This window comes from Prionailurus viverrinus, chromosome B4 (assembly GCF_022837055.1).
Source record: "Prionailurus viverrinus isolate Anna chromosome B4, UM_Priviv_1.0, whole genome shotgun sequence".
NCBI classification, from domain to species: domain Eukaryota; kingdom Metazoa; phylum Chordata; class Mammalia; order Carnivora; family Felidae; genus Prionailurus; species Prionailurus viverrinus.
The window spans coordinates 39,020,152-39,092,240 of NC_062567.1; the positions used below are offsets into that span (position 1 = coordinate 39,020,152).

Sequence of the window (72,089 nt, forward strand, 5' to 3'; positions counted from 1 at the left end):
AATGGATTGCATTAAATGCACTCCGTCTTGGGCGAAGGCATGTCTGGATTCCAGCAAGTGTATTCTGTGTTCTAGGTTTCTGGTAGATGTTTTCTGGTGATGATGTAGAATCTCAAACTGGGGAAGGAATTTTAAATCTGGGCCCCAGAGGGAGGACAGCATCAACTCTAAGGGAGTGACCAGATCCTCATCCTGCCTGTGGCACCTGAGTTCAAATCCCATGTCTGAGATTTATAATCAGTTATTATTATTAATATGTAAGATTGCCGACACAGAAGGAGACAGGGGTCACGTATAGCCATGGGACTTGGTGGAAGGAACAGGTGACAGGTAAGTGATTCTTGGGAAATTAATAGGTCAATATTAAGATATTTAGGGGGAGAAGTGCCTGTGTTCAATTGTTTTTTCTCTTTTTTAATTTACCTACATCCCGAGGAGAAAAAGTGGGCATGGCAGGGACAGAGAACCTGTGTCTGCTGACCTGGATGAGGTGGGTCCTTCTCGTGGAGAACATGGCAAGGCTGTGGACTGGCTCATAGCTGTCCTCAGTGTTTGCCCCAGGGAGAACTTCCTGTGTAGGTTGAGGCAGAGCATGAAGCTGTCTCTGAGCTTCCGGGGTGCGGGTGGGGGAATTCTGCGAATGGGGATGTCATCGGATGCTTCCTTCCATATCTGTGTGCTTACATGCTGAGGGCCAGGGTGAGAGGGTCACATGGTGGGTTTGTGTGCACCACAGGGGTGCATTATGGGAGCACTGAGCTTGAGGGGGCATGAAGAATGGGGTGGTAGCAGGTGTTGCCAAGGTTCAATTTTGAAGCGGGGGCCCTATTTTGCTTTTCCTTCTAACTTTCCTTCTTTGCCCTTCTCACTCCATACCTACCCCAGCGCTACTTTCTGGGGGAACATTTGGGAACATCTCTGATCAATGGAAACCAGAGTAAGGCAGTAATGGCTAAATTGGTCATAAGCCCCTTCCACTTTTGGCTTTCCCTGCAACCCATCTGGGCTTTCATCATTGCATTGCCCCCACCTTTCCTCGTGGCCTTAGATCTAAGGACGTGGCGGGGGGGAGGGGTGTCACTGGTGGTTTCAGGCAGCATCTGTCCCCTTATATTTTTTGTTTCACATGCCTCTCCTTTGACCTTTACGCTTTGCAGCCACCCCCTAGCAAAAGACTTTCTCTTTCCCCTTTCTGTCTGGGGCAGTTCCCTTAAATTATATTTTGTGTCTTCTTTAGCTGTGGTTTATAATATAAGTGTGTTCTGTGTCCTACCAAACCAAACTCTTAATATACAAAGGGGGAAAATTTGAATTTTAGAAAACCATAATCTTTGGAAACGATTTATTTTCTCCTTAGGACCTAAAAATCCTATTTTGGAGGGCTGGAGTTGAATATCGACTCCTTCTTTCTCTATTTTCTGTAATAACAACCTCTTTCTCCCCTAAAGATCGTTTGGTCACTAACAGAAAGGGATAGTTCACATAAAGTGAAACACAAGAAAAGAAAAGGGTAGCATCATTAAAAAGCCCCTTATGTCTAGATGTTGTATCCCTCTATTATTTATTTATTTATCTATTATTATTATTATTATTATCTGTCCATCATCATCTATCACCATCACCACCATCATCAATCACACCATCTATCTAATCCATTTCTTTAGTGTCTATATTTCTCTTCTAAAAGTTAAAAAAATGTATTTTTTTTAGGAGAACAGAACATACGTTATTTAACGGATTGTGAGCTTGACTTATAACATTTAAACATTCAGACAACAGCAGGCGGAGTTCCATTTGCACTCCTGGTCCAGGTAGGTCCTGCTGATATAGGTCCCTGGGGATGCTGGGCATACCAAATATTGTAGATAAAACTGTGTAAGTTTCATCCCCTAAAAACATGACTCTTTCATCCTCAGCACCTAGCACAATGCCTGATGTATAGTTAAGTATTCAATAAATATTTGTGGAACAAAGGACTAAATTTGAGTCGTTCTTGTAAGCCAAGTCATGAAAATTCACATCTCCGGAGCAGACACTCCTAGTGTGGGAGGTAAGAGCCCATGTTTTCTACAACAACAGAGAGTATATTACTTGTGTAAGTCACTTAGCGGTATTGCTGTCACTTAGTAGATCCACAGTAAATGTTACCTACCATTATTAATTATACAGTCTATTAATTACGAATTCCAGAGATTTCATCAGTTGAGATTCAGTAAGTACAGTTTGTGTCAATGCTTTAAAATATGTGATAAATTTTTTCACATCATAGAAGTTTCCATGAAACGATCTCTTGCCATCTGAATAATTTAGCATCTATCCTAATTGGTAGGTTCCAACACTTGTCAAAGTATTTACTTGATTAACTCTATAGCTATGGCATCCTCAGAGTAGATATAAATTTTATTTCAAACTATCTTCTAAGTGGGAGAATTTTGTTGTCCTCAAATACTAATATATTTCTGTCTTCATTAATTTCTTTCATAGTTCAAACAACAGAACGCTGATATCTTAGTCAATAGATTTTCTAGGACATTTAAATTAAAAAAATTTTTTTTAATGTTTATTTTTGAGAGAGGGGAAGAGAGAGAGAGAGAGAGAGAGAGAGATCGTGAGCGGGGAGGGGCAGAGAGAAAGAGAGGGAGACACAGAAGCTGAAGCAGACTCCAGGCTCCCAGCTGTCAGCACAGAGCCTGACATGGGGCTCAAACTTGTGAACCGAGATCATGACCTGAACCAAAGTTAGAAGCTCGACTGACTGAGGCACCCAAGTGCTTCCCATTCTAGGACATTTAACTATGAAATAGATATTGTGATCTTAAAAAAAAATTTTTTTTAAATGTTTCTTTATTTTTGAGAGAGAGAGAGAGAGAGAGAGAGACAGTGCGAGCCAGGGAGGGGCAGAGAGAGAGGAGACACAGAATCCCAAACAGGCTCCAGGCTCTGAGCTGACAGCACAGAGCCCAAGGCTGGGCGCCAGCCCATGAACCGTGAGATCATGACCTGAGCCGAAGTTGGACGCCTAACGGACTGAGACACCCAGGCGCCCCAATATTGTGATCTTTTAAAAAAAAAAGCAACCGATTACATTTCTCTTGGCTCCTTCTGCTTCCAGGAACTTGTCATTCCCAGCCCTGCCACCTTGTGGCGATCCTATAAATGGCACACCTGCAGCCAGGAACCTCAGCATCCACGTAGAAGCTGATGTTTTCACACATGGGACAAGTACACTGATACACCGAGGGGATTAGAGTTTGATTTTGAAATTTCTTTAAAAAAAATTACCATTTAAGTATTTGGAACTCAGAAGCCTGGAACCCATCAAAGACTATGTAAAGACTCCATATCTACTTGAAGGGAGAGTGGGCAGTGGGCCTTGGGGGAGTCCTCAACACATCTGTGCTTGAAATACTCCCCACTCCAGCCAATCTTAGAAGAGACAGTGACTTAGACATGGAGTGGGATGCAGGAGATAAATTAATGTTTTTCTTTCTCCTGCTTCAAGAAGTTTGGGTGATTCAGAGGAGAATGGAAGGATTTATGGTAAGAAACAACATTTTTGCCACTTAAATAAAAATAAATTTTTCTTCTGCAAATGTCATAATAATCATTCCTTTTCTGGGCATCTATTGCAGATAAATAATCTGAGATGGGGACAAATTTATGTGAAAAGATTTTTATGTTGACATTAGCTAGATGAAAATGAATAATATGGAATTTTCTTTTCCACCTTCCTCCTATGCTTCATTCTTTTCTTCCTTTTCCTCACTGATAATTATTGATAAATTATTACCATTAAGAAAGCTGTTAATATGTTTTTATGTTCAAAAAGATATGTCTAGTAACTGCAACTTTTCAGAAAGCAATTTAAATTTTAAATCAGAATACCATTAAAAAAAATCAGAATACCATTGTTATTAATTTACACTGGGAAATGCAACTGTCAGACTGGCCGGATATTACCTGAATATGACCGAGGCATCTTTTGACCATAACCCACAGGGTGGGGGAGGGGCTGGTATGTGATGATTGAAAGGCTAGTTGGGCTGTCTGGGTGGCTCAGTGGGTTAAGAGTTCAAGTCTTGGTTTCAGCGCAGGTCATGATCTCATGGTTCATGAATTCAATCCCTCCATCAGGCACTGCACTGACCGTCCTGAGCCCACTTGTAATTCTGTCTCTCCCCCTCCCTGTCTGCCCTTCCCTGCTCCCTCTCTCTGTCTCTCTCACAATAAATAAATAATAAAAAAAAAAAAAAGAAAAGAAAAAAGAAAACCTGGTTAATGAACAGGGGAAGCTGGATATTTAGTTGGAAGGTTTAATGGCCTCAAGCTCTGAAAACTGACAAACCCATCCTTCCAACAAAGATGGATGTAACTTCCATTCCAAAGAGACAGTATCAGATGTCTTTCAGGAGACCAGACCGTCATATTGACCAGTAAGGACAGTCTCTGGCTTAGAAAGCCCGTTTGTTTTTGATAGCTGTCTTATGCTTCTGGAGTAGAATGTTAAAACCGAAATTGTCACCAAGTCATCAAAATGTAAATGATAAGAAATTCTGAAGGCAGACAACTAAATACAGAATTGGCAAAGGTAATATATTGGATTTGGTTCATGGCACTTGGCCCCATTAAACAGATCATGGATATTAAAGGGATCATAGTGTCAAGAAAGGAGGATTTTTTTTTTAAGTTTATTTATTTATTGTGAGAGGGGTGGGGGAATCCCAAGCAGGCTCTGTGCTGTCAGTACAGTCTCATGTGGGGCTCCATTTCGAGAACCAAGGGATCATGACCCAATCGGAAGTCAAGAGTCTGATGTTTAACTGGCTGAGCCACCCAGGTGCCTTGAAGCTTTCTCAAACCTTGATGTGCAGAAGAATAGCCTGGAAAGTTTGTGGCAACCAGATTCTGATTTAGCAGGTCTGGGTATGGCCTGATAATTTTCATTTCCTTTTTTTATTTTTTTAAGTTTATTGATTTTTGAGAAAGAGACAGCCTGAATGAGGGAGAGGCAGACAGAGAGAGAGCGAGAGAGGGAGGGAAAGAATCCCAAGCAGGCTCCGTGCTGAGGCTCAAACTCATGAAAGCACCCAAGGATGGGAGCGGGTTTCCAGTGGAATCCACCATATGCTTGGAATTTTGATTCTATCCCGCCAACAACTGGGAGAAAGAAGGGGGAGGAGCTTGAATCAACGGCCAGTGATTTAATCAACCATGATTATGTAATGCATTCTCCATGAAACCTGTTAACCTTAAAAAAAAAAAAAAAAAAAAAAAAAAAGCTGCTGGGGGGCCTGGCTGGCTCAGTAGGTGGAGCCTGTGACTCTTGATCTCCAGGATTGTAAATTCGAGCCCTACATTGGGTGTAGATTTCATTTAAAAATAAAATCTTTAAAAAAAATTTAATGTTTATTTATTTTGAAAGAGAGAGAGAGAGACAGATTGTAAGTGGGGGAGGGCCAGAGAGAGAGAGGGGGAGACACAGAATCCAAAGCAGGCTCCAGGCTCCAAGCTGTCAGCACAGAACCTGACGCGGGGCTTGAACTCACAAACCGCGAGGTCATGGCCTGAGCGGAAGGGGAATGCTTAACTGACTGAGCCACCCAGGCGCCCCTAAAAATAAATCTTAAACAGTAAGACCCTGGCAGTTAATTTACTAGCAAGAAATGGTTTATTCAGGAATAACAGAGAATTAGAATCTGGGACCAGGGAACTACGGCAAAACCGTAAGCAAGCCCGAACAAGGGAGAGTAACACTCTTCTGCAGAGGAAAGTGGGAGGTTTGTTATAAACAAACTGTCCATTGGATTAAATGGGGAGTTCTAAGCATAGTGGCTTTTCATTGGCTGAACTGTAACTGTCTCTCATTGGCTGGGCTGTTGCTGGGTGAGGAGGAAGCCTTCCTTCTCCCTGGGATAGTAAAGTGGTATCCACTGGGAAGGCCTGTTCTTCCTGTTGCGCCTGTAATTGACAACCAGTCGTAGGGCATGAGAGCTGCCCTTTCAGAACCTCCCAACTCCATTTTAGTGAGGTTTCCCTTTATTGTTTTTTACAAACCCCAAAGGACTGAGTTCGGAGAGATTCTGGGCTGGTGAACCCATGGAGGTGCAGGGAGAGTGGCCCACCTGGAGAGTGTATGGAATCTCAGCATCCCTTCCCACGTACCTTGCTCTGCACGCCTCTTCCATCTGGCTGTTCCTGAGCCGTGCCCTTTTGTAATCAACTGGTGATCTAGTAGGTAAAATGTTTCTCTGAGTTCTGTGAGCTGCTTTAGCAAATTAATGGAACCCAGGGAGGAGGTCGTGTAAACCTCCTCTGTTGTTGGTCTGTCCACGAAGCACAGGTAACAACCTGGGCTTGGGACTGGCATCTGAAGTGTGTGTGTGTGTGTGTGTGTGTGTGTTGGGGGGTAGTCTTGTGGGACTACACCCTTAATCTGTGGAATCTGGTGCTCTCTTTGGGTAGACAGTGTCAGAATTGAGTTGAATTCTTAGACACCTGCTGGTTGGCCTGAGAGAATTGCCTGGGGGTATGTCGGAAGCCCACAACCCCCTAAACCCCCGTAAGAAGTGAGTCCAAGAACCAAAAGAGTAACTTTGGCATTGTGTTGTGCACAGAATGCCCCCAACCATTCACTTATCTTTTCGTACTCTTCTCAACTTTTGGTAATGCATTCCAAACCCTGCACACCTGAGGCAGGTAGAGCCAGGGAGAGTAGCTCTCCATAGCTCCTGCTTCAGGGATGGACATAAGCCTTAAGCCAGGCCATCCGGTGTCCTCTTCTGGGTTGGTCAAACTGCAGCCAGAAGGGGAGACCCCTTTGCCTCTTGGGGTACGAATGCGATAGAATTGGTCTGCAGTAGAAAAGAATGGAACTGGGCAAGAACAGCTGAGGGGTCAACGCAGAGACTCCTGGAAGTGGGTAGTCCTAGCTTCCATACCCAATGGCTCAATACGTTGCTCTAGGTCTTTCCAACCCACTTTGTATTTGTTCGTCAGCAGGTGGGTTTCTGGGTTCCTAACTCTGGAAGCTCTGTGTTCTGACAGGTAACTGAAATAACGCAACTTGAGTTTCTCTTTCATTCCCATCAGGGGCAATTGCAGACTTGGTTCTCTCTCTAAACCTTTTGCTAACCACTTCCTTCCTTCCCGTAGTTTTGTCTTCTGTTTCACCGAGAGAAGTAAAGTTACCAGACAAGGATTTAATAAATTCTCTTCTCCCTTCACTACAATTGTCAGCAGCAGCAGCAGCAGGATTTTTTCATCCCTCTTGTCCCCAAGAGTCATTTTCTCTCAGCTCAAGGCCCGTCTCTGCTTCTGTTTTAGATCTCAATCCCTTGAGGAACCACACGAGGAAATGGGCCTAACCTGGTGCCGCCTACTCCACAGAAGTTTGTAAGAAGCAGAATGTTCTGAGGGCCTCGTGGACCCCGCGTATCCCATCGCATATGCGAAGTGACCCTGCACGGGAATCTTTACAAAATCCTGAGAATGCTCACATTTACCAGTGTGGTGTGGTAACCTTCCTATACTCTTCTCTTGACTGAGTGTAGAAAAAATGGTCGCCGAGGAAAAATGGTGGAAACAAGGAGGTGCATAATTGGAACTTTCTATGCTGGATGGACGTGAAGGTGTTGGGGCCCACCCTGAAACTCTGTGGGCTAGGGGGAGAGGAAAGCCTGGCACTGCTGTCTGACTGCCTGTGGGTCTTTCTGCCTTTGACCCAGTCTTGACAGTGAGCCTCTCACAGGCCTGGCTCAGTGACTTTCAGAGGGTCCTGGATTAATAGTGGTGAACACCAGTTAGTAAAGATTGAGAGGCATCGCTTCTCAGCCTTTTGGCTAAGATCAAGTGTAGTAAAGATTGAGAGGCAGCGGTGGGGAGCAGGGGAGTGTTGAGGAGGGATCCAGCAAGAATAAAATTGCAGGAATGGTGGTGCAGGAAGTCACTGTTCAATCCTGGAGGATGTAGGCTGACCCCTGCATTGATACTGGAGCGTGAGAGAACCAGCAATGGGCCCAAGGTTCGAAAGTACTCCTGTAAGGGGTACGGAGCTGATGAGAAATCTTCCTTTTTTTGGGAGGGGGACAGACTGTACAGATTTTACAGCTGTCTTTGTCTTCTCTAGCAGTTTCTGCCTCAACCCCGAGAGTTTCATGGCTTTCCCCCCTTCCTTTAGGCTCCTATAGGCTGGAGCTTCCTGAATCTCCACTCCCATTACTGCATCCAGACATTGGTCTGTTGGAAGTCATGTTTCACAATAAAACATGAAAATAGTAGGGCCAGTTAAGTGACACTGCTGCTCGTGGTATTTTACACATTTGAAGGCTATGGTAGCGTCCCTGTCCCTCTTGCTCTGGTTCAGCGTTCCCCACAAATTCAACAATATCAGTTTCGTTTTTTCAAACTCCGAGCCCCATGGGGCTTTATGTCCCAGTCAACTCAAATATGCCTCTTGGTGATCTAATCTTTCTCCAACCCTTAGTGCATTCTATCTCAAGTAGAGCAAGAGATCCAAGGGAGGAGGGGTGCTGCTGAGTTCAAGGACAGGTGTGGTTGCAATAAGGACAAGAACTCAAAGAACAAAATTTCGCTATGTAAAAATCCTGAAAGGGTTACCAGGAATGCCAGAGTCCAGGGAGGGGCTGTGAGGGCCGAGTTGAGGGACCTGAGTTTCCTTGTAAACTCCAACTCCTTCATTTGTATCAGCTGAACTATCTCTTCCGGAAAGAAGCTTCCCCTGGCTGGAGTTGGCTTCCCCACAGCCTCCATGTTGTAACCTCTCATTACTCATGGTATTTTTCTCTTTAGGGATTTTGCACATCTGTTGTTAAACAATTTGCTATAAACTTTATCTGTATAACCTCTTTGGCCACCGGCCAGACTGTAAACCCCACAAGTGCGTGGATAGTGTCTGTCCTGTTGGTTGTGTCACTCCCAGCCCGTGGCACAGTGTGTGTATGTGATGGTATAGAGTTGATGCTAGCAAATACTAGTTGACGGTATGTTATGCATGGTGCACAGTAACTCACAAATATTACCTCCGTGAGCACTCAGACGTTATGAGTGATTATTGGTTCTGTCTCCCCTTGTTTCTTTCTCCGGTGTGACTAACAGTAAAACCATTAAAAATGGAAAGCCAGCAGACACAGGTATTAGAGATAGCAAGGATAAGGTGGATTCGGGGTTAAACTTTGCACTACACCAAACTATGACTTTAGAGAGATTCCAAAAGGGTGTATGTGGGGGCGCGGGTGGTGGATGCAGGAAGAAAAATGGTACAAGTGGATCAGTCATTTGGCTGGAGCAAATGGGAAAGTGAGGGGTGCCCAAGGACTGGTTTGGGATAAAGAAGGGGTTGTAGGGGACAGAGAGGCTATGGCCTTTGTGAGACCTGAGCACTGGCCTGGCTCTCTGGGCAGGACTGCTGGCCCTAGGCAGCTGCACAGAGGAGAAGATGAGGTCTGTAAATATCGATTGTAGCCCCTCCTCATCCTGGTGAGGGAGAATTTAACCCCAGGTGACATGTGTGGTCTGGGCAGGATGGTTTCAAAGGCTACGAAAGATCCCCAAGGGGGTAAAGTTAGGTTCTGTCGAAGCTCCTTGTTATTAGGAGCCCCTCTGTGCTCCAGGGCCCCAGTCTCCAGACCGTTCTGAGAAGGGAAGAAAGACCCATAATCACACCTCCCCCACTTACTGATTCCCACCTTAGCCCTTCACATTCACCTTTGAGTTCCTATGCTGCTTGTCCTCATTTTCTGCTGGCCTGATGATTGTTCTTACACTTCAAACCTCCTTGTTGCTGGTTCTCTGCTTCGGCCATGAGCTAAGTCACTGGGAAGAACAATGCCTGACTGAACCAAAAACTTCCTCTCACGGGCCAAGTGGTAACTGATCGCAGCACTCTGACCCTGAAAGATCTCACTCTGCAGCGATCGGCCAAAACCCTCAGGGGAGAGAAAGCCATTTGTGCTTTTTGATGCAACTTTTCCATCCCAGCCCCCGTCGTGGGGGCCTGGTTCTCAGAGACCTAAGGAAACATGGTGTCCAAAGGCCATGTTGTTCATATAAGGAGATTTTGGAGATTCAGAATCTAATTGGTGTTTGAGCTTCAGAAAGTGGCAGATGAAGTCTCCGATCGTATCTTAGATGGTAAAATGTGTCTCTATTGGTTCGCAGTAGGGAGGATGTCAGAGGATGTGTTTATATTCTCCCCTCCCTTTACTGTAGACCTTTGTTGGTATCCTGATACCTCCTTGCAGGGTTATTTTGCAGCTGGGACTGTGACCTTGAAGACGTGGGAGTCAGGATGGCTTCGAATCTCCCTCTTCAGGGACTCTGTTTTCTCCTCAGCACCATGGCGGCTGCTCCAGGTGAGAGTTTCCTGGGATCAACAGTAAGCGAGTGGACACCTTGGTGAAGGGAAAGGTTTCTGAAGTCAGGGAGCCAGAACCTCAATGTAAGCCATGTGTTTTTGGCCAAAAAGGGACCACATTGACTGAATGTTGGTTCTTAATTTTTTTTTTAATGTTTATTTTTGAGAGAGACAGAGAGTGAACGGGGAAGGGGCAGAGAGAGAAGGAGACACAGAATCTGAAGCAGGCTCCAGGCCCTGAGCTGTCAGCGCAGACCCCGATGCGGGGCTCGAACTCACGAACCGTGAGACCACGACCTGAGCTGACGTCGAACACTTAACCAACCGAGCCACCCAGGCACCCCTGGATGCTGGCTCTTCTCTGTGGGGTCAACTGGTCATGGTGGCAGATTTTTCAGAGAAACGATGTGGGGCCAGACTGAGATGAGTCCGTGACAGTCCTCTCCAATGTCTCCTTTGTTTTCAGGGAGCATCTGGTTAGTCCCGGTGGCTCCCCGTGTGTGGGAAGGACCAGCGGTTGACCTCCGCTGCATCTGTGGGCTGCTCCTTGCACATTCCATTTGCCTGCTTTGCAGAGACCACCCCATCAGGACTTCTATGTTTTATAGGTTTATGTTCCTGTAGGCCATGCGCTTGTGTGTGTGTGTGTGTGTGTGTGTGTGTGTGTGTGTAGAGTGGGTGTGAGGGGGGTATGAACAATATGAGAAGACTGTCAGCGGGAGAGGAACAGGGCGGCTGAGAAATGACTGAGTCTGTTGCTCTGTGAAGCACACAGTACCCACACTACTTGGAGAGTCACATCAGCTGTAGGTAACCAGATCATAGATAATCTCACACCTGCTCCTCTCCTTCAGTCCTCTGGCCTTCTTTCTGCTTGACTGCAGTGTTTGCTGAGCATGGGGTTCTATGAGAGGCTTGGCCTCCTGGCCTCACCTATACCTACCAAGTGTCTCTTGTAGAGCAGAGGAGCCTACAGCCATAACAGGAGGCCTCTTGTTAGTAGAGAGTAGCCATGGAGCGCCTGGGTGGCTCAGCTGGTTGAGCGTCCGACTTTGGCTTAGGTCATGATCTCGAGGCTCGTGAGTTCGAGTCCCACATCGGGCTCTGTGCTGACAGCTCGGAGCCTGGAGCCTGCTTCGGTTTCTGTGTCTCCCTCTCTCTCTGCCCCTCTCCCACTTACACTCTCTCCCTCAAAAATAAATTAACATTAAAAAAATAAAAGGCATTAGCCGGTGCACAGTATCAGTTACATTAAGTCTCCTGGGTCCCCACCGCAGTCCTTGCGCGTCATTTCCTGACTTGCCGGGATCCTGGACTGGTCCTTTCTCACTCCCTACAGAATTCATCTGCTGTGAATCCTGCAGGGCACATTTTCTCTCTCTGCTTTCTTCTATCCCTCTCTGCAGGTTGCTTTCCACTGTGCCTTTGACTCGGAGGACTGCAGGCATTAGGGGTAGGGCTGCAAAAAAATCCAGCCTTCAGGCTGGAGGAGGTCACTCTTTCAGATTTGGGTGCTGGTCCAGGATGAGCCTTCTTCCAGTTCTGACTCCTCTCGGTGCTCATCGTCTGCTTCCTAGAACTCAGTCTCTCAGTCCCTCCCCAACTCTCCTTGGAAGACCCCAACCTTCTAAGTTTCTGCTCCATGAGTGTTGGCTGGATGCTAGTGACGATCCTTCTCTTGACGACTTTGAAGGGCAGATAGGGGTTTTGGTCCCACGAGGGGGAGAGGCAATGAGTGTTCTGATATGAGGCCCCCTCTTCTTACTAGAAAGACTATAGGACATTTCCTCAGTAGTAACTTAAGTTGCAAGAACATTTCGCCAAAACAAGTGTTCTTTTTATTTTCCCAGAAAAAAAAAAAAAACACCATTCAGTGTTGTCCTACTAAAATTTATTCTACTTCATACAACATTGACCTTGCTCTGTGTAAAACAATAGTCCTCGTCCTTCTGAGCATTTGATCATTTGTGAATTGGGCACACATTACAGCAGTCTCCACTGTGAAATCCATGATGGGCATTGGCAAAAGATTGTTCTTTGAAACACAGTTTATGCCATTATACACATAAATATGGACTCTCAAAGATGGGATAATTCAGTATTTATTGTTTTGTAAACTTTTTTTTTAAGTTAACAATATATTTTGGATATCTTCCTATTCTTGTACACAGTGAAAATGTTTTATGGTAGTATTACAAAAGTGTAGACTGTTACAAGGGTAATATGGAAAATTTTAATTGCTTCCAATTATTTCATTATATGACCAAAATGCAATATACTTACCTAATCACCTGTTTGGGGCATTTAGTTGTTTTCACTGTGGTTTGTTGTTTTTTTTTTTTTTGAGACAAAATATTTTAATTAATTATTTTTTAAATTTGCATTCAAGTTAGTTAGCATATAGTGTAACAATGATTTCAGGAGTAGATTCCTTAATGCCCCTTACCCATTTAGCCCATCCCCCCTCCCACAACCCCTCCAGTCACCCTCTGTTTGTTCTCCATATTTAGGAGTCTCTTATATTTTGTCCCCTTCCCTGCTTTTGTATTATTTTTGCTTCCTTTATGTTCATCTGTTTTGTATCTTAAATTCTTCATATGAGTGAAGTCATATGATATTTGTCTTTCTCTGACTAATTTCGCTTAGCATAATGCCCTCTAGTTCCATCCACATAGCTGCAAATGGTAAGATTTCATTCTTTTTGATTGCCAAGTAATACTCCATTGTATGTATATATACCACATTGTAGATAGACAGGTCCTAAAGGTGCAGTGACGAGAGAATTGGAAAGCAAGGGGCTAAGGCTCTCCTGGAGCTGAAGCATCGGTCCCCTGGCTCAAGCCTCTTTTATTTTTGCAAATTGTCTGATAACAGCAGGGACATGCAACATAGTATTTGGCATCTTGACAGGTCATGAACCTGCAGTATATTCCATATTGGGTCCTGAGTACATCTGGTGCCAGACAAAACATTCTTATTCTAAGCCTGACGCCCATATGATGTCCTTCTGAAGAGAATGAACAGTCCTGGTGGCTTTCCATTCTGGGAATGAAACTGCTTTCAGTTCCTTGCTGCTCTGTCCCTTTCCTTTAGGACATTCTTACAGTGCCTCTGGCTTCTTGTTCTCTAACACCACATCTTCTTTTTCCACTCATCCATCAGTGGACATTTGGGCTCGTTCCATACTTTGGCTATTGTTGATAGTGCGGCTATAAACATTGGGGTGCATGTGTCCCTTCAAAACAGCACACCTGTATCCCTTGGATAAATACCTAGTAGTGCAATTGCTGGGTCGTAGGGAAGTTCTATTTTTAATTTTTCGAGGAAGCTCCATACTGTTTTCCAGAGTGGCTGCACTAGTTTGCATTCCCACCGCAAAAGAGATCCTCTTTCTCCGCATCCTCGCCAACATCCATTGTTTCCTGAGTTGTTAATGTTAGCCATTCTGACAGGTGTGAGGTGGTATCTCATTGTGGTTTTGATTTGTATTTCCCTGATGATGAGTGATGTTGAACATTTTTTCATGTGTCAGTTGGCCCTCTGGATGTCTTCTTTGGAGAAATGTCTGTTCATGTCTTCTGCCCATTTCTTCATTGGATTATTTGTTTTTTGGGTGTTGAGTTTGATAAGTTCTTTATGGATTTTGGATACTAACCCTTTATCTTATATATAACTTGCAAATATCTTCTCCTATTCTGTTGGTTGCCTTTTAGTTTTTCTGATTGTGCCCTTTGCTGTGCAGAATATTTTTATTTTGATTAGGTCCCAATAGTTCACTTTAGTTTCTGTTTCCCTTGCCTTCAGAGATGTGCTACTAAGAAGTTGCTGCGGCCAAGGTCAAAGAGGTTTTTGCCTGCTTTCTCCTCAAGGATTCTGATGGCTTCCTATCTTACATTGGGTCTTTCTTCCATTTTGAGTTTATTTTTGTGTATGGTGTAAGGAAGTGGTCTAGGTTCATTTTTATGCACATCGCTGTCCAGTTTTCCCAGCACCACTTGCTGAAGAGACTGTCTTTATTCCATTGGATATTCTTTCCTGCTTTGTCAAAGATTAGTTGGCCATAGGTTTGTGGGTCTATTTCTGGGTTCTCTATTCTATTCCACTGATTTGAGTGTCTGTTTTTGTGCCAGTACCATACTGTCCTGATGATTACAGCTTTGTAATACAGCTTGAAGTCTGGATTGTGACGCCTCCAGCTTTGGTTTCCTTTTTCAAGATTGCTTTGGCTATTCACAGTCTTTTCTGGTTCCATACAAATTTTAGGATGGTTTGTTCTAGCTCTGTGAAGAATGCTGGTGTTATTTTGATAGGGATTGCATTGAATATGTAGATTGCTTTGGATAGTATTGACATTTTAACAATATTTGCCCAGGAGCATGGAATATTTTTCCATTTTTTTTTGTGTCTTCTCAATTTCTTTCATATGCTTTCTATAGTTTTCAGTGTATAGATTTTTCAGCCCTTTAGCTAGATTTATTCCTAGGTATTTTATGTTTTTTGGTGCAATTGTAAATGGGATCGATTTCTTCATTTCTATTTCTGTTGCTTCATTGTTGGTGTATTGGAATGCAACCGATTTCTGTGCATTGATTTTATATCCTACAACTTTGCTGAATTCATGGATCAGTTCTAGCAGTTTTTTTGGTGGAATCTTTTGGGTTTTCCATATAGAGTATCATGTCATCTGTGAAGAGTGAAAGTTTGACCTTTTGGCTGATTTGGATGCCTTTTATTTCTTTGTGTTGTCTGATTGCTGAAGCTAAGACTTCCAATACTATGTTGAATTACAGTGGTGAGAGTGGACATCCCTGTCTTGTTCTGGACCTTAGGGGGAAAGCTCTCAGTTTTTCCCCATTGAGGATGATATTAGCGTTGAGTCTTTTATATATGGCTTTTATGATCTTGAGGTATGATCTTTCTATCCCTACTGTCTTAAGAGTTTTTATCAAGCATTTTGTCAAATGCTTTCTCTGCATATATTGAGAGGATCATTGGTTCTTGTCCTTTTTTTAAATTGATATGATGAATCACACTGAGTGTTTTGCAGATATTGAACCACCCCTGCATCCCAGGTATAAATCCCACTTGGTTGTGGTGAATAATTTTTTTAATGCATTGTTGGATCCGGTTGGCTAATATCTTGTTGAGGATTTTTGCATCCATGTTCATCAGGGAAATTGTTGTATAGCTCTCTTCTTAGTGGGATCTTTGGTTTTAGAATCAAGGTAATGCTGGCTTCAGTTCCTTCCATTTCTATTTTTTGGAACAGCTTCAAAAGAATATGTGTTAACTCTTCATTAAATGTTTTGTGGAATTACCCTGGAAAGCCATCTGGCTCTGGACTCTTGGGAGGTTTTTGATTACTGATTCAATTTCTTTATTGGTTATGGGTCCATTCAAATGTTCTATTTCTTTGTGTTTTAATTTCAATGGTTTATATGTTTCTAGGAAATTGTCCATTTTTTCCAGATTGCCCAATTTGTTGGCATATTATTGCTCATAATATTATCTTACTATTGTTTGTATTTCTGTGGTATTGGTTGTGATCTCTCCTCTTTTATTCGTGACTTTATTTATTTGGGCCATTTACTTTTTATTTCTGATCACACTGGCTAGGGGTTTATCAATTTTCTCAATTCTTTCAAAGAACCAGCTTTTTGGTTTCATTGATCTGTTCTACTGTTTGTTTTTTGTTTTGTTTTGTTTTTTGATAGCATTGATTTCTGCTCTAATCTTTATTATTTCCTGTCTTCTGCTGGTGTTGGGTTTTATTTGCTATTCTTTTTCTAGCTCTTTTAGGTGTTAGGTTAGGTTGTGTAATTGAGACCTTTCTTCCTTTGTTAGGAAGGCCTGGATTGCTATATACTGTTGTCTTATGACCACCTTTATGGCATCCCAAAGGTTTTGGATGGTTTTGTTTTCATTTTCATTGGCTTCCATGTACTTTTAAATTTCCTCTTTAATTCCTTGGTTAACCCATTTACTCTTTAGTAGAATTTTCTTTAATCTCCAAGTATTTCTGTTCTTTCTAATTTTTTTCTTGTGGTTGATTTTGAGTTTCATAGCGTTGTGGTCTGAAAATATGCAAGGTATGATCTTGATTTTTTTGTACTAGTTGAAGGCTGATTTGTGACCCAGTTTGTGATCTATTCTGAAGAATGTTTCGTGTACACTCGAGAAAAATGTGTATTCTGCTTCTTTAGGATGAAGTGTTCTGAATATATGTTCTGTTAAGTTCATGCAAGCCAGTGTATCATTCAAAGCCATTGTTTCCCTGTTGATTTTCTATTTACATGATCTGTCCATTGCTATAAGTGGGGTGTTGAAGTCCTCTACTATTACAGTATTATTATCAATGGGTTTCTTTATGTTTGTGGTTAATTGATTTATATATTTGGGTGCATGTTGGGGCATAAATATTTACATTTGTTAGATCTTCTCAGTTGATAGGCCTCTTAATTATGATATAATGCCCTTCTTTATCTCTTGTTACAGTCTTTATTTTAGTATAAATATGGCTACTCCAGTTTTCTTTTGATGACCATTACCATGACAGATGGTTCTGTTTCCTTAATTTCAATCTGCAGGTGTCTTTAGGTCTAAAATGAGTCTCTTGTAAGCAGTATATAGATGGATCTTGTTTTCTTATCCATTCTTATACCCAATGTCTTTTGATTGGAGTATTTAGTCCATTTACATTTAGGGTGAGTACTGAAAGATATGAATTTGTGCCATTGTATTGGTGTTTCTGGTGATGTTCTCTGGTCCTTTCTAGTCTTTGTTGCTTTTGCTCTTTTTTGGTTTGTTTTATCTTTTTTCCACTCAAAGAGTCCCCCTTAAAATTTCTTGCAGGCCTGGTTTAGTGGTCATGAACTCCTTTAGTTTTTGTTTGTCTGGGAAACTCTTTATCTCTCCTTCTATTTTGAATGACAGCCTTGTTGGGTAAAGAATTCTTGGCTGTATAGTTTACCAATTCAGAACATTGAATACATCCTGCCTCTCCTTTCTGGCCTGCCACGTTTCTGTGGATAAGTCTGCCATGAATCTGGTATGTCTTCCCTTATAGGTTAAGGACTTTTTTTCCCTTGCTGCTTTCATAATTCTTTCCTTGTCTTTCCTTTGTGAATTTGACTATGATATGCCTTGGTGATGGTCGTTTTTTATTATTTTTTTTAATATAATGGGAGTTCTCTGTGCTTCTTGGATTTTGATGTCTGTGTCCTTCCCCAGATTAGGAAAGTTTTCTGCTATAATTTGTTTACATAAACCTTCTGCCCCTTTTTCATCTTCTGGGACTCTTATTATTTGGATGTTATTCCTTTTAATAAGTAACTGAAATTCTCTAAGCCTTGTATTGTGATATTTTGCCTTTGTTTTCCTCTTTTTTTTTTTTTTGCTTCATTTTTCTCCACAGTTTTATCTTCTGTATTGCTCATTTGCTGCTCTGCTTCATCCATCCTTGCCATCGTGGCATCCATTCGAGATTGCATCTTGGTTATAGCATTTTTAACTTCAGCCTGACTAGATTTTATTTATTTTATCTCTGAAGGAAGGGATTCTCTGGTGTCTTCTATGCTTTTTTCAACCTTAGCTAGTATTCTTGTTATTATGGTTTTAAATTCTAGTTCCAACATGTTACTTATATCTGTGTTGATTAAATCCCAGCTGTCATTTTTTCTTGTTCTTTCCTTTGGGGTGAATTCCTTCATTTTGTCATTTTGGAGGAAGAAAAAAATTAATAAAAAAATGAAAAATAAAACAAAGAATCAAATAAAGGAAGCTATATCCTGAGTATGTTTTCATCTGCTTGTTGAAAGAAACTTGATAGGATAGAGAAAAAAGGGAAATGAAAGAAAAAAAAGCTAAGAGGAAATTTAAAAATTAAAAGAAATTATATAATAGAATAAAATAAAATAAAATACAAAATTTAAAAAATATAAAAATAAAGTAAAAAAAAATAAAATTTTCTATATCCAAGAAAGAGAAAGAAAAGAAAGAAGGAAAAAAAACCCAATTTAGGTAAAAAAGAGAAGCAAAGAAAATGACTAAATAAATGAGCCAGGAAACAGAATGAAACCTGAATGAAGTTATATCCAGTTTCCCCTAGAATTGAAACTGTGAACCACTCTTTAGTCCATACACTAAGTAGGTGGAGTTACTTGTGCTGGTCTTCTGGGGGATGTGCTTGCAGGGCCTAGTTTGGGGTTTTTGGGGTTTGGTGTAACAGCTCCGTTCTCCATTAGATAGCACTGATTAACTTACTGTGGTGGATCAGTGTGCGCGCATGCATGTGTGTGCATGGGAGTGGTGGAAATGGCTTCACCCAGCTCCCTAGTCTCTGGTGCTGGAACTTCGTGCTCTCACTGACCCATGATCAAGCACCTCTCCTTTGTTTCAGGCCTCTTATACTCCCTGCCTCTACCCTGTCCATGTCCAAGTTGTCCCCTTGCCAGGCGGCACCTCCCTCCAGAGTTTTTTCTCAGCTGGGGTTGTATTTCCAAACCCCACAATTAAGAGACCCCTGCAGCTTGGATCTGCACCAACTCTCTGGGGGAGGGTCTCGCCGAGCAATGGCTGGGTGCTGGCTTGCCCCAGAAAATGTTCATGTTATTGTGCAGTGGCAGAGTTTCAGAGATTATGGCAAATCACAACACACATCCGGCGCCAGGTTTTGCCACACCATGGCATGTTTGTATGGGGACAAAATACCAGCAATCATGGCTGCTCTCCAGGATACACTGTGACTATTGCTTGTGGGGAGGTCACATGGTCTCTTCCAAATGCACTCCAAGGGAACCAATTCTCCCTGTGTGGCAGGTGGACCCCTCAGTCTGCGTTGCCTGCTTCTGGGGATTCACTCTACTTCCTCACCAGAGCACCACCGGGCACTGAGCTCCAAAACTTCAGACTCTGTGATCCACCATTTATAGAATCCTGGTGGTATTGAAACCCTCTCCTTTCTCCCTGTCAATGGTTTTGGGTAACAGATTTCTTGTTCAGTCCCTTATGAGTACTTTCACTCTTTCTCTCTCTCTCTAGCTACTTTCAAGGAGAGTGCTTTTCTTGCATGATCCCAATGTGCAGCACTCTCCCCCTTTCTCTTTCTCTCTCTGACCTCTCTCAGCAAAAATAGCTCTCTACTCTCTGCGTCTTTTCTCTTCTCCAATTCACCTCTTTGCACCATGTACCTGCTGAGTTCTGTGGCTCAAGTTATGCAGATTGTTGCATTAATCCTCAGATAAATTTCCTAGGTGTTCAAAATGGTTTGGTGCTGATCTACCTGTGTTTCAGGGATGAGACAGGCTCAGGGTCTCCATGCTGCTCCCCCATGTTAACTCTTCTCTAGTTTTTTTTGATGGTGTCCTGTAAGTCTGATAGGCTTTTCTTCACTCCTTTTTATTCCTTTTTCTTTTGCTCATCTTGATTAGATAATTTCAATTGATCTGTCTTTTAGCTCACTGAATCTTTCTTCTGTTTTGTTAAGACTGCTATTCAAGCTCTTTATTGATTTCTTCATTTCAGTCATTGTATTCTTCAGCTCCGAAGTTTCTGTTTGGTTCTTTTTAATGTTTTCTATCTCTTTGTTGAAATTCTCATTTTGTTTGTGTATTATTTTCCTGATACTGTTATATTGTTTATATGTGTTTTCTTGTAGTTCTCTGAGAATCTTTAGAACATTTATTTTGAATTTTTTTGTTGGATAATTCCTGTGTCTCCATTTCTTTGGGACCATGTACTGGATGGACGTTTACTGTATTCCTTTGGTAAAATCATTTCCCCCTGTTTTTTCTTAATCCCTGTAGCCTTGCACATATGTCTGTGTGTTTTTAAGAGCAGTAACCTCTTCCAGATATTATAGACTGACTTCGGTAGGAGAAGACCTTTACCTGTGAGTGGGGGCATACTATAGCATGCTATAACCTAGGTCTAGTGATGCAGGGGTGTGTGGCAGCAGTAGGTCTGGGGAGCATGATGTCTCCAGCTCAGGCTCCTGAGGGCCATAGTTTTGACAACTGCATGGATCTTAGCAAGCACTGCAGAGGGTCTGCAGTGGCTGCAAGGGCTGCTGGAGCCTCAGCAGTGCTTCTAGGGCTAATGGCTAGGGATCAGGCTAGGTGGAGGTAGGGCTGGAGGGGAACCCTTTCTAGCTAGGAAGTTCCCTCTATGTGCTAAGCAATGCTGGCTTGAGGGATGGGATGATACTGCCAAAATATGCAGTCTTAATGTTTCTAAAATTTCTTAAGTGGACTTCTGAGCTTTGTGAGAGTGCTGTTGTTCATAGAAAGCTATTCAATTGTTGATCATTTTGTGGGGTGGTGGGAATAGAGTCTCCTACTTTGCCATTTTGGTGATGTCACTTCTGAGACCATTGTTTTTAAATAGAGTGTTCTTGAGTATAGCAATTTAGATTGGCAATTTGTTTTTCTTTTGGATCATCTAAAGCTTCATTGTACTCTGTACTTGTATCTCTCTGTTTTTGAGGACTTAAATGTTAGTATAGATGTTGCTCAGTTGGAGGTAATGTGTACCAATTCTCTTAAACATTTTTTCTTTGTCAGGTTTCTACTATTTCTCATATCTTAACAGAAATAATTAGGTTATGTTGTAGTAACATATAATCCAAATTTCAGAAGAATTAAATAAACAAAATTTATTTATTCTTACACTACGCATTCTGTCCAGTTTGGCTGGGCCTCTGCTTATAATTGTTCAACTTCTCAAGTTGTTGAATGCCTCACTCTCTTATGCCACCACTTAAAAAAATTTTTTTTCAACGTTTATTTATTTTTGAGAGAGAGAGAGAGAGAGAGAGAGAGACAGAGTGTGAATGGGGGAGGGGCAGAGAGAGAGGGAGACACAGAATCCAAAGCAGGCTCCAGGCTCTGAGCTGTCAGCACAGAGCCTGACATGGGGCTCGAACTCATGAACTGCTAGATCATGACCTGAGCTAAAGTTGGATGGTTAACTGACAGAACCACCCAGGTACCCCAAGCTTTTATATATTTCTTTCTGGAAGTGCCACACATCATTCTTTTCACACTTCATTCAAAAGGCAGATCACAAGGTCATGCTTAACTTCAAACAGGCAAGGAAGTATTGATATTTACATGTGTCCAGAGAAAACCAGAAATATTGCTGAACACTAGTCATGTCTACCACATCTATGATATGTCTACAGATAAACTCGTTTTTATGTCTTACTTGAGTTTTGTTGGGTTTATTCACTTTAAGCATTAGTGTGTTTCATAAGTTCTGGAAAATTTATAGCAATATGTTTCAAATTTTGCTTCTGCTCATTTCTCTCTCTTTCTGTGTGTGTGTCTTTCTCTGTCTTCCTGTCTTCCCTCCCAATTTCACTTTAACTTAGTGTAAACCTTCTTGCTCCATTTATATCTCTGATCCTCTCTTCTGTATTTTTTGTTCTTTTGTTTCTCTGTGCAGTATTCTAGATAATTTCTTCTGACTTATTATTCACATCAATAATTCTCTGTACCTGAATTTAATCTGATGAAAAAATTTTAATTTCAACAAACATATTTTTCACCTATAGAAGTTATTTTGGGTTTAAAATTTTTTTCTACACTTTTTTTTTTAGTTCCTTGAAGATTCTTTAAGAGTGTATTTTTATTTCTTTAAATATAGTATGTATGGTTTTTATATAGCCTATATCTGACATATCTAATATTAGAAGTATTTATCCATTTCAGTAGTTTCTCTTGGTTATTGCTTAAAAATTTTTTTTAAAATGTTTATTTTTGAGAAAGAGTGTGGGTGGGGGAGGGGCAGAGAGAGGGAGACACAGAATCCGAAGCAGGCTCCAGGCTCTGAGCTGTCAGCACAGAGCCTGACATGGGGACTGAACCCACAAACTGCAAGATCATGACCTGAGCTGAAGTTGAATACTCAACCGACTGAGCTAACCAGGCGCCCCTCTCTTGGTTATTGTTAATGGGCTTTTGTTTCTTTGTGTGTCTGTTTATTCTTGACAATGTACTGGCCATTTTACTTATGAAAATTATTTATAGAAGTGATTTGAGGCCTAGCATGAAGACAATTTCTTCTGCGAGGATTTTATTTTTCCCATGATTTTATAGCATTATTAGTGGTGGGCCACCTTAATACAAGTACAAAACTGATATTATATAGACAATCTAGAGATTCAAATACTAAATATAATTTTATACAAGGGCATGTCTATTTCAGTTGGTATCCCAGCTTATTGTGGAGACTGTTAGATGTCTCATCTGGGTATAGGTTTGGATTTGATTTATGCCTCCTCACCATCAAAGGCCGTGAGAAAGCCACATTTTCTTGTATAGGGTAATTCTATCCAGGCAAAAACATTGCACACTCCTGCGTTACAATGAATTCCCATTTTCCCTTCAGATTTGGCCTGATTTTTCCTTCCTATCTTATCAGGTCTTTAATCTTTTAAGATCACTTTTAGTGTGCTTTACTCCACTTTTTTTTTTTCAGCAGAAGAGATAGCCTCAAATAACCAAGCTTACTATTACTGAGAAAGTCTTCTGGAATTTTTTACAGTCATGAAATCATCCACTGGCTTGTGTCACCAACTAGATATAAGCAACCTGAAGGCAAAAACATTATCTTATTATTTTCTACATTTACAGCATTTAGCACAGGACCTGCCTCTCAATCAGTGTTATCATCATCATCATCATCATCATCATTATTTTTATGATGTTACTATTAATAATAGTTTCTTGTATACTTTTAGAATCCTATTTCAATGTATTACCTCATGTCAGACTTTTTAAAAAACTGAGTAAGCTTCATAGGATGTCTCCCTTCTTCTACTCATTTACCTTCTTCCCATTTACCTTCATTTCCTTCCTAGAATGGACCTCCACAGGTGCTGTGGATTGAATTGTGCCCCTCCAAAATTCAGATGTTGCAACCCTAGTTCCCAATGTGACTGTCTTTGGAGATATGGTCTGTAGGAGGTAATTAAGGTTAAATTAAGTCATAAGAGTGGGGCCCTAATCCACCCTTATAACAAGAGAAGAGAGAGAGAGAATTATTTAGCTCCATCTTTCCCTGTGTACACATACTGAGAAAAAGTCATGTGAAGACACAGTGAGATGCAGTGGCTTACAAACCAAGAGAAGAGGTCTCAGAATGAAAACTACCTTGCTAACACCTTGATCTTGGACTTTCCAAACTATAGAACTATGACAAAATAAATTTCTGTTTAAGGCACCTAGTCTATGGTGTTTTGTTATGGCAGCCTGCCTGAGAAGACTAGCACACTAGGAATCTTTCCAAGTTCAGCATCTTCCCAGATGTTTCCCTTTTTGATACACCACTTCTAACTTCCAGAGTGGAAGCATATGGAGCCAGGTATAGACCTGAGCAGTGCAAATGGGTACCCCAGGGACAAAGCCTTGATTATATTATGAGAAAAATTCTCATTTTGCTAACCCCAATTCAAAGCTAATGGAGATGATTCTTGGCCTCAGAAAACCCACTTCTCTGTTCCTGACAGGAGAACAGCAACTTAGTCTACTAGATGACAAGCTGATAATGACAAGAAAGAGGTGGTTTGGGTCCCAGTTCCAAGTAGGACCAAGATCACAGATTTGGTCACTTAGGAAGAAGTCTTATTTGGATGAAATGATTAAGCCACTCATATAAATCAACATTTTGTCCACCCTGCTATTTTCTGACCCTGGAGGGAAGCCCTAAATTAGTAGTATATTGCTGTACAACAAATTACTGCCAAACTTGGAAGCTTAAAACAACAACTATCTAGGATCTCATAGTTTCTATGGGCCAGGAATCTGGGCATGGCTTTTCTGGTTCCTCTGATCTCTGATCTCTGATCTGGTTCCTCATGATCTCTCACAAGGTTGCAATTACCTTAAAGTTCAAATGAGACTGAATGCCACCCAAACTTATTTACTTGGTTATTGTCAGCATTCAGCCACTGGTGGAATGTCTAACTTAGAGCCTCAGTCCCTTGCTGACTCTTGACTAGACACCTCCCTCAGTTTCTTGTCATGTGGATCTCTCCACATGCAGCTCAAAATATGGCAGTTGGCTTCATCAGAGCAAACAAATGAGAGAGCAAGATGGGTCAATGAGAGAAACCAGCGTCCTCTTGAAACATCTCATCACTTTTGCCAAATTCCATTGTTAGATGAATGTTACTGCGTTCAGGCCACATTCAAGTGTGAGGGGGATTACATGAGTGTGAATATCAGGAAGCAGGAATAATCAGGACAGTTTAGAGGCTGCTTACCATGGTCCTCTCTTCTAAAGCTAGATGAGAGTCTTCTGCATGAGACAGAGAAGGAAAGGGAAGATTCTTCCACTGACCTCGGGGACTGTGAACTGTAACTGAGATGGAGGAATTTGGGCCCCTACCAGCCTTATGCAAATCTACTGGGAGGGCAGTAGCACCTAGAGTCATATGAAGGTCTGTCCTCATTGGTATGCATGGAGCTGAGTCTTACTGGCTTGTGAGAAATAATTGTGTATCTCTTCCAACTCCATGTTCAGTGATGCCACATTGGTAGCTTCAAATTGATCACAGTGTTTATAATACAGAAATCGACAAATGTTATACATGAAAGGTCCCCCTCACCCCTCCACCCTACCCAGAGAGCTCATTTTTTCATACTTACCAGAATACCACTGCATGGTCTCCTAAAATCTCCTGTGTCCTGTGTTCTGTGTATGTGTCTCTCTTGCAGCTGTGGAGCTGAGTCTGAAGAATGGGAGACACCACTGTGAGGGGAGAGTGGAAGTGAAATACCAAGGAAAATGGGGCACAGTGGATGATTACTGGTGGAGCTTGAAAGATGCAAATGTGGTGTGCAGACAGCTGAAATGTGGACATGCTCTTGATGCTCCCAGAGCAGCTCATTTTGGATCAGGGGTTGGGCCTATTTGGTTTACATATATTGTTTGTAAAGGTACAGAATCAACTCTCAATGAGTGTAATTCTTTTCGTTTTCGAAACTACAGAAAGAAAAATGATTTCCACAGTAATGGTGTTGGAGTAGTCTGCTCAGGTAAGGCCTGTGTGGTCTCGTGAGGGGTCTCCAGTAGGAGTAGCCTTGGTTTAATTCCCAGAATAACTAACAATGCAGGATCACATATTTGGGCGAAGACTCCAGTCACACAGTGACTCCTAGGGTATTAGGTGTTCAAGGAAGCATAAGGACTTGCTTGGCCCTGGACAGTGAAGGCTCCAGACCTATGGGTCACAGGGCCATTCAGAGCTCAATGATCTGTCATAAGAAGTAGGAAGGTGGAGTCAAATGTTTCATACAGGTACAACCCAGCAATTGATGAAATAAGTTTCATCATGGTAGCTCTTTTGCTTGCTTTCATGAGATGGTCAGTCAGGTACAGACAAAAGAGGGGACATGGGAGAGGTGGAAAAGTAGATCTTTTCAAATTGTAACTTTGGCAGATCTTTGAGGATACTAATTCAGGTCCCTAAAAAACACAGTTATTTTCTTTTTTGAGAACTACTTTATTGAAGTATGATTGACATGCAAAAAACTGTATATACTTAATGCATACAATTTGATGAGTTTGGAGGTCAGTATACATCTGTGAAAGCATTATCACAGTCTGTGCCATAAGAGCTATCTATCATCTCAAAAGTTTCCTCCCACCCTCTTTATTATTATTAAAAAAATAATTATTTTCAAGGGGCATTTGAGTTTACTACCTTCAGTTAGGGTTTTTGAAGAAAGCTTGTTTTCTTGCATTTCAGGTAACATTCCTTATTGTCGTGAGGTCCTAATCATGGTATCAACTGCAAATCAACTTGTGTAAACACTACAGGAGGACCTGACTTACTTTGTTTGATAAATCAGTATCTGAGGAAAAATGGAGTCTGTGATGTCAGAACTTCTATTACTACCTTAAGAAAATGGATGCTTTTGATATTAATTCCAGTTAAGATACGCTTAAAGACAAAAAGAGTTTGAGAGTGATATGGCATCTAAACATTGATTTTGTTTTTTACTCCCTGACCACCATTACCATCGCTTTAATTTTAACTTTTCATATTTTTATGAACTGTTTCGATTTTCTTCTAATCTCTTTGTCAGAAGTTTATTCCCTCTGGTCTGTTTCTATATTTTCCAGAACATGTTTTAGTGTGTAAAGGGAAGTCAAAGTGGTAATGATGCAGTCTAGATAAGAACAGGCAACCATGCCCTTTATGAATTTTCAAATTTAAATTGAATTCTTGAATTTCCTTTCTCTCAATTTTAGGAAAGGGGTATGAAAAAGACATTTCAGCCTCTAGTAGATTGTTAGAAATACAATATTGTGTTTAAGAGAAATTCAGAGGTAGAAAGAATGATCTCTGAAGAATATAGAGGAGCTTGTTTGAAATAAAGAGGGAATTTCAGAGGGTTCAGGGAGAAAGATTGGGGAGGGGCTTCACAGATTGGGAAGGGCCACAGCACTGAGGTACAGAATGGTAAGGGGATGAAGATACAATTAATCGAAGGAGGGGAGGTTGGGGACTGAAAATCCATGCTAATTCATATATTCACTACAGCTTCTGTTTTTAACCTTCTTGTTCTCATTTCTTCCTTCCCTCTCTTCCTCTATGCTGATGTAGTTTTTGAGCTCTGTAGAAGTGCTGGTATTTGAAACTTGCAATTTTCTTTGTGGGAAGTTTTTATAATATGCATTCTATTTCTTTAACAAATATAGGACTAGTTATATTTTCCATTTCTTTTGGTATCCGTTTTGGATAAATTGTGTTTTTCAAGTAATTAGTCTTCAAGGATTCATCCTATTATAAGTAAAATTTTCAAATTAGGACAAAGTTTGTTCACATCTCATTATCGTTTGCATATTGTAAGATCCATAATGATAACCCCCTTTCCATCCCTGATATTGTTAATCTGTGTATTTTATTTTTTCTTGCTCAGGTCTACTAGAAGATTATCAGTTTTATTTATTTATTTATTTATTTATTTATTTATTTATTTTTTTAATTTTTTTTCAACGTTTTTTATTTATTTTTGGGACAGAGAGAGACAGAGCATGAACGGGGGAGGGGCAGAGAGAGAGGGAGACACAGAACCGGAGACAGGCTCCAGGCTCCGAGCCATCAGCCCAGAGCCCGACGCGGGGCTCGAACTCACGGACCGCGAGATCGTGACCTGGCTGAAGTCGGACGCTTAACCGACTGTGCCACCCAGGCGCCCCTCAGTTTTATTTTTAAGGGATTCACCAATGAACTTTGTTGATTTTACTTATTGTGTATTTGTTTTCTATTTCATTAAGTTTTGGTTCTTAGTTTACATTTTTTTGTTACGATTTGCTGTTATTTTTATAGATTCTTGAGCTGGAATTTTAGATAATTTATATTTAGTTTTTCTTTTCTAGTCTAATGTATGCATCAAGGAAGTGTCAAGGTTCTAGATTTCCTTCTGAGCACTGCTTTAGCTATATCCCACTAATTTTGATATTGCATGATTTCTTTTGTATTTTATCATCATGAAATGTTTCTTATTTCTGAATATACTTCTTGTCTTGTAGTCTTACTTTTTTTGATATTAACATAGATACAATAGCTTTCTTTGATTAGTGCTTGCATGGTTTATCTTTTCTGACACTTCATATGTTTCTATGTTTATATTTAATGTACATATGTTTTGTGGACAGCATATGATGTGTTACTTTTTTCCCCCTAGTTTTATTGAGATATAATTGAAGTTGTGCCTTACTTTATTCAGTATGATTATCTTGCTTTTATTTGGAGTATTTAAATTATTTCAACTTAATGTAATTATTGATATGCTGGAATTTAAGTCTACTAGCTTGCTATTTGTCTTATGTATTCTTTGTTCCTGTGTCTTTGTGTATTTTTTAGTATTCTCTTTTATTTACCCTATTGGTTTATTAGATATATTGCTTTTCTTAGATTTTACCATAATGCTGATATTATTACTCTTTAATTATGTTTTACCTTCAAAGGATATTATCTCACTTAATAGAGAATGTAAGACCTGAACACAGTATACTTCCATTTCCCTGTTCTTGTCATTTGTGCAATTGTTGTCATACATTTTACTTATAAATATATTATAAATCTTATAACACATTGCTGTGATTTTTGCCTTAGCCATTTTATTATTTTAAAAATGAGACAAAGTTTTTTTATATTTACCCACAGATTTATCATTTACAGTAGTGTTTATGGCTTTGGGTAGATTCACATTTTCATCTGTTATTATTTTCCTTTAGCTTGAAGAACTTTCTGTAACATTTTTGTGTAGTGCAATTCTGGTGGCCTCAAATTCTATCATTTTTTATTTATCTGAAAACGTTTTTATTTTCATTCAATTTTGAACTGCATTTTCACAGGCAATTGAATTCTAGGTTGATGGTGTCCTCCCAGTACTTTAAAAATGTTTTTACATTGTTATATGGCTTGCATTGCTTCCAACAAGAAGTTTTGTTTTTATGCCTCCCTGTATAATGTACCAATTTCGTTTGGATGCTTTTAAGACTTTTTTAAAAGACTTTTTTGTAATGATTGGGTTTCAAAAATTACATTATCAAGTGCCCTGAGGTAGTTTTCTTTATGTTTATCTCTTGTTTGGAATTTGTTTAGCTTCCTGGATCAGTGAGTTTGTAGTTTTCATTAAATTTGAAAAAATTACATCCATTATTTCTTCAAATATTTTTTTCTACTCATTCCTTATTCTGAATCTCCAAATACATATTTAAAAATATGGGTTAATATTAACCCATATGTGATTGCATTTCCATTACTATTTTTCTTTCTTTCTTTCTTTCTTTCTTTCTTTCTTTCTTCTTTCTTTCTTATAGGATTCGTACCCAGTGTAGGGCTTGAACTCACAATCCTGAGATCAAGAGTTGGCCACTTAACTGATTGAACCACCCAGACGCCCCACCACTTTTCCATCTTTTCTCTCTCTGTGCTTCAAAGACAAAGCTTCTATTGCCCTGCATTTAACTTTACAGTTCTTTTATTCTGCAGCATCTAATCTCTTATTAAGTTATCTATATAATTTTTCATTCCAGATACTGGATTTTTCAGTTTTAGAAGTTCCATTTGGTTATTTTTTTCTAGTTTGTAAAAATCTGTTTTATGTTTCATTGAGTATATTTATATAAGTCATTTAAATATTTTGTCAGCTAATTCAATCATCTCTCTAATTTCTGTATCTGGTCTTAATGCTTACTCTTTTAAAAATTAAAACATATTTTGGGGCACCTGGGTGGCTCAGTTGGTTAAGCGTCCGACTTTGGCTCAGGTCATGATCTCGCAGTTTGTGAGTTCGAGCCCCGCGTTGGACTCTGTGCTGACAGCTCAGAGCCTGGAGCTTGCTTTGGATTCTGCGTCTGCCCCTCCCATGTTTATGTTCTCTCTCTCTCAATAATAAATAAACATTAAAAAAATTAAAATATTTTTAAAACGTTGATGAAGGAAATGAAAGGATATACAGATAAATGGAAAAGACATCTTGGGTTCATGGATTGCAAGGTGGCTATTCTTTAAAAAAAAATTTTTTTTTAATGTTTATTTATTTTTGAGACAGAGAGAGACAGAGCATGAATGGGGGAGGGTCAGAGAGAAAGGGAGACACAGAATCTGAAGCAGGCTCCAGGCTCTGTGCTGTCAGCACGTAGCCCGACATGGGGCTCGAACTCATGGACCGTGAGATCATGACCTGAGCTGAAGTTGGACGCTTTTTTTTTTTTTCAATATATGAAGTTTATTGTCAAACTGGTTTCCATACAACACCCAGTGCTCATCCCAAAAGGTGCCCTCCTCAATACCCATCACCCATCCTCCCCTCCCTCCCACCCCCCATCAACCCTGTTTGTTCTCAGTTTTTAAGAGTCTCTTATGTTTTGGCTCTCTTCCACTCTAACCTCTTTTTTTTTTTTCCTTCCCCTCCCCCATGGGTTTCTGTTAAGTTTCTCAGTATCCACATAAGAGTGAAACCATATGGTGTCTGTCTTTCTCTGTTTGGCTTATTTCACTTAGCATAACACTCTCCAGTTCTATCCATGTTGCTACAAAGGGCCATATTTCATTCTTTCTCATTGCCACGTTGTACTCCATTGTGTATATAAACCCCAATTTCTTTATCCATTCACCAGTTGATGGACATTTAGGTTCTTTCCATAATTTGGCTATTGTTGAAGTCGGATGCTTAACCGACTGAGCCACCCAGGCGCCCTGCAAGGTGGCTATTCTTATATCCTAGGGTTTCAAGAGAGTTGGCTAGAACCACACCCTTCCTCTCCTGACTCTCTGAGCTCTCTTAACATCCATACTCATCTTCTTTCCCATGTAGGTTACCTAAGAAGTTCATGGAATATTTTGCATCCAAAATTATCAGAAAGATAAAATTTGAAATCATAACTGTGGACCGGTTATAATGTCTATATTTCTAATCTTGAGCCATCAGTCTGTCAACCGGTTGTCATGCATTCATGGATACAGCCCTCATGATTTTCCCTATCCTCAGCCACTTGAGGATTGACTCCTAGGAGAGAAAGCTGACCAGAATTTGAGCCCCGCAAGTCTCAGGATGACTTTCTAACCTTGTCTGGCTGATACATCTCTACTGTCTCATAGCCCATGTCCCGCTGGGTTGGTTCTGTTCTTCATACCTTTGTACTTAAGTCTGAATGCCTATGTATTATGCAGTTTCCTTGGGCCAAGACTTGTAGATGAGGAATTCACTTCTCTAACCAACCCCAAAATGTATTCACCTACTCCAAATAGTCTGTCTTTAGAAACTCACTCATGGAGGTCCCATTCTGCCACCAACTGTTAAATCCTTTCCTCTGTGCCAATGCCTGGGAAAAGAAAAACTTTTTACTTTGACATGTCACTGTCATACACCATTGTCCATGACATGTCACTTCTAATTGCCAAGCCAGAATCATGAATATTTACCTGTATTTGTTGTTGTTGTTTTTTTCTCCTAGGATTTGTGCGTCTAGCTGGTGGGGATGGACCCTGCTCAGGGCAGGTAGAAGTGCATTCTGGAAAAGACTGGACCCTAGTATCTGATGGGAACTTTACATTCCTCACTGCCCAGATCATCTGTGCAGAGCTGGGGTGTGGCAAAGCTGTGTCTTTCCTGGGAGATGTGTCCTTCAGGGAGTCAGATAGACAAGTGTGGCCTGAAGAATTCCGGTGTAAGGGGGATGAACCTGAGCTCCACTTCTGCCCTAGAGTGTGCTGTCCAGGAGGTGCTTGCCACCGTAGGGCTGTTCAAGTTTCCTGTTCAGGTGAGATGCAGAGCAGGACTTCAACCTCGCTGCATACTCTGCTGGGGTGAGAAAAACATGAGATCTCACTGAAACCCTGTCTTCTCTTACTAGCATACACGGAAGTCCGGCTCATGAAAAATGGCACCTCTCAGTGTGAAGGACAAGTGGAGATGAATATTTCTGGACATTGGAAAGCCCTCTGTGCCTCACACTGGAATATGGCAAATGCCAATGTTGTTTGTCAACAGCTTGGCTGTGGAGTTGCTATCTCTGCTCCAAAAGGAGCATACTTTGTGGAAGGAAGTGATCAGATTTGGAAAGCTCGATTTCACTGCTTGGGGGCTGAGTCTTTCTTGTGGAATTGTCCTATGACTGCCCTGGGCATTCCTGATTGTGCTCATGGAAACACAGCCTCTGTGATCTGCTCAGGTAAGAGAGAGGGAAGGGCTAACTGCTACTCAGGATGCTTTTTGAGTGAAATGTCCCTATGAGCAAAGAGTGTGGAAAAATTGTTTTAAAAGTGAGAAAATCCATGATAAAATATGGTTCTTTTCATTGCTATTTGCCTTTAGGTCAAGGCAAGGAATTTAAGAGGGGTATCTGTTAAAATTAACACACTGTTGGGACGCCTGGGTGGCTCAGTCGATTGAGTGTTTGACTTTCGCTCAGGTCACGATCTCGAAGTTCGCTGGTTCGAGCCTCATTGGTCTCTGTGCTAAAACTGTGGAGCCTGCTTCAGATTCTCTCTTCCCCTCTCTCTCTGCTTTCCCTGCTAGTGCGCTGTCTCTCTCTCTCTCAAAAAATAAACATTAAAAAAAATTAAATTAGCACTATTATTTAAATACATCTGAGTATTTACAGAGAAAGTATGTTAAGTAGTAAGTGTGTAGCTCGATGAGTCATAACATGAACGCCATGTAACCCCAACCCAGATCAACAAAGAGATCATTAGCACCCCAAAAACCACATTCATACCCTACCAATCACTATCCCTGCCCTCCTGCCTGAAGAAAACCAGTCCCCTAACTTCTATGCTATAGGATAGTTTTTTCTATTTTGAGCCTCATATAAAATCATATAGTATGTTTCATTTTGTGTCTAACTTCTTTGATTCCATACTATGTTTTTGATTCATGCATGAGTTATTTATAGCAGTGCTTCCTTCATTTTTTATTGTAAAGCGTTCCATTGATTGACCATGTGACCAGGTATTGATCCATCAACTGATGGTGGAGTTTTGATCTATTTCCAGTTCTTAATTATTGCAAATAGTGATGTTACAGATAACTGTGACAGTGACTTGTGGTGCAAATATGTATGTATTTATTTTGGGTGTTTAACTCTTGTCTTTTTATTTTTGCTCGTTTAATGGTGTTTATTGATAAGCTAAGTTCTTAACTTTAACAAGGTTTAGTGTGTCAACTTTTTTTTTTGGCACACGATGCTTCTTATATCCTTTTATTAAATTTTTTTTAAATGTTCATTTATTTTGAGAGAGAGAGACAGAGTGTGAGCGGTAGAGAGGCAGAGAGAGAGGGAGACACAGGATCTGAAGCAGGCGCCAGGCTCTGAAGCTCTCAGCACAGAGCCTGATGTGGGGCTTGAATTCATGAACCATGAGATCACGACCTGAGCTGAAGTCGGATGCTTAACCGCCTGAGCTACCCAGGTGCCCCTTCTTATGTCCTTTTAAAGAGAACTTTAAAGATCCTGAAGATATTCCTCTATGGTATTTATAGAAGTTTAGTTACCTTTATTTCACATATAATTGTATGGTCCTAAAATTGATTTTCATGTGTGATAGGGGTCAAATTTCATATTTTTATCAGGATACCCAACAGACTCAGACTCCTTCCCTGAAAAGACACTTTTCCCCATTGCAGTGCCTCCTTTGTCATAATGAGTCTACGCATGTCTGAGTCTTTTTCTGGACTCCATTCTCTTCTATTGTATCCTTGTTTATTCTGGCATTAATGCCCCCATTCCATAATTATTGTAACTTTGTAGTATGTCTTGATAAGTGGTAAAGTTACTCCTTTAACTTCATTGTTTTTCTTCTCAAGTGTGTGGATCATTTGTGGTCTTTTCCATATATATTTTATTTTAAAAAATGTTTATTTTTGAGAGAGAGAGAGAGGGCATGCATAAGTAGGGGAGGGGCAGAGAGAGAGAGACAGAGAGACAGAGAGAGTGAGCAGGGGGTGGGAGAGAGAATCCCAAGCAGGCTCCACGCTCATTATGGAGCCCAATGGGTGGCTTGATCTCATGAACCGTGAGATCATGACCTGAGCCAAAATCAACAGTTGGACACTCAACCAACTGAGCCATCCAGGAGTCCCTTCCATATAAACTTTTAAAATTAGCTTGTCATTTCCCACCAAAAAATAGCTTGATGATCGAGTCCAACATGGTGACATGTGAAGTTGCTAAACTCACCACCTCCCACGTATACATTTTTCCAATTCTCATAAATGAGGTAGGAGTTATCCTCTCTCTCTTTTTAATTATTTGGAAGACTGAGTGTTAATTCTTTTTTTCCGATGTATTAAACTTTTTAGTTGTTTTTTTTTTTTAATTTTTTTTCAACGTTTTTTATTTATTTTTGGGACAGAGAGAGACAGAACATGAACGGGGGAGGGGCGGAGAGAGAGGGAGACACAGAATCGGAAACAGGCTCCAGGCTCCGAGCCATCAGCCCAGAGCCCGACGCGGGGCTCGAACTCCCGGACCGCGAGATCGTGACCTGGCTGAAGTCGGACGCTCAACCGACCGCACCACCCAGGCGCCCCTAAACTTTTTAGTTTTAAATGAACACAAACTTACAGAAAAGTTGCAAGAACCATAAATGTAAAAATCTGGGACATTGGAAGAAAGGTGAATTACAGACCATTTCTCTATAGGGATGCAGAATTCATGAAGGAAATGTTAGCAAGTTGAATCCAGAGATGTACAAAAATGAATGCACCACAAGCAAACAGAGTTTTCCCAGAAATGCAAAGTTAGTGTAAAATATACCTATTAACAAAACTAAACAAAAAAGAAACCATGTAATCGTTTCATCAGATGTGGAAAAGGCTTGGAAAGATTTGAGAACGATGCATGAGAACATCTCCTAGCATATTGAAAATAGAAGGAACTTTCTTCAGTCTACAAAGGCCTCATTAAAAAAATCTGGTGAAAATGTCACACTTCATGGTGAAATATTGAAATATTTTTCCCTCAGATGAGAGAGATGATATTAATATCTATCACCATTGTTATCCAACAGTTTACTAGAGCACAAAAAATTTTTAAGTGTAAGAATTAGAAAGGAAGAAACAAAACAATTATTTATAGACTGCATGATTGCAAGAAAACCCAAGAGAATCTACATTTAGATTATTAGAAGTTATAATCTAACTATAACATTGCTAAGTACAAGCCCATGCACAAAATATATGCAAAAAATAATTTTCTTAATAAATAGTATCAATAAGTAGAAAATAGATAAAAAGCTATACTACTCACAAAAAGATCAAAACATAAAATACTGGGGAGAAAAGCTAATCAAAGACATAAAAGATCTTCAAGAGAAATTAAAGAAGATGTAAACAATGGACAGACACACCATATAAATGAGTTGAAAATACTAAATATTGTCAAAGTTGGTTACCTCAAAATTCATCTGTAGATTAAATCCCACCTCAATCAAAATGTAATCATGTTTTTTTTAAGCAAAAATATTTTAAAATTTCAGCTTTCCTGAGGTGTCACTGACAAAATTGTAAGACATTTGAAAGGTACAATATGGTGACTGGATATGCATGTACATTGTGAGACGATTCCCCCATTCTAGTTAATTAATACAGCTTCAGCCTCACACATTTATCTTTTTGTGTGAGTGTGAGAACATTTAAGTTCAACTCTTATAGCAAATTTCAATTGTACAATATGGTGTTACCAGCTGTCGTCACCGTGTTATGCATTAGACTCTCAGAACTTATTCATCTTATAACTAGAAGTCTGTACGTTTTTATAAAACTCTCCCTATTTCCTTCACCCCACGCCCCCTGGCAACAGCTTTTCTATTCCATATTTCTATGATTTTGATTGTTTTTAGATTCCACATAAAAATGATATCATGCACTACCCATCTTTCTCTTTCCGACTTATTCCATTTAGCATAATGCTGTCACTACCCATCCCTGGTGTCTCAAATGACAGAATTTCCTTCTTTCTCATGGTTGAATAATATTACATTATATATATGACGCATCTTCTTTATCCATTCATCTCTTGATCAATTAGCATTGTTATAATTCTATTATCTAGTTCACAAGCCTTATTCAGAATTTCACAACTGTCCCAAATGCATACTTCGCGGCAAAAAAAGAGGTGAGGTAATATGCTACATTCAGTTGTCATACCCCTTAGTCTTCTCTAATAAAGGACACTTCCTGAATCTCACTTTGTATTTCATGACATTGGCTTAATTTTTAGAGAGACAGAGCATGAGCAGGGTGGAGGGGCAGAAGGAAAGCGAGAGTCTTTTAAGCAGGTTCCATGCTCAGCATGGAGCGCAAAACGAGGCTCGATCCCATGTACTGTGAGATCGTGACCCGAGTCGAAATCAAGGGTCAGACGCTCAACCGGCTGAGTCACCCAGGCGCCCCATGACATTGACATTTTTTAAAGAATACGAGCCAGTTATTATGTAGAATCTCCTTCCAATTTGAGTTGTGGCCATAGTCAGGAGAATGAAATCTTGTACAAGCATGGTAAATTGATATTAGATTCCATCCTGCATGAGTGCAAATTGGATTTGTCTTTTTTCAAAGTAGAGATTATTTTACCATGTTGACAGTGATTTAAAAATATTAAGATATTCGATGTTAGTGGTAGGTATGGGGCAGTAGAAAAATATAGTTTAGGGGCGCCTGGGTGGCGCAGTCGGTTAAGCGTCCGACTTCAGCCAGGTCACGATCTCGCGGTCCGGGAGTTCGAGCCCCGCGTCAGGCTCTGGGCTGATGGCTCGGAGCCTGGAGCCTGTTTCCGATTCTGTGTCTCCTTCTCTCTCTGCCCCTCCCCCGTTCATGCTCTGTCTCTCTCTGTCCCCAAAATAAATAAAAACGCTGGGGAAAAGAAAAATTAAAAAAAAAAAAAAAAAGAAAAATATAGTTTAGTAGAAGAGCAAAAGACTACAAAATTCCTGGAAGATAATTTGGCAATATATATCTCAGTATATCCTATACATATTTTAGATGCATTTTTTTAAAATAAAATTTTTAAAAAGTTTATTTATTTTTGATGGAGGATGGCAGGGACAGAGAGAGGAAGAGAGAGAATCCCAAGCAGGATCCATGCTGTCAGTGCAGACCCCGATGTGGGTCTTGATCTCATGAAGTAAGATCATGACCTGAGCTGAAATCAAGAGTCAGACGCGTAACCAACTGAGCCACCCGGGCGCCCCCACAAACATTTCATTCGTGGTAATTTAAACTCCTTGTCGGGTAACTCCAACAACTGGATACCCTGTACATTTCTTTCCAATGCCTCTTTTATCCTCCTGGATTTTTGTCAAATCTCTTCTCTTTTATTCCCGGTTATTATTATTTTTAGATTTTAATTTTTTAATGTAATCTCTACCCCAGCATGGGACTCCAACTCATGACCCCAAGATCAAGAGTCTCATGCTCTACTGGCTGAACCAGCCAGGTGCCCCTCTGCCTGGGCATTTTTGATTGGCAGACATCATAGATGAAACATTATAGAAATCCTTCAGAAAGGATTTTGCTTTGCTTCCTCCTGGCACCTGTTTATGGCCAGATCACCTTATCTAAAGGAATTGCATAATTAGATGCTGTGCATCTATCCTTGTGAGGAATAGTCTACTTTTAGCTCAGTTTTCTTTCTATGGTTCAAGGGCTCTGATTAATAGGGTGCCTCCTCCTTGGCTGACCCTCAATTATTCTTTTATTCCCAGAGCCCTGTGAGTCTGGCAAAACCTGTGCTGAACCTTTCCGCATCTTCGCTAGAGTCTTGGAATTGACAAAGGCCTCGAGGGGAAGTGGCTCACCTCTGGCCGTCTTTTCTCTTAGAGCTTGGCTCCCCAAATTCTCACTGCCTTGGTAGATCTTCAACGCTTTCAAGCAGTACTGATATATTGCCACTTATTTTTTTTAAGTTTATTTATTTATTATGAGAGAGAGAGAGAGAGAGAGAGAGAGAGCGTGATTGGGGGAGGGGCCGAGAGAGAGGAGAGACAATCCCAAGGAGGCTCAGTGCTGCCAGCGCAGAGCCCAGTGAGGGGCTTGAACCTGTCAACAGTGAGATCATGACCTCAGCCAAAACCTAAGGGTAGGACATTTAACCGACTGAGCCACCCAGGTGCCCCGATACATTCCCACATTTTACAATTCATGCTTAGTGCCGCACTTGGCTTGAAAGACAAATCTTGGCCTTGTCAGAAGCAGGAAGTGAATTCTACCATTATGATAACATTACTCTCACCTAACAGCTTTCATCTCAGACCCCGGCCCCAGGTTCCATATTTAGTTTAAGTCAGCTTCCTGTTCTCCAACCCTAGTAACCCTCTGACCTTGCTGTTTCTGCAGGAAACCAGACCCAGGTACTGCCCCAGTGCGACGACTCTGTGTCTGAGCCGGCGGCCTCTGCGGGCTCACGGGAGAGTGCTCCCAACTGCTCAGGTGAGGGGGTCCCACCGGACCAGAAAGCCCTTCCCGTTTCCTGTTAGATGCCCCAGTGGCCTGATTCTCCCCTCAGATCACAGACAGCTCCGCCTGGTGGACGGAGGTGGTCCCTGCGCTGGCAGAGTGGAGATCCGCTACCAGGACTCCTGGGGCACCGTCTGTGATGACAGCTGGGACCTGAACGACGCCCACGTGGTGTGCAGACAGCTGGGCTGCGGCGAGGCCCTCAATGCCACGGTCTCCGCTCACTTCGGGGCGGGATCAGACTCCATCTGGCTGGACGACGTGAACTGCACAGGAAAGGAGTCTCACATTTGGAAGTGCCCCGCCCGGGGCTGGGGGCAGCACGACTGCAGGCACAAGGAAGACGCCGGGGTCATCTGCTCAGGTCCGCCCGCACCCCGTCTGCAGGTTGGGCGAGGAGGTGGGGGGCTCTGCAGGAGGGGAGGCTGCGCCCTGAGGGGGTGTTGCTGAAAGGGCCAGAGGAGAAGAAAGCTTCCTGCCCCAGTGCCGGGCTTTCTAGCAGATGTGAGGCTTAGGTGCTTTCTTTTCCTCCTGTGGCAGCTGGGGTTGAGGTCCTTCCTTCTCAGCAAGACCTCCTGACAGCCATTTCCTACAGTTTCCATTCGAAAGCAGGGCCCGCTCTTCAGTTTTCCGTGGCGGCAAAGTCTTGAGGTCCCATTGCTGTTGAAATGCATGACCACACCGTTAGTGGTAGAAACCACACAAATTTATTAAATTAAAAAACAATTTTTTTAAACACTTATTCATTTTTGAGAGTGAGAGAGACAGAGCGCGAGTGGGGGAGGGGCAAAGAGAGAGAAAGAGAGACACACACACACACACAGAATCCAAGCAGGCTCCAGGCTCCGAGCTGTCAGCACAGGGCCCGACGCGGGGCTCGAACTCACGGACCGCGAGATCATAACCTGAGCCAAAGTCGGACCCTCAACCGAGTGAGCCACCCAGGCGCCCCACAAATTTATGAATTTAGAGTTTTGTTTGTTAGAAGTCTACCAAGGGTCTCGCTGGGCTCCAACCAACGTGTCAGCAGGGCAGCATTCTTTCTGGAGGCTCTAGGGGAGATCCCTTTTCTCCATCTTTGCTAGTTTCTTAAGGCCGTGGGCATTCCCTGGCTGGTAGTTAGCTCCCTCTCTTTTTCTTCAGGCTGACCACGTTGCTCCCTCTGAGCATTCTTCCCATTCTTCCATAGTCACGTTTCCCTCTGACTGAAGCTGGAAAAGTCTTCCCAGTTTTAAGGATGTGATTGGATTTGGGCTCACCTGCTTAACCCACACTATTCCGCTATGGTTATATTCCACATATTCCATTATGGTTAATGTCACCATCCCAAGGTCCTTAACTTGATCACATCTGCGAAGTCTCTTTTGCCATGTAAGGTAACATATTTACACAACACCTTTGAGGGGGCGTTATTCGGCCAGCATCCCACTTTCCACACTCTCTTTCCCAGACTCTGTTAGAAGTTTTGTCAGGAAGCAGGATTCAGCTTGCCCTCCGTGGAGAGTGCCCTCTCTGTTCATAGTCCATTACGTCATTGTGGTGGAAATAGAAAGACAGACACAAACAGACAAAAGCAGGTAGAAGGGAGACAGATTTCAGCCTTGTCATCCCGTGGGTGCTTCCTCAGCAGAGTCAGCGATGAACGTTCACCATCCCTGGCATGGAGAGAAAAAAAAAAAAATCAAGAGCATTTGAGTGGAATGTTTATGGTGGACTGTTTCCCCCTCTCTCTCCTTTCGATGTAGACTTCCTGAACCTCAGGTTGGTGAGCGAGGACCAGGAGTGTGCCGGGTGGCTGGAAGTTTTCTACAACGGGACCTGGGGCAGTGTCTGCCACAGCCCCATGACACCCATGACCTTGTCCATCATCTGTAGACAGCTTGGCTGTGGACACAGTGGGACCCTCGACTCTTCCGTAGTTCCCAGGGAGGGTTCTAGGCTTCGGTGGGTGGATCAAATCCAGTGTCGGAAAACCGATTTCTCTCTCTGGCAATGTCCTTCCGGCCCGTGGAAACACAGATCGTGCTCTGCAAAAGAGGAAGCTTATATCTCGTGTGCAGGTAACTTACCGTTTCTATGTGTCCGTCCCAGTCCTGTAGGATGTTGTTAGTGAGATTTTATGTCTTCGAATCTAAGGGATGGGTTCAGTATGAGACTACAAAATGAAGTTTGGATGATGATTTGATTCACATGTTCCAGTGTTGTTTTGAAGGAAAAAATAAGGAAACCTGTGCCAATAGGAGTTTACATGAAAGGTACCAGAAAGAATAAGTAATACCCTGATAAACTTTCTAAGCAATTGCTAATTAATTAGGAACAGTTAATTAGGAATAGCCCAACAGGTTAAAGTAAAATCAATCCTGATTGTTTTTTTTTTTTAATTTTTTTTTTCAACGTTTATTTATTTTTGGGACAGAGAGAGACAGAGCATGAACGGGGGAGGGGCAGAGAGAGAGGGAGACACAGAATCGGAAACAGGCTCCAGGCTCTGAGCCATCAGCCCAGAGCCCGACGAGGGGCTCGAACTCCCGGACCGCGAGATCGTGACCTGGCTGAAGTCGGACGCTCAACCGACTGCGCCACCCAGGCGCCCCGGTTTTTCTTTTTTTTTAAGAGAGAGAGAGAGAGAGAGAGAGAGAGAGAGAGAGAAAATGGGTGTGTGTGCCCGTGTGAGTGGGAGAAGGGCAGAGGCAGAGGGAAGAGAATCTTAAGCAAGCTCCATGCTAAGCCCCAACTCGGGGCTCTATCCCACAACTGTGAGATCATGACCTGAGCCTAAATCAAGAATTGGATGCTTAAACTACTGAGCCATCCAGACATTTCCTGATTGTTTCTTGAGCTGATGGTATTTTACTCTGGAATGCATTGACACCAGTCAGACTAGTTTTTCAGTCAGTCTGTTGGTAGAGAGTAATTGAGTGCCTTGTAGGCACAAATTTATGCTGCGTGCAGGAGGATGGAGAAGAGAAGAAAATGTAGTCTCCGCCATCACGGAGCTTACAATCCAGCGTTGAAAACTCTTGTTCGACAGAAATTTCATGAAGAGCTAGAAAGTGCCATGGAAGTGTGGAATTGGGGTAAGGGAAGAACTCATACTTAGATGGAAACCTGAAGGCTAAGAGTATGTCAAAGGAAGAAAGTGGAGAGATCACTTGGGTCAGTGTAGGTACTGAGGTGGGAGGAAACATGGTGTCTTTGAGGCACTGAGAAAAATCCCATCAGGACCAGAGCAGAAAAGAGGGAGGGAGAGCGGTACAAGGTGACCTTGGAGAGCGGTACGGAACCAGAGACCTCTGTGAAGCAGGGCCCAGGAAGACATTCCTGTTTGAGAGGAATTTGCTTATCTTCTTGGCTGCTGCATCCTGGGGAACTGAGAGGTCAGTGACCTCATGCCCCCATGTCTTTCTGCTTGAATTTAGCTCTTCTCAGAGGCCGTAGGATCCCAGTCTTCATGGCTAATCCTGTATCCTCTGGGCCTTTCATTGACCACCATGTACTCAATCTGTCCCCTTCACCCCGCTCTCCCGAAATGTTCTGCAGAGCCTGCTGGAATTTGGAGCCCGACATCTTCAAACTCCCTTATGCCCTCAATGTTCCCTTCACTTTCACGTTGTGATCAAAACCCGACTTTTCCCTGGGAACACTGATTTGCCTGTCACCTGGAGGCTCTTTGTTTCTCTCTCAAAACACTCTTTTCTCTGGGCTGGGACTTGGAGGAGGTATGCTCCTGGCTCGCAGGTGTCACCTTCAACAACTCCTCTCCTGTCTGTCTTCTCAACACCCAACCGCTGGAAATTCACGCCACGAGACAACACCGCCCACTGCTTGCGCTTGTTGCTGTCATCATCCTAACCTTCTGGCCACTTCCCCTTGTCCACCAAAGACTGCAGCACCATGCTCACCAAGTTGTTCATCTCTGTCTTACTCCTGGAACCGGTGGGGGGGGGGGGGTCCTTCAATGCCCTTAAACACAACCAAGACAGCACCCTGGCCTCGCAGTTCGTTGACTTCCTCTTTTCCAGGCACCTTTCCTTCCAGCCTATCTCTGCCTATGCAAACACTACTGACCACCAATAACTGTATACCTGGAAATCTTGATTTCTGTATTCCAGTCTCTGGCCAGTGCCTCTTAAACTTACGGCTCCTAACCTAGAATGCTCCATTTCAAATCATTTCTCGTCCTCCTGGAGATGCCCAGTCTTTCCCCCTACCCATTTTTCTTACTTTTCTAGTCTTCTCCATGTCTGCACATTTTTTTTTCTTAGCCAAACGAGATAATATGATCCAGCATTGTAACCATTCGCCTTTAACTTATTCAACTCCCTCGCCTCCTCTTTGTCAACCTCACCTGGCAAACTCCAGATCTGGTTAGAGTACTCCTTGTCTGCACTTGACTAACGGAAAGGTGGGAAAATGGCCCACAGTCGTGGCGCCAGTCTACTTTGGAACTCACGGACAGTCTCTAGTGGGCATTCCCCAGTGTCCCCGGAGTCCTCCAATATGTGGGCTTGCCCTATCTTTAAAATTATATTTTACATGTTTTCTGCTCTCCACGCGTTGTCAACACCTGGATCCCCACCATCTGTTCTCAAGTCATGATCTTGCCTCTTACTTCGCTAAGAAATTAGAACAGTCAGCTGTGAACCCCTCATCTCCCCTTTACTAAATCTACTCACTTGTGGTCTCTGTGCACACTCTCTGCTTGCTTGGCTTCCTGGTTCAGTGGCCTCCGTCCTTACCTTAGGCCAGGTCTTCTGCTCAGGCTGTGGGGCCTAATGGCACTTGTCAAAGTCTTCACTTCTGTTATGCCCTCTTCCTGGTCCATCAACTTCCTCCCTGTCCCCTGGTTTATTCTCATCAATGTATATATGGGCTTGAGTATCTCACATCTTGAAAAATACCTGCGGAGTTTTCCTTGACTCCAGTTCCCTTCCTAGCTGCTGCCCATCCCTCTTCTCGCCCCTCCTCAGCCAAGTTTCTAAAAGGACAGTCAGTGGGGCACCTGGGTGGCTCAGTCGGTTGAGCGCCTGACTTCGGCTCAGGTCAGGATCTCACGGTCCGTGAGTTCGAGCCCTGCGTCGGGCTCTGGGCTGACAGCTCGGAGCCTGGAGCCCGCTTCAGATTCCGTGGCTCCCTCTGTCTGCCCCTCTGCTGCTTGCAGTCTGTCTCTCGCATTGTCTCAAAAGTAAATAAACATTTAAAAAAATGTAAAAGGACGGTCAGTAATCACTCATTGTCTTCACAATTTTCTGTCTTTTACTAGTCTGAACTCATCCCAATTAAGTGGTAGGGTCCACCATTCCTCCGAATTGGTAAGGTAATGAAATGTAGCAAACTTTTCTGTCTTCATTACTCATGACCGTTTGGCAGCATTCAACAGGCTGACTTCTCTTTCCTTCTCATTTAAAAAAAGAATTTTTTTGGGGGCGCCTGGGTGGCTCAGTCGGTTAAGCGGCCGACTTCAGCTCAGGTCACGATCTCATGGTCCGTGAGTTCGAGCCCCGCGTCAGGTTCTGGGCTGATGGCTCAGAGCCTGGAGCCTGCTTCCGATTCTGTGTCTCCCTCTCTCTCTGCCCCTCCCCCGTTCATGCTCTGTCTCTCTCTGTCTCAAAAATAAATAAACGTTAAAAAAATAAAAATAAAAATAAAAATAAAAAAAGAATTTTTTTTTCTTAACATTTATTTATTACTGAGAGACAGAGAGAGACAGAGCATGAGCAGGGGAGGGGCAGAGAGAGAGGGAGACACAGAATCTGAAGCAGGCTTCAGGCTCCAAGCTGTCAGCACAGAGCCCGACGCGGGGCTCGAACTCACAAACCGCGAGATCATGACCTGAGCCAAAGGCGGACGCTCCACTGACTGAGTCACCCAGGCGCCCCTCTTTCCTTCTCGTTTTTAATCCCTCCTGACAGTCACTCTACCTCATTGATCGTTGTTCCAATTCTGCCTCATTGCTGTTCTTATGCTTACAGAGTTGTAACTCCTGTGCTCAGCCTCTAGATCTTGGAGACTCTCAGGGCTCAGTATCAGACTGTCTATCCTTCTTAGCTATACTCCCTCCCTAAGGCCCATGGCCCAAACAGCATCGCTACACTAACAATTTTCAAATATATACCATCACAGCTGATCTCTGTCCTTAATACAAACTCATATAGTCCTTTGCTACCTGACATCTCCACTTGAGTATCAGCGGGCTGCTCAAATTTAGTCTAAAGCGGAATATTTGAGTCTACCTTCTCAATTCCTGCTCCTGATTTTTCCTCCCCACGGTATTCCCCATTTCAGTTAACATCGCTACGATTACTCAGTTACTTAAGCTCAATATATAGGAGTCAGCCTTAATTTCTTTACTCCCCTCACCCTCTACTTCCCATATGAAGTGCTTCCCATATCCTCAGTGCTTCTATACCTTCCATTGTCACTATCATCTTAGTGCCTTATCATCTGTCAGAGAGAAGTTTAAAAAATTAGCGTTTATCCTGTCTCTTGCTTATAAACCTCCAGGGGCTTCATGTTCAACTTAAGGTAAAACTCAGAGTTCCTATACTGATTGACAAAGCTATATATGATCTGTTCCCTACCCATCACTCAGTCTTTTTCTGAGAACACTCTTCCACTCAGTCGGTACACATATTGACTCTTTTGTGTCCCTGAAATAGCCAGGCCTGCGGGAAGTAAGGGAAGGCAGGCTGGCCATCCTTTAATGCTTCGGTATTCTTTTACCAGGCAGATGGCACTGTTCATCCTAAGACCTCACACTAGCTGTTCTCTCTGCTTTGCTTACTTGTCAACTTCTCATCATTCAGTTTTTAATGTTTATTCATTTTTGAGAGACGGAGACAGAGTGTGAGCAGGGGAGGGGCAGAGAGAGAGGGAGACACAGAATGCGAAGCAGGCGCCAGGCTGTCAGTGCAGAGCCCAATGCGGGGCTCAAGCCCATGAACTGTGAGATCATGACCTGAGCCACCCAGGTGCCCCTCCTCATTCAGTTTTTACATTAAATGTCATTTCCTTGGTGAGACATCCCCTTCACAATTTAAATGCTTTTACCTCTCCCAAAATTCTTTATGACCTACTTCTGATAGTCTGTGTGTGTGTGTGTGTGTGTGTGTGTGTGTGCGGCGTGCGCATGTGTGTATGCACATGTCTGTATTTTATTTGTTGTGGAATGTGGAGAGTGATAGACAAGTAGACAGATAAAACAATTTCAGGCGGTGTTAAAGGCTATGATTTGGTCAACGTCTCAGTAACTCAGCGCATTAGATTAATTCCGAAGACTGTTATTTTCCCTTGCCACTTGGACTGAACCCAGGCCTTCAGATCATCTTGTTAGGGGGCAAGATCGCTCCCAGCTGTCCCTGACCTAGCGCTTCCCCATTGTCTGCTTCTGCAGGAATGAGGCCCAGGAGCTGTCCAGCAGCTGCCCCCTGCACAGGTACATCAGTCCCTCCTGCCTCGCCTGCTGGCTCCTGCCTTCCCACCAGGGGCGGTAACCGAAGGTGCTGCTGCCTTTTCAGACCAAGAGAAGCTCCGACTCAGGGGAGGAGACACCAAGTGCTCAGGGCGAGTGGAGGTTTGGCACGATGGCTCCTGGGGCACGGTGTGTGATGACTCCTGGAGCCTGGCAGAGGCCGAGGTGGTGTGTCAGCAGCTGGGCTGTGGCTCTGCCCTGGATGCCCTGCAGAGGGCGGCATTTGGCCCGGGAAGTGGGAGCATCTGGCTGGATGAGGTGAAGTGCAGGGGCAGGGAGTCCTCCCTGTGGGATTGTGCTGCCAATCCCTGGGGACAGAACGACTGCAAGCACGAGGAGGATGCTGGAGCGAGGTGCTCTGGTGAGCGGTTCTGGTTGAGCTGGGGCAGGGGTGGGCCAGCGGGGTGGGCCAGGGTTGTCCTCGGAAGTTTGCATTCTGAAAGCATCGAGGTGCTGTGAGTCCCGGATGGAGGGGCGGGGGAGGACTCCACATTGATGTTGTGGTAATCGAGGGGTGATTTCAGGGACTAAGGTGGGGAAAATGGACGGCCCTGCACTCTGGCCATTTCCTGTACTGTTTTTCCCTCTAGGTAAAAGAAGAGCATTGCTGTCTTCTATAGCAGGTACAGTGCCGCAGTATTCCGATTCTGGGGACTTGTTCTGTGGAACCTGACAGAATTAGCCAACTCAGAAAGAGAAAGATACTGAGGAGCCATTGGCTGGTGGGGAAGTCTTAGGGCATTTTCCTCGGGGAAGCTTTCCCTTCGTTGGCCCACTGCACCAGAAGTTTCTCTTGCCCTGGGGCCAAGGCAGGCTGGTTCCCGTGCTGCAGGATCTCAGGATTTCCCATTTGTCTGTTGAGTGTCACTGCTCAGAGGCAAGATGCTTATTCCAGGAGCTGTTTGATGCTCTGGTCTGGTGAAGCCCAAAGAAAGGGAGCTGCATTGGTGTGGCTTGGTGCTCAGAGGCTGTTGCAGCAGGGAAGCTGTCTGATAATCCTAGCGCTCCCTTGGACCTCACTGGAGTGGAGTTGAATTTATCTCAGGACAAGGCTTGGAGTGCCCACCAGGGTCGTGGTCAGTCCTGTTATGCCTGAGTCTGGGACTTCCTCATCCTGGGTACCTCTGGAAATGCTAAAGGAGTTTCCCGAGGCCCCTGCCCTTCTCCAAATTCTATTGCTTTTATTCTCTTTAGGGACCAGACCAGGCCCAAATCCTGTCCGTGGCATCTTCTCCCTGTCTGAGATGCTCTGCTTCATCCTGGGGGCCCTTCTTTTCCTGGTCCTCATGATCCTGGTAACTCAGCTGTACAGATGGAGAGCAGCGAGCAGAGGTGGGCTACAGGGGGTACTGGGTAACATGGAAAGTGTGTGGAAGCAGGAGGGGGGGCCAGGCATGAGGTGGGGGGGGGAACCGTGTTTGAAAAACTCCAGCTGCTCTACGTTAAACTGTAAAGGCTGAATCTACAGAGGCTTTGAGGGTTGGAGTGTGAACCCTCGTAAGTCATGGCTTCCATGTGGGACAGGAAGGGATAGGAGCTGAGCTGTGCACACAGGGTAGGCAAGGGAGAAGGTGCAGATACGGTGCATGGGGTTGGAGACTATGAAGGCATCCTGGCAGCCCCGAGGGCTTCTCCACCTGTGAGCCCTGGGAAGAACGATTAGCCTGTTGGTTCAGGGATGAACTCAGGTAGCGATCTCTCACTTGCTGGTGGTTTGCTCAGCCTTATCCAGTTTCGAAGATGCTCTCGGTGAGGCTGTGTATGAGGAGATCGATCATCTTGTGACAATGAAGGAAGATCTGCTGGGCGGCACTGGTGTGTATCCCTACTTTGCTTTCCTGGGACTTCTGGTCCCTGCTGTCTGCGAGCCACGTCTTCTCAGAACGTGCCAGACCCCATATGTGCCCCAGGCTCACAGAAGCAGCCCCTCCAAAGGCTGCAGGATGGGCCCCTCCTGAGCCCCTGTGAACGCTGAGCCTTCTCTTTATTCTACGGGAGCCTCGCCCGCTCCAGCATTTCTTTTCAGCCTTACCACAGGTCCCACGGGCGTGAGAAGGCACGTTCTGCTTGTTTTGTGATGTTTGTCTCCACATTAGCGTCCCTGTCAGAGGACCCAGTGACTACCCTGTCATATTACACTGGGGATGGTGAGGAGGACAGTGACTTTAAATCTGCTCCAGGTAGTACGGGGGGGATCTGCCTTGGCTGGATATTAGGGGCAGGGGGCTTTCCCTCCTAGAGATGAGATCCAAGAGGGACCGTCTTCCTTTGACTAGGATTAGAGAAGTCTCTTCTCTCCTCCTTCTCTGGTTGCTCTGAACATGCCTCACGTTGAGGCCGGGCTCTCTGTGTTCAACACCATCCTCATTCAGTCACAGCTCACACACATTGTTTTGAAAAATATCATCTGGAAAGTGTAACTGACAAAATATTTAGTAATCCATTGGTGTAAGAGTTTCTCTGAAATATGTAGTTTTTTTTTAATTATTTTTTTAATATTTTTTTTAATGTTTATATTTATTTTTGAGACAGAGAGAGACACAGCATGAGCAGGGAAGGGGCAGAGAGAGAGGGAGACACAGAATGTGAAGTAGGCTCCAGGCTCTGAGCTGTCAGCACAGAGCCTGATGCGGGGCTCGAACTCACGAACTGTGAGATCATGACCTGAGCCGAAGTCGGACGCTTAACCGACTGAGCCACCCAGGCGCCCCTGAAATATGTAGTTTTAATAAGGGAATATTGAGGTGTTGGATCATTTTTCTGGCTTACGGACACATCAGAGTGAAATATATGACCTTGGATGAGACCTGTTAAAACAGGGAGTGGGTAGTTAGTACCTCTACTTTAGCAGCCTTCAGAATCTCTGCAGCAGAAGGATTTCAGATATTTCCTAGGCCAACCCATTTACTGTGGTTTCATCTGACCCCCTTGTCTGCTCTTAAAACCCAGCTCAGGGGACTGACACTCCTGCTGAGGATTATGATAATGCTGAAGAGGTACTGGTGCCTGAGGCTCTTCCTGCCTCTTGGATGAGCGAGGGGGACGTGCCCCCCGAGGAGAATGGGATGATGGCCTCTCAGACAGGTGAGTGGGGTTAGCTGATCTCCTGTAATCTTTTGTCTCTGTCCTGGAAAGGGTGAATTTGAGATCCTCATTGCCCGCCCTTCCTATAGATTCAAAATTTGGATGACCTCATATCCTTCAACCATCTTCCTTTCTTTAGTGCTGGCACATTCCTTGGGGAGGGAGGAATCACTCTGTGTTCTTGGTATCGGAGTCTCCATAACTTCGTCTTTCATGTGCTTGCATTAAGACTTATAGATTAATTTACCAAATCCAAAGATAGAGCAACTGTTCTAATAACATTGTTGCACTGTCTCATATGTGAAAGGCATTTAGAGATGTAAGAAATATTGGAATACTGGAATTTTTGAGGCATTTTGATCATTTGAGATGCTCTGTAATCATATGTTAGCCCTAATATGTAAAAAGTCTATGATATATGGTGGCCTTGAATATTAAAGCCATGGTGATGGAGTATAGAGACTGGATTTGTGGGCAGTTGTCTGTGGATAACTGGAGCCAATCTGCTCCAGACATTTCAATGGTCAAATGAAGACATTCATTCTCCAGAGAAGAGTATTTCTCCATCTGAAGGCCCATGTGATTCCTGGAGAGGTGGCAATTATGGAAGGAAGGATCCTGTGATTGTTTCTATGGGCATCTGGGGACACAAGAGCAGAGTTGACTATCCAGTGAGGACCTGAGATTTCTCCTAGGTCTCCTGTCCTTTTCCTTCTGAATTCAGACCTGTACATTGTGAGAGGAGAAATTTTCATGTCCCTTCTTATGATTTTCACCATTCTTGGGCCATCCATTTGCTGAGAAACATGTCTTCAGAGAGCCCCTGTGTTGGCCATAGATCTGTGATAACAGCATTTCCCAGATAAGCTGAGGCCCCAGAAACCCATATGGACTGGATTCTGATAGGATAACCTTGATATATATTTTTGCTATAACTAATATTAAATTGTCTGAGCTTCCTTGAGCATTACTGGGTCTCCAGGGATGCTTTGTCATCACCACTTACTTAACTTGCTTCCACCGTGGGGCACTGTCCTATCACTTTGTCACAGTTCCAGTCAAACTTCTCTTTACTGTTTCAGGCTCTTCTCTGCAGTTCTCTGAAGAGGTAGCTGGTCCTGGGAAAGAAGATAGTCCCTGGCTGCTCCAGGGGGAAGAAGGTGACCCGGGGTATGATGACGTTGAACTAAATGCCCCTTGAACATCTACCATGGTTTTCACCTGATGTTGCATTAAAAATGAGATAAGGCCTCAGATATTCTAATTGCCTGTATTTCAATAGAGTAGTGCTGCCCTATAATGGTATTATATGGAAATTACTTAAAATGAAATATTCTGAATAAAGTACTTTTTGCTTTGATGATAATTTAGCAAGTTTCATGTTGATTCAGTTTCTCCCAAAGGAAATACAAGGTGAATAAACTGACCTGTTTTCTCACTTCCTCTATAGGCTACTCAAGGCATTACTTTGCCCAGGCTCTCAAATGTTCCAGGTCTCTCTTTCTTAGACAGGGGGCTCTAAACTTGGTCCATACTCATACCCTCATTCTTACCAAGCCCAACCTATTATACTTAATTGATGGCTCTGGATGTTGTTGGGGGGCGGCGGTCCAACCTACACTCACTTTTGCAATCTTCATAATTTTTGGCAGGACATGGGGATTGGAAGATGCTCAAGGATTCTCCTGGTGCAATATACACGGCCATTTGCCATAGGAAAATGATGAATTCAATGATGGAACAAAGTATGCCCACCAAGATTATTATATTTTACTTCTGATGCATGATGTCAACAAAGCCCAAATAGAAAGCTGGCTACTATAAGTTTTCGGTTTCCCTTAGTTTTCCAGTTTCCACTAACATGTTCACATAAGAAGTCATAATTTTTGAGAGATTTTACATTCAACCCAGGACCAAGGATTGAATTCTTTCAAATCTTGAACTCCATTGTAGGGAAGGTGGAGTTCTGCTAGATAATGAGGATGGAGACCAATACTGTGCACTTTTCTTGATATCCCACCTGGCTTCATAGTCTTCCCACTACTTTCCAGATCATTTAGCATCCTTAAGGCCTGCCTCAGTGCTCTGCTCACCGTCTGCAGAGCTGAATCACTGGGATGATGAGGACTGGGGAAAGAAGGTCTCCTAGGTTGGTATAGAGGATCCCAGGTAGGTAAAAAATGCCAGGGAAAAGAGCTGAGCCTGAATTGTTGTCTGAGGAGAAAAGAGGGCCATGAGATTTTAGAGAAGGCCATAAGCCCAAGAGAATCCCCCTTATCCCAGTCACCTCCTGAGTCCTCAAGACCATGAAATCACCGTTCAGATACAGTGGATTTGTCTGAATCCCAAGATGTGATCGACCTAGGTCCTGCCCTGAGCTGTGTCAACTCTCTTCTGAATCTGGTTCTAAGGGAATTTTATAAAATTAAAGCCAGTAAATCTTTGGAGCATTGCAGCTGTCACAACTTAATAGGACTATGAACACCTTATCATTAGGCCTTTCCTATACTGAAATGGTCAATTTTCCCAGAAATATGTAGATTCCATGGTGCAGGTCCCTAAAAATATGGGTGTCTCCTCTTTGACATAGTTCAGGACAGAAGAACCACTTACTTCCATGAATGGGGGAGAATGGTTGTCCTCACACCTGGAGAGAAGAGAAGGAGAATGGGATCACTGTATTGACTTGGCCTGGAAAAGCCATAGGCTACACCTACATCAGAGTCCTATTGTTCTCTCCCAGATCCCAGGTCAAGCAAGAGCCCCTCCTGTATTTGTACTGAGCCAGGGCACAATACATAGTACAGGAAGTACTTCTGGATACAAACTCACATGTCCTTGGATCCTCACCCAATACCCTGGTCCTTCTACTCAACCAGAGCGCCTCATTCCAGCATTGTTTCCTGCTTGCAGTCGCTCTGTCCCCAGGGATTGGCAGCACAATCCCACAGGGAGGACTCCCTGCCCCTGCACTTCACCTCATCCAGCCAGATGCTCCCACTTCCCAGGCCAAATGCCGCCCTCTGCAGGGCATCCAGGGCAGAGCCACAGCCCAGCTGCTGACACACCACCTCGGCCTCTGCCAGGCTCCAGGAGTCATCACACACCGTGCCCCAGGAGCCATCGTGCCAAACCTCCACTCGCCCTGAGCACTCGGTGTCTCCTCCCCTGAGTCGGAGCTTCTCTTGGTCTGAAAAGGCAGCAGCACCTTCGGTTACCGCCCCTGGTGGGAAGGCAGGAGCCAGCAGGCGAGGCAGGAGGGACTGATGTACCTGTGCAGGGGGCAGCTGCTGGACAGCTCCTGGGCCTCATTCCTGCAGAAGCAGACAATGGGGAAGCGCTAGGTCAGGGACAGCTGGGAGCGATCTTGCCCCCTAACAAGATGATCTGAAGTCCTGGGTTCAGTCCAAGTGGCAAGGGAAAATAACAGTCTTCGGAATTAATCTAATGCGCTGAGTTACTGAGACGTTGACCAAATCATAGCCTTTAACACTGCCTGAAATTGTTTTATCTGTCTACTTGTCTATCACTCTCCACATTCCACAACAAATAAAATACAGACATGTGCATACACACATGCGCGCACGCACACACACACACACACACACACAAGCTCCATGAGAAGAAAGACTCTGCATGCCTTATTCACCTCTGTGTTTCTGCTGTTAGGACAGTGCTTGGCACATTCTTCAACAGCATGCATTGAGAACCTTTTCTAAATACTATCTATAGGGGCTTGATAAATATGTATTGAATGAATGGATGAATAAAGTCCAGTAAAATATGATTCTTTTAAATTCTTGTTAATCAGCAAAATAACAAAGGAAATGTAAATTAATGGTAATGGTTTGTGGTAATAAATATTGCATCTTAAGAAGTAGTTAGTTCAGGGGCACCTGGGTGGCTCAGTCGTTTGAGCATCTGACATCGGCTCAGGTCATGATCTCGCAGTCTGTGAGTTTGAGCCCCGCGTCCGGCTCTGTGCTGACAGCTTGGATCCTGGAGCCTGTTTCAGATTCTGTGTCTCCCTCTCTCTCTCTGCCCCTCCTCTGCTCATGCTCTGTCTCTCTCTGTCTCAAAAATAAATAAATAAAATAAACATTAATTTTTTTTAATTTGAAGAAGTAATTCATAAATTCATATATCACTATCTAAAATATTCTTATTTGGTGCAATTGATATAACACCATTACATATAGTAAAATAAATTGAGATGTAATAAGGTTTTGAATGTTCTCTAGTGAAACTATACAATTATTTATAGAAAAATAAAATTGATTAAAAGTAATTGTGGTATGAAGAATGGCATCTGAAGCATTGCATTCAAGACAGAAATCCTAAAGGTAGAGGATTATAAATTTGATCACACAACAGCCCCTTAACACATGCATAACCTTAAAAACATTAATATGCAAAAATGGGGGGAATATTTAGAAAATATGTAAGACAAATAGTAAATGATGTTAGTTTATAAAGAATTCCTAGGGGCGCCTGGGTGGCGCAGTCGGTTAGGCGTCCGACTTCGGCCAGGTCACGATCTCGCAGTCCGTGAGTTCGAGCCCCGCGTCCGGCTCTGGACTGATGGCTCGGAGCCTGGAGCCTGTTTCCGATTCTGTGTCTCCCTCTCTCTCTGCCCCTCCCCCGTTCATGCTCTGTCTCTCTCTGTCCCAAAAATAAATTTAAAACGTTGAAAAAAAAATTAAAAAAAAAAAAAGAATTCCTATAAGTCAGGGCGCCTGGGTGACTCAGTTGGTTACGCATCTAACTTTAGCTCAGGTCCTGATCTCTCAGTTTGCAGGTTCAAGCCCCGCATCGGGCTCTGTGCTGACAGCTTGGAGCCTGGAGCCTGCTTTAGAGTCCCTGTCTCCTTCTCTATCTGCCCCTCCCTTGATGTGGTCTGTCTCTCTCTGTCTCTCAAAAATAAAAGTTAAAAAAATTTAAAGAATTCCTATAAGTAAACACTAAAATGAAAAACATTCTAAAGAAAAAATAGAAATGTTATGACAGACATTTTAAGGTTACAGTATAAGATAATATTTTGGTGTATAGGATCAATATGGATAAAAACATGATATAATGCACTTATGGCAAAGTTATGAAGAAAATAATGCTCTCAGTTAATGTTGAAAATCAAAGCTACTGATAGCTATTTTGATGGCTATTAGACAATATATATCAGAGGCTTCAGAATGGTTATCTTGAGGAAATAATAATGGCTTTTCTATTGGGTCAATGTAGATGTTCATAAAAATTTCATCACAGTATTGTAATTGAAAACATAAATATACAACAAATGGGATTAGAAAAATAAGTTATGGATTCAGTAATACAGTGTAATACCGGCAACAATACAAATGACATAGAAGATATTTTAATTGACAGAAAGAAATTTAAAATATATCGTTAAGGGACTCCCGGGTGGCTCAGTCAGTAAAGCGTCCAACTTCGGCTCAGGTCATGATCTTGCAGTTTGTGAGTTCGAGTGCTGCATTGGTCTCTGTGCTGAGAGCTCAGGGCATGGAACCTGCTTCAGATTCTGTGTGTGTGTGTGTGTGTGTGTGTGTGTGTCTCTGCCCCTCCCCCACTTGTGCTCTCTCTCTCTCTCAAAAATACATAAACCTTAAAAAATAAAAAAAATATTGTTAATTTTGAAAGTGTATATAAAATTGTGTACTTTATGATCCAATTATGAGTGTGAGTGTGTGTGTGTGTATGCATGCACACACACGTGTGTAGAGACTGAGATGTGCCCTCTATTAAACCTCTATTTAGTGTTCAGAAAGAATCTAAAGGGAGCTGGCAGACCCTGACTTGTCCTGTACGTGGCGGGCTTGGGGAATATTTGATGACCTTTGACACCATGATACCAAAGTTGAAGTGTCACAAGTAGATGGGGTAAACTCATGTGAACCGAACGCTTTAACATGCGAACATGCTCCGTAAAACATGATTCTAAAAAAGTTCTCTCTGCAAAAAAATGCGCTTGACTGATGACATGGGATTTATTCTTAGCCTAATGAGAAAGGCATTCGTTGTTCTCGGGGCTGGAGAGGCCAACCTGGAATCCGAGCACCAATTTTACATTTCATCGTGAGAGTCTACCTCAACCCCTAAAAGCCTGCAAAGCCTACGGAAGGACAACCATCATTAGCATATGGCCCAAACCTGAGGAACTGGAAGTTCCAAGAAATACAACAAGGAAATGAGGAGCAGAACCTCTCGCTCCTGTTTGGAGGCATAGACTTTCCCAAAGAAGAGAGACAGAGACTTGTGGTTGCAGGGGTTTGAAACAGGAGGAAAAAGGGTGAGGGAAAGGGTAGAGAGTTGAGGGACATTGCTACAGCAGCCAGGGACCAAGGCGCACATCTGGAAGAGCTGGCTCTCTGGCCATGTAACTAGATTGTTCTTTCGGAAGCTCAAGCACTGATATCTTGTATTCTCCTCAGTCAGGGGCTCAGTGGAGACAAGATTTCATATGGGATCCGGGGGAACTACAAGGGACAAAATTTCCCAAAGCATGTTCTAAGCACAGCATTCTTCCTAAAGAGTGAATCCATTAGGACGTCCCCAAACAAGCTTGAATACCTCACTAGGGCAGGGAAAAATTAACCAAAGAGACACATCCTGAAGTCTCTAAGACTAGCCCTCTTCTGCCTTCAATGCTAATGTCAGTCCATCTAAGGGCACCTACATTTGACATCACTTTTCTCTGCTGCACAGTGAGGTTGCAGAATGATCAAGAGGTAAGAAGGGAAAACATCAGGGTCGCCTGGGTAGCTAGTTGGTTAATCATTTGACTCTCGATTTCAGCTCAGGTCATGATCTCATGGTTCGCGAGATAGAGCCTATTTGGGATTCTCTCTCTCCCCCTGTCTCTTCCCTTCCCCCATTTGCACGCTCATGCTCTCGCTCTCAAGATAAATAAATAAACTTAAAAAAAAAAAAAGCAAAAACGTAACAGGCAGGAAGACACAGTTCTGCCAAGAACCCAATGCTGAGGAAAGACTACAGTAAATAAGAAAAACAGCTGAGCTGTAGGTGTGTGGGGAAGAAAAAGAAAGTCAAAGTCAGGCTTACCTTGCAAGTGCGGGGTTATCTGGGGGTGTAATTATAGTTCATATCGGGAGGATTTTATTTTACTTGTTTTTAGTTTATTTATTTATTGATTTTGAGAGAGAATGAGAGAGAGGAGGGGAGAGACTCCCAAACAAGCTCTGTGCTGACAGCACAGAGCCCTGTGTGGGGCTTGAACCTTGACCTGAGCTGAAACCAAGAATCAGATGCTCAACTGACTGAGCTGCCCAGGCACCCCGGGAGGACTTTCTTTATAGGCAGAAAGGTTTCTATATCTGCCCTATCATATACACATACATATGTATCTTCATCACCACTGCCACCTTCACCACCAAATCCAGCAATCTGGCTTAGACAATGTGAGTTCTATGGAGTATTATCTACAAGAATTGACTTTCAGCAGGCAGACATGTTTCTGCTTACGCATTTAGCCTTCTCCTCCTCTTCAGACTCCCCTTCACCTGATTCCTCCACCCCACTCCCCAACCCCTGTCTGACACAGATGCCCATAGTCTAAAGGGTAACAGAGTATAGGAAGGATAGATCAGAGATCCAGCCTGACGTAGCCTCTCAGCCACAATCCATTACGGGATACTTTGGAAGTGATTTGACATTCACTGAGATTTTCGGTGTTGTGGGGGCTGATTCAGAAAACCAACTTCATATGTCTGGAACACCCCACTGCTGAACTTGAAAAACAGAGTCTCTCCCCCACAGGAGAAAAACCAACATTCATTGTTACTAAAGGTCACGTTTGGTCAAAACCAAACGGTCAGTAAAAAGGCATTGTCTTTACAACCCCAGAGATAGCTCTCCACATTCTTTGAGCTAATCTAATATCTCTGCTGATTTTAAGAATTGAGGCTATGCTAACCTTGAGCACTCACTAGGATACTGAATAGGAGAAAAGCAATTCCCTGGAGAAAGCAGACTCAGTTCATGGTTTTTCAGATCCTCATGCCTTCAGGTAATAGCCTTAGCTTCTTCAAACCATACAAGGGACTCTCCTGGTCCCTAATGGGGCTCCTACAGCAGGAAGGGAATTGTATAGTCCCATCCCTGGCTTCACTATTTTCTGGGAACCAACAGAAATCCTGTTTAACATCTCCTCTGCCATCAGAGACTATATAAAAAGTAAACTTTCTGAAATACAAACACCGATTACATGCTGACTCTTAAATATCTCCTTATATGAGCTACAAGGTTTCCTGACATTAGGTCTCATTTTGTCTCCAAAGCTCCTATAAAAAAGTTCTATCAAAAAATATATGCTGTTCATGGGGCACCTGGGTGGCTCAGTTGGCTGAGTGACCAACTTCTGCTCAGGTCATGATCTCACAGTTTGTGAGTTTGAGCCCCGCATCGGGCTCTGCGTTGACAGCTCAGAGCCTGGAGCCTCCTTCAGCTTCTGTGTCTCCCCCTCTCACTCTACCCCTCCCCTGCTCACACTCTGTGTCTCTCTGTCTCTCAATGTTAAATAAATGTTAAAAAAAATATGCTGTTCTTTTCTCCATCCCCAGAGTCTGACTCAATGGCTGGTTCAGCTCAGCCAGTGTTATTGACAGTCAGATACCCTGTTTTGGAGTCAGTTCTACCACATATAGCCCAAGAAAAGATGCTTTTTTTTGGTTTAATGAAGCCTAGGTCCCCAATGTCCAATGAACAACATATTGTGGCCCTAAAGAAATGAGAAGTATCCAACAGAACAAAGAATCAGAAGAGTAGAAAATTGGGATTAGAAGGATAAAAAAATTCTCAAGAAGATGAAAAAAAAAAAGGTGAGATGGACTCAAGGGAACATGATCATTGGGTCTTTCCTCTCATTTCTGGTTGGTAAGTGAAAGCCTTATAAAGATCAAGGACTCCTGAGGGCAGCAAGTGTGAGGTATGTCTTTCCTTTCCATCACATCACAGAGAACCTTTTGTCCTCAAGACTACCATGGCCACTATGGACATGTCACCTGGGAATGAATTATAGTTCCCCGGACATGGTGGACCTATAGATTACAAATCAGTTACAAAAAGAATCCCCAATCTGGTTAGAAAGTACATGCCCTTCTGGGGCGCCTGGGTGGCTCAGTCTGACTTCAGTGTCCGACTTCGGCTCAGGTCATGATCTCACGGTTCGTGAATTCCAGCCCCGCATCGGGCTCTGTGCTGACAGCTTCAGAGCCTGGCACCTGCTTCGGATTCTGTGTCTCCCTCTCTCTCTGCCCCTCCCCTGCTCATGCTCTGTCTCTCTCTGTCTCAAAAATTAAAAAAAAAAAAGAAAAGAAAGTATATGCCCTTCTACTCTTAGGTCCTCTTCATCAACATTTCTGTTTCTCTGCCTCCCCTTCTTCTGTTCATTTTCATATAAACCAGTCTACTTTCACATTCTTTCCAGGCCTTTGAGTAAATAATAAAAATGTCTTACAGTGCTTGGAAATGAAATCTGTTTTACACAAATTGCTTATCATACCCTTGCTATCAACAAAACAAGTACTGATCATGTTTTCACCATTTTAAAAAGTTGTTTTTCTTTTTTAAATTTTTTTTAATGTTTATTTTTGAGAGAGACAGAGACAGAAGGCGAGCAGGTAGGGGGAAGAGAGAGAGGGAGACACAGAATCCAAAGCAGGCTCCAAGCTCTAAGCTGTCAGCACAGAGCCCAACGCTGGCCCCAACTCACAAGCCGTGAGATCATGACCTGAGCCAAAGTCGAACGCTCAACCGACCGAGCGACCCGGGTGCCCCTAAAAAGTTATTTTTATTGAGATATAATTGACATATAATTTTGTGTAAATTTAAGGTGTACAATGTGTCAATTTGATACATTTATATATTGCAATATGATTACCACCATAACATTAGGTAACACCTCTATCACATCACATAATTTACTTTTTGTGGGGGAGCAATAAAGATCTAGTCTTTTAGCAACTTTGAAGTTTATAACACAGCATTATTGTCTATAGCCATTATGCTGTGCATGAATTCTCCAGGACTTATTTATCTACTGGTTACAAGTCTGTACCCTTAAACTACATCTTCCCAATTCTCCCAACCCCCAGCCTCTGGTATGCAACATGTACTCTCCATTTATAGGAATTTGATTTTTTTGACTCTACATATAAGTGATATAATACAGTATTTGCCTTTCTCTCTGACTTATTTCATTTGGCATAATGCTCACTTACCATGTAGTTTCACTTGTTTACTTTTGTTTTTGTTGCTTGTGCTTTTAATATATGTCATATCTATAAAAAATCATTCATCACTAAGACCAATGTCAAGGAACTTCTTTCCTATTTTTTCTTCTAGGAGTTTCACTCTATCAATCTTATGTCAACATTTTTAATTCATTTTGAGTTAATTTCTGTGAATGACGGAAGGCAGAGATCCACATTCATGTTTCTGCATGTAGTTATCCAGTATTTCCAACACAGTTTGTGGAAGGGACAATCCTTTCCCCACTGAGTGTTCTTGGCTCTCTTGTCAAATATTAGTTGACAATATATGTAGAAATATATATCTGGGCCCTATACTCTATTCCATTGGCCTGTGTGTGTATTTTTTATAACAGTACCATACTGCTTAATTTACTATTGCATTGTAATATAGTTTAAAATCAGCAAATGTGATGTGTGTGGCTTTGTTCTTCTTTTTCATAATTGCTTTGTCTATTTCAGGTCTTTTGTGATTTTATATGAATCTTGGGATTGTTTTTTCTATTTCTGTGAAAAATGCCATTGGCATTTTGATAGAGATTTTGTTTAACATAAAGATGACTTTGAGTAGTACGAACATTCTAACAATATTAATTCTTCCAATCCATGAACATAGGATATATTTTCACTTGTTTATGCCTTCTTCAGTTTCTTTCACCAAGTGGAGATCTTTTAAATTCTTGGTTAAATTTATTCCTAAGTATTTTATCATTTTTGATGTTATAAATAAGATCAATTTCTTTATTTGTTTTTCAGGAAATTCATTGTTAGTGTCTAGAAACTACTAATTTTTGCATGTTAATTTTGGATACATAACTTTACTGAACTCATTGATTAGATTGGTTGAGTCTTTAGGATTTACTATATAAAAATCATGTCATCTACAAATAGAGAGAAATTTATTTTTTCCTTTAAGATTTGGATATCTTTTATTTCTTTTTCTTGCTTTATTGCTTTAGCTAGGACTTTCAGCACTATGTTGAATAGGAGTGGAGACAGTAGGCCCTGGTGTCTTGTTCCTGATCATAGAGAAAAGGCTTTTTAGCTGTGGGCTTGACAGATATGGCTTTTATTATGTTGAGATATGTTCCTTCTATGCCTGATTTGTTAAGTATTTTTACCATGAATGGGTGTTAAACTTTGTCAAATGCTTTTTCTGCATTTATTAAGATGATCACATGAATCTTTTCTTTCATTCTATTAATGTGATGCTTCATATTGACTGGTTTGGGGGTGTTGACCACCCTTGCATCCCAGGGATAAATCCCACTTGTTTATGGCAAATGATCTTTTTAATGTGCTGCTGAATTTGGTTTGCTAGTATTTTATTGAGAATTTTGCATCTATAATAATCAGAGATATCGGCCTGTAGTTTTCTTTTCTAGTAATGTCTTTTTTTATTTTTGATATCCAGAAGTCCTGCAGGGTTTCAGCCAGCACCACTATTTGGGGTCTTATAAAGTGTTTAGTTCATTAATGTGGGATCTTGCACCACATTGCTTCGGACCAAGGGTTCATTTTATGGCAAAGGAGATTTGGCAGGCGTTATGTGACTGTTGGATCCAAGGGTCCTATCACCTATCCACTGACAGAGTGATGGAAATGCCTGTTGAAGGTGTAGCTGAAAAACTGCTTGGAGATGATACCCTGCAAGGATGGGGCCCACCATCCACAGTACAATGTATGTTCTCAAAATAAGTTACCATTATGTGGTTACCCATGATATGGCCAACAGGTAAGAATACATGGATCCAAGAATAAGTGGAAATAGGAGTGGCTATGCTTACCTTCATTCCCAATGGTCCACTTGAAGTATTTGGGATTTCTATCTTCTTCTTTTTTTTTTTAAATTTTTTTTTAACGTTTTAATTTTTTTTTTTTTTTAATTTTTTTTTTCAACGTTTATTTATTTTTGGGACAGAGAGAGACAGAGCATGAACGGGGGAGGGGCAGAGAGAGAGGGAGACACAGAATCAGAAGTAGGCTCCAGGCTCTGAGCCATCAGCCCAGAGCCTGACGCGGGGCTCGAACTCACGGACCGCAAGATCGTGACCTGGCTGAAGTCGGACGCTTAACCGACTGCGCCACCCAGGCGCCCCTAACGTTTTAATTTTTTTATTTATTTTTGAGACAGAGAGAGACAGAGCGTGAACAGGGAAGGGGCAGAGAGAGAGGGAGACACAGAATCTGACACAGGCTCCAGGCTCTGAGCAGTCAGCACAGAGCCCGACGCGGGGCTCGAACTCACAGACAGTGAGATCATGACCTGAGCCGAAGTCAGAGGCCCAACCGACCAAGCCACCCAGGCGCCCCTGGGATTTCTATCTTCTAAGTCTAGGCTTTGTGGATTTAGAAGCTCTGGTTCCCAGAAGGAAAAATGATTCCACCAGGGATCACATAAGTGCCACATTAAACTTTAAGCCATGGCTCCTTTCCAGTCACATCAGAATATCCATGACAAATTATAAATAAGCAAGAAAACAATAACCTCATTATTGGGGTAAATGACCCTAATCATCAGGAAGAGGAAAACTGTCACACAACAGGTGCAGACAAGAATATACTTGGCACATATATTTGGATACCTCTTGGCACTTCCTTGCCCCATTTTGATAATAAATATACTAGTGCATGAGTCACAGCCTGAGAAGTATATGGTGGCCAGAGTTTTAGATCACTCAGGGTAAGGGTCTGGATCATCCCACCAGCTAAGCTACCTAGACCAGCAGAGTTGCTAATAAAGGATGAAGGAAATCTAGAATGTGGTATAGGAGGGAGGTGATGATTTGTGGACTCAAGACCCAACTGCAGTGGTGGGGACCTGTAGCTTGTCTTAGCTAACCTTCCTCTTGCAAAATACCCCAGAAAAAGAAGCGTACAAGAATCCAGCAGGAATAAGCTCCCATAATTTAATGTAAAAATGCATACTTAACGCATAAAGCAAATGAACTGGAGAGGTACAAAGGGGCTTCTCTGGTGTAACCCCCTTTCTGACTAAGGCATTCATTTTCGAGCTGCTGTAAGTGTTGGTGGCTGTCCCCTCCTTGGGGACAGTCCTCATCTATCCAGTGACTCTTCAGTGCATGGGTCTCTGTTTCTATTTGGAAAAAATATTAAGGGCCATTCCATCTCCCTGCGGTATCAACTGAGGTTGTCTGTTGAGTGAAGAAGATTGGGTTGTGGATTGAAACTTCGTAAAGGAGAATTAGTCTTGACAGTTTTGGGGATTAGTTACCTACTGGTTTGAATATATCTCTCCAAAATCCATGTCCATTCAGAACTTCAGAATGTGACTTTATTTAGAAATAGCATCTTAGGGTTGGCCCTAATCCAATGACTGGTACCCTTATAAGAAAAGGGACATTTAGACACAAACACAGGGAAGAACACTGTGTGAAGACCGGACACACAGAGACTGCCATGTGATGGAGGAGGCTGAGATTGGAGTGATGCATTTACAAACAGAAGAATGCCCAAAATTGACAACAAGCACCAGAAACTAGGCAAGGGAGAATCCTTCCCTAATGCCTCCAGAGAGAGCGTGGACTTTGCTATGACAGACTTAGGAAACATGGTAGGAATGTAAAAATGTTCTTTCAAAAAGTGCTTCAACGGAACTGTAAGAGTTCTTATACCAGGTGAGGCTACATGCCTAAATTGATGGATTTCTCCAGGTACTTTTGGAAGAGGGGCACCCAGGACATCCCAGGAACAGGGTGAAGGATGAGGGTGGGTTTTCTGGTGATAATTGGACAACTTAAGCTCTTTCTTTACTGTCCAGACAATAGGGAAAATCTGCCTCGTATTCACACGAAGACAGTGTTCCCTTCTTTTTGTCCCACAGGGCAGGAGAGCTATTCTAAGATGATCTCTGGTGCACACATTTTAGACAAGATTGGATGTGCCCTGAGGAAGACTGGACCTTTCAGGAAAGGATCAGGAGTCCCTTCCTGGGAAAGTTTTCCCTTCTTTGGGTTGACTTAGAACAGAAAACTTGGGAAAACAAACCAGTTGCCATGCACGTGGGTCTTGTTTGCTCTGGGAATATTCTCATCCTAAACAAGAGCACTCCAAGCCTTCTCTCTCCCTGCTCTGATGTGGGTGGGCTCCATTCCTGGAAAGGGGGGTTGGATATAGTGCTTCTGAACCTATGCGTGTGGCAATTTGTGAAGCTTCCTGACATTCCTTAGCATTCTCTCCTACAACTTCTCAAGGTAGTATTGGATAGGGTTGGGCTCTCTGAAAGCCAAAGGCTGGGCCAGTACCTGCCAGGATCTCACAATCTCCCATTGTGCCTGTGCTGTGACTTCACCATCCTGAAAACCCACCAGGTGACAGTAGGGGCAGGATTTCCCCCATGTCCTTTCCCATCCTGAGAATATGTTTTTTTCAGAGTCCAATTTAGGCTCAAATCCTGGCCCTGGGATCTTCTTTGTGACAGGTATCCTCAGTTTCATCTTTGGACCCTGCATCTTCCTTTTTCTCATTTTCCTGGTGATTCGGCCGTGCAGAAAGAAAATAAAATGCAAAGGTAGGCTCAAAAAGGGGATGAGGAAAAGGAGAGCTTGTGGGCTGTGGATGAGAAGGGGCCGTTGTGATGTGGATACTGAAGCTGCCTTTTGTCCTTATTGCATTTTCTGGAAAATGTGATACGTGGACTGCTCTGGACTTTAAACCTCAATGACCTTGGACTAGAAGGACCAAAGAAATATGGTATCCCATGACAGCAGTGAGTTCAGCACCAGGAATAGGGACACAGGTTAGGACTCTTCCGGGGTATGTCCATAAAGCATGAACAAGGAAGGGGCTCTGATGAGCTGAGAGCAGCCCCAGAGACTTCAAAGGTGGCTCTATAAAAAGGTGTTTTAGCATGTGAGTTTCTGACTCGGAACCTTTGTATCAATCTTGCCCACTTGTGAATAGTATCCACACGGGGCTGCATGTGAAATCGTTGATAATGACCATGGAACTAGGGAGGAGAAACAGCTGGAATTGGGTGGATGTCTCTGCCCTCCCTAGCACGTTCTGGCCATAAACCACTATCTAGGGTGATTCACAGCATCCGTGGTGCAGCATCTACACATACAACTCCTGCAACCCTCCTCAGAACCATACCTTTCTCCACACTCTCAGGCTCTCAGCAGCTCTCTCTGCTCCCCAGTGAACACGGAGTCTTCTCTCTGGAAAGAAACCATTTCAAGCCCGAGGTTCTGTTATGAATCTTTATTTACTTTTCATATATGCAGATTTATCCTCTCACGTCTGTTCTGGGAAGGTTTCTCGCCTGGCAGATAATTCTGTGGCCAGGCTGCTACCGTGCGCCAAAGAGTATGAAGACAGAGTTAGATTTGGGAACTTTATAGGCAAGGCAGGCCAGTCTGCTTTGGGGACTGGGGTGGGGGTAGGAAGGCCTGTGTGGAAGATGGACTGAAGGGGGAATAGAGTTTTGGGAGATGGCAACCTCAGTCCTCTGAGAGGGGAAGTCTGGTTTCCTGGGGACCATTCTCTCAGGAACTGAATGACTACTTCTCAGCCTGGTTTAAACTGTTTTTCTCCTGACACCTCATGACTTTAGAGAGTAAGAAAGAGACAGTTCTCCATGTGCATAGCTGCTCTGATGGTTTCAGCTATATGTTAACATATAGGTATTTCCCAAACCAAGATATCTGGTTTGACAAAACATTGTAAAACTCCAGGGTGGGAGGCAACTGAGAGATCATTTTACTGAAATATATTGGGATTTGGCGAACCTTTTGGTATTTTAGGGGGCGAACGCTGCCGATTTTTTTTTTTATACTTTTTTTTAATGTTTATTTATTTTTGAGACAGATAGAGATGGAGCATGAACGGGGGAGGGTCAGAGAGAGAGGGAGACACAGAATCCGAAGTAGGCTTCAGGTTCCGAGCTGTCAGCACAGAGCCCGACGTGGGGCTTGAACTCACGGACGGCGAGATCATGACTTGAGCCGAAGTCGGACGCTCAACCGACTGAGCCACCCAGGCGCCCCATAAGCTGATATATCCACCAATTATCCAGAATGCCTTCAATTATAGTCTCAGGGATTATTGGTACTTAAAGGGATCAGAGGAATTGTATAATCAACCACTACTACATAGATAAAATAACTGAAAGTAGATAGGATGTGACTTTCTCAAGGTCACGCAAGAGGTCACTGTTAGATCCAGAATGATCCTATCCTGATTCCTGGGGGTAGGTCCGCTCTACTTATGTGCTCCACCAGAGGCCCTAGCCTGCTCTTAGAGGACAAGAGACAGGTGATCCGGAATACAATTACATAAATGAAGGATTTCCCATCCCTGAAATTCTTGCCAAGACTTCTTTATGTGGGACAGATGAGATAGACCTGCTCAGGGCCACCTTCATGGGAATGTGACCTGTGCAACTGCCCACGTCCCACACTAAGAAGGACCTCACACTTGGCTTGTTGCCCTCCTGTTGCCATCTTGAGCTTTTTGATGGTCTTTGAACAAGAGGCTCTGATTTTGTTTTGCACTAGGCCCCGCAAATTATGTAATCCTGAGAATTAGTAGCAAAATAGTCCCTTACCGACAAGGAAAAGAATATCTCTTAATCAGAGAGAGAGTTAGCTTCCCAAGTCATTTCAGTTATTTCTTAGCATCTTTAGGGAGGATGGGAATGGGTTGGATCTGGTGATAGGGACTTTCCTGCAGTTGTGGCCATGCATGTACTTTTTGATGCTGTGGTCATGTTTTTCCAATCACAGCAATCACATAGATTAGTAAAAGATTGGGGGGGGGGGCAGAATTCAAAATGTGACAAAGTGAGAAATATAGATAAAATGGCCAAACATTAATGTTAGACTACTTTTTGATATTCTATGGCTGCTAATAATATATTAAGATTACTCTGATAAGTATGGGTTTCCGTGGGGTCAGGTTTTGGGTGAAGGGCAAGAATTACTCCATATTTCTTTAAGACCTATGGCAGGACTGGTTTCATAATTTTCAGGGCCCAATGAAAAATGAAGTGGGATTCCTTGTTCAACAATTATTAATGTGTTTATTTAAATGTTTTAAATCTTTTTTTTATTTTTGAGAGACAGAGAGACAGAGCACAAGCAGGGGGGACCAGAGAGAGGGGGAGACACAGAATCCGAAGCAGTCTCCAGGCTCCAAGCTGTAAGCACAGAGCCTGATGTGGGCCTCCAACTCACGAACAGTGAGATCATGACCTGAGCCAAAGTCAGACGCCCAAATGACTGAGCCACCCAAGCGACCCTGTTCTTATTTATTTTTGAGAGGGAGTGAATGGAGGAGAGGGGCATAGAGAGTAGGGACAGAGGATCCAAAGCAGGCTCTACGCTGACAGCAGTGAGTTTGAGCTGTGGGGCTCAAACTCACGATTGTTGAGATCATGACCTGAGCTGAAGTTGGGTGCTCAACCGACTGAGCCACCCAGGTGCCCCTCAAAAATACTAAGACTTTGAAGATGGTGACAACAGGATGTGAGACCAAGCACAGGGCCTTCTGGAGCATGGAGTCCTACACAACCTCATGAGCTACATGTCCATGGAGCTGGATCCACACTATTCAGAGTTGGAAGGCCCAACAGATCATCTGCTACCACAGCCTTCTTGAAGGTGGTGGGGTTCCTTGGGAGGAGAACAACAGGGGAAGCGGAAGCAGCTATACCCATTTAAGGACTTTCAGAAAAGATTGGGATTATCCTTGTGGACACTGGGGGAGTCAGGATCTGGTGTCTAGGTGACTTCATGGGATATATGGTAATAGAGTTATACCTTCCTGTTACCAGATTCCCTTGATGTGGCCCAATCTAATTGAGAAAGTAGGATGCTCACCATTCCTTCTCCAATTTCATGTCTCTGCTGTTTGTATTGACTGTGAAGCAGCTCTTCAGAGGTCTTTAGTCTCTATTACAGATCTTTCCTAGACAACGGTGTGAAATCAACAGTTTGTATGGATAATTTCCCTAATGGTTTTTTTTTTTTTTTTTTTCAACGTTTATTTATTTTTGGGACAGAGAGAGACAGAGCATGAACCGGGGAGGGGCAGAGAGAGAGGGAGACACAGAATCGGAAACAGGCTCCAGGCTCTGAGCCGTCAGCCCAGAGCCCGACGCGGGGCTCGAACTCACGCACCGCGAGATCGTGACCTGGCTGAAGTCGGATGCTTAACTGACTGCGCCACCCAGGTGCCCCTTAATGGGTTTTATATTATGCAGAAATTATCTCAATCTGGGTCCCCCAGGGTGCTGTTTTCCTCTTGTCCATGGTTCTGATGCCTCCCAAAGGCTCTTATTAGTCTCTGAGTTGTAATTATAACAGGGCCCTGAATTTGCTATTGCAGGTTGGTTTTCACGGTCTTCAGAGAAAGAAGGTCTGGAAGAGGAGAAACTCTTGAATGAAGAAGAGCTTGTATGTGAGAATGTTGAGATTGGAGTCAATGGGGTGTCACTTGAAGAACAAATATGCCTGTATTGAAACTCCTATTACATTTTGGTCCAGGCTAGACGTTCAGAAAATATCACTGCCTACATCAGGAGAGGACAGTGCTAACTTGTGGTCTATCTTTACATAAAATGTCCAATAATAAATACTTGGGTCCTTCCAGACCAGTTCTGTGTTATCAAGAAATCTTTGTGAACATCTAGAGACTCTGACACAAACCGCTTTTTATGGAATTCATACCCTAGCTGCTTTAATCCAAGTATACATTTTCTTTTCCTGAGTGAAATCCTAGGTGATTGATCTGTGGTCACACTGAAAGAGACGTTGAATCCAGCTCTGGAGCTGAGGTTTCTTTCCTCAAGATGGCATCACAGTAAGAACATTTGAAGATTCCAGAAATGTTCTATCCTAATTATGTCATCTTTTCTTACATAATTTCAGCCCCTCCCCTCCACCCTATAGACTCTGGAATTTCAACTCACTTGGGGTAGATGTGGGTATGTCCGAAATTTCTTAGTAAACATAAATAAATCTAAAAATTTCGCGGAGGCATAATTGGAATAGGAAAGTACAGGTCACTTGGAAGGAGAATGATTTTAGGTTAACTTTGTGACTTTGTCTGTGAAGATACTCATACCTCAACTTGCTTCCAAACCTAATTGTCTTCTCATAGTTGAGTTTTTGGGTGTAGCACATGTGTGTTACACATTTAATTAAAATAAACATTATTTCTTGTATCCTCAAGCACAGCGATCTTTGAAAATGTAAATTGGTTCAAATTACCCCACGGGCAGAGCATCTTCTAGGATATGAATTGAGAAGACACTCCACATTCACCAAGGCTGTAACATGCTGAGGGAACAGGAATGTCCTAACTCCTAAACCTGACCCTAATCTGGCTTCTGGCATTCCCAATATTCACCCAGTGGTATGTAGTTTCTGCTCTTTCCCGATAGCCTGGAGAAGTGAGAACAGGTGCACGACATCTGGGAAAATAGCTGCTAAAAAGAGTCACACTGTCTCTGTGAAATTACTCTCTACACCACTATCTCCGAATTACTTGTCTTGAAGATACGAAGTAACCCCTCAGCTTCAAGCTACGTGGACCGGAAAGTCAAATGATAAACCCTTACAAGGAAAAAGTGCCTGCTTTCATCTGCAAATTGCATCCGAATGTGTGCCTATCCATCAAAGGGGAAAAAAGAATGAGGTCCTTTATGTCTGACCTGCTGTGTTAAAGTCAACGGGATCGCAGGTAATAGAGGAGGCTCATCGCCTGGGGATCCTGAGAAAAATCGTTAGAGCTCACACATCTGCTGGGGACAGATACACAATCTACATATAACATGTCCAAGTTCTCAGGTCCTTTGGAAAATAAGAAATGAAGTGACTTGAATCATTAGCTCTACATCCTGTGCCTAATGGTTCTCAAGTGTTTGGGCTGTGATGCTTCTAACTACTACTTCCTCACAGTGTCTTTTTGTTGAATTCTCCATCTCTTTTTTTTTTTTTTTTTCCCCTTTTCTCCTGAGGCCTCTTATCTTCCCTCTGCCCCATGTCACCGAATGTGTGGACAGCTTGCTCCTTCTTCCTCCTCTAAAACATTATCAAAAGCTCTTGCAATCAGCACTCACTGAAATTTAGTGTTAAGAGGGGGTGGGAAGAAGGGAAGATAGCCTGGCAAAAGATACACATAATTACCAAATTTCACCCTAATCTTACAAAGTTTTTTTTTTTAATGTTTATTCAAGTAATCTCCACGCCCAGTGTGGGGTTTGAGCTCGCGAACCCGAGATCGAGAGTTGCATGCTCTTCCGACTGAGCCAGCCAGTCACCCCAAATTTGACCTAAACTTAATGTCCCACTGCTGTTTTCTCCTATCCCCCCTGCCTGAGGGGGTTTCTCTTTGTTCCTCTTTCCCTATTCATCCTGTCACCATTACTCAGCACACATCTACCCCTGTCTCTAATTTCTTTCCTTTCCTAATTTCTTTCTCAGATGGGGTTTGAAATGCTCTCATAAGTCCTCTCGAAATTGGCCCTCCTGCTTCTGCCTCAGGTATCGAGAGGTGGCGGGAGAGTAGATCAATAAAAAATCCTTCTTCCAACAAAGACAAAGTAGAGGAATATCATCCACTTTAGATCCTGTGCTTGATTCTTGGGCAAGAAATCCAAGAAAAGGTTTATCCTATCAGCTGCTGCCTGGACAGCTTTTGGTTCCTGGATTCTTATAATTACCTTTGTGCATAAGCTGCCCCCACTCCACAGAATTTGCATGTTCTGCTTCTTTGGGGCTCAGGTCAGCCTTGTGCTTTGGTCTAGCAGGAGCTGCCTAGATTTTCACATTGGAATAGGATAGAGCTTTAGCATATAAATAGATTAGTCTAGTTTATAAGTATGCACAGGAATCTTACCCACATAGCAGACTTATGTGAGGAATATGACTCCAATCATACTATTTGGGCACTGGTTAACCTCCTGTAATACACATGGAGAGTTAACTTTTACTACTGTTACCCATAACCCACCCCCGTTTCCTGAATGCAAAAGCTACTGCTGTTATTTCTTTTGATATAGCAAGGTTTTCTTTCCTGTTTCATACCACTGTGATTCTACTGGCAAATGGACCTAACGATGAACAGAAAAGCATCCTGCACATCCCCTAGTAATATCTGATTAACAGTAATGTAAGAGGCTTCACTGATCTCTATTTGGCAGAAAATCGTGGTGTACTTTGTATATGTTAGATTGCTATGAAAGATCTAGAGTATCTACAGAATTTCCTGCGCTAGCAGCCTCACCATTGATCAGTCATAGAGATAAAGGGGTGATTAACTTTGGAAATTGGAATTTTGATTTATTAATGAATCCTATTGGGTGTTGCTGGGCTCCAAAACGACACATATTTGTCTTATCTTCTCAAAGTGTTTCTCCTTCCGTGGGAAATCTGTTTTATATACCATGAATCCTGTTACTGCCAACATGGTAAAATCAACAGGGCTACCAATTCCCAAAATCACCTCTGGAGAAGTGATTGAGGTAAAACAGAAATAAGCATCTAAAGAATTAATCACATTAGAACGAGACCAACTTAGGTTGAAATGGTGACCTGAGAGCAGTGGACGGGGCAGAAGGTGGTCAATGCCTGCAGTCCAGGAGGAGAGCTGCAGGAGGGGAGGGATGAAAGTGTAGACAGTGGGCAAGTTCTGATCTTGTATCTCCCCCAATTCATTTTATCACTTATTTTAATTTTACAGACACAGAAATCGGCAGCAGTGATCCAAGCTGCTCACCGTGTCTGTCCATGACTAATATCAGGCAAGTACAAAAGTGCTGGCTACTAAGCTAAGAAGTTAAGGAAAACAATTAAGAAATAAATAGAAGGATAAATATAGGCAGAGAACAAATTGTTGAGTTGAAATATCCATTTCAGTAATTTTCATTTTTTAATGTTTATTCTATTTTGGAGAGAGAGAGTGCTTGCGGAGGAGGGGCAGAGAGAGAGGGAGACAGAGAATCCGAAGCAGGTCCCACGCTATCAGCACAAAGCCCACCGTAGGGCTCAAATTCATGAATCATCGTGAGATCATGCCCTGAGCCAAAGTTGAACACTCAACTGACTGAGCCACCCAGGCGCCCCAATCAGTTTCAGTAATTTTCCAAGAAGGCGTGAAAAAAGAACAAAAACATGGAAAATATAAAATGGTAAGGGATACAGGGGACAGAAGAAAAGCCTCAGCATATACTTAACAGGGGTCCTACAAGTAAGAAACAGAAAACTAGAGGGGAGGAAAGAGCTGAAGAATTCTATCAACAGATGGAAATTTCACAGAATAAAAAGGATTTGTGAGTGCTTCATTTTGGAAGCACTTCTGGATTGCCACTAAAGGAAGATGAGAAAAAACTTTCACACCCAAACTATAGAGAAGTTTTTTGTTTTTTGTTTTTTTTAAAGTACCAGAGTAAAATTTCCGGAAGAAAGAGCACATCACCTGTTAAGGAACAAGAATCAGATGGACTCTAAACTTCTCAGTGGCAACATTACTTATAAGACAAAGAAATATCTTAAAAGAAGCAAGAACACTGAATTTGGAATTGTATCTGGAGCCAACTATCATTCCTAAGCGAGAAAGAAATATGCTATATAAGCCACAATTTTTATGAAATATATTTAAAGCTGCTATTAACACAAGAAGAAGCAACGAAATTGAATTTAACGCTGAAGGCCTAGATAGTTTTATTGGTAAGTTCCATCAAACTCTCAAGCAACAATTACTATTTTATACCAAAAAGTAGAAGAAGCAGAAAATATAAAAAGTCCCAGCTCCTTTAAAAAGCCTAGTGTAATATTAATTGTACCTTTTTATAGAGTGATAAACTTACATAGAGAAAATGTCACAAATATTAAGTATACAATTCGAGAATCGTTGCATATCTATATAGCCATATGTGT

General features: G+C 42.7%; 1 protein-coding gene across 1 annotated transcript; it reads left to right on the forward strand.

Annotated features, from left to right (window-relative positions):
- Positions 1–10,246: 10,246 nt before the first annotated feature.
- LOC125169449 (antigen WC1.1-like) lies at positions 10,247–50,253 on the forward strand. The gene is made up of 14 exons (XM_047864809.1): positions 10,247–10,370; positions 25,090–25,410; positions 31,349–31,654; positions 31,748–32,065; positions 38,230–38,322; positions 38,399–38,713; positions 40,095–40,409; positions 45,743–45,784; positions 45,867–46,181; positions 46,411–46,443; positions 47,015–47,152; positions 47,543–47,635; positions 48,770–48,904; positions 49,987–50,253. Exons 1-14 carry the CDS (start codon positions 10,307–10,309, stop codon positions 50,103–50,105), a joined length of 2,607 nt encoding a protein of 868 aa, XP_047720765.1. The 5' UTR covers positions 10,247–10,306; the 3' UTR covers positions 50,106–50,253.
- The last annotated feature ends 21,836 nt before the right edge of the window (positions 50,254–72,089 follow it).

Bases quoted from the DNA above. Each gene is read 5' to 3' on its own strand.
- LOC125169449 (XM_047864809.1), top strand. From the start codon at position 10,307: ATGGCTTCGAATCTCCCTCTTCAGGGACTCTGTTTTCTCCTCAGCACC. The intron at 32,066-38,229 runs GTAAGAGAGAGG...CTGTTTCTGCAG, and splicing joins AGCCTCTGTGATCTGCTCAG to GAAACCAGACCCAGGTACTG. The intron at 40,410-45,742 runs GTAACTTACCGT...CTGCTTCTGCAG, and splicing joins AGCTTATATCTCGTGTGCAG to GAATGAGGCCCAGGAGCTGT.